The 69819-nt window shown below is 32.7% G+C and overlaps 1 protein-coding gene across 1 annotated transcript; it reads right to left on the bottom strand.

Annotated features, from left to right (window-relative positions):
* Positions 1-14019: 14019 nt before the first annotated feature.
* Positions 14020-56087, bottom strand: LOC126741285 (putative serine protease K12H4.7). The gene is made up of 9 exons (XM_050447666.1): positions 55834-56087; positions 16864-17051; positions 16298-16533; positions 16099-16247; positions 15886-16045; positions 15695-15829; positions 15485-15643; positions 15284-15430; positions 14020-14325 (listed from the first exon to the last, which is right to left on the bottom strand). Exons 1-9 carry the CDS (start codon positions 56032-56034, stop codon positions 14051-14053), a joined length of 1650 nt encoding a protein of 549 aa, XP_050303623.1. The 5' UTR covers positions 56035-56087; the 3' UTR covers positions 14020-14050.
* Between the last annotated feature and the right edge of the window lie 13732 nt (positions 56088-69819).

Consider the following 69819-nt stretch of genomic DNA (forward strand, 5'->3'; position numbering starts at 1 on the left):
CTATATATCAACACCTCAACCCTCAACTGATAGCATCCTCAATACCTCGCCGTCGATTCCCAATTGTTTCGAGAGGTATATGACCGAACGAGGAATAATACTGGCAAGTCCGTTCTAATTTTATTATAGTTATATTTATTGCTATTTTCACATTCCAAAAAGAAAATTAAATGGGGAAAACTCCAAAATATTGTCTATTGGTTTAATAGTATAACAATTTACCAGTTTTCTAAACAGTTAAAAACTTTTCGCTTTTATAAGAGTTTTATAGTTTAGTTCAAGTGTAAATGTATCCAGGTTAAACAAAGTAATAATAATATATTCTCACTTATGTAAATATAGTCCTGTGTTTGCGATTTATTTTATCATAATAATTAGTGGTATATAAATACTTGATATTTGATACTCCCCTGCGCCGAAAGTTTTTTTTTATTTATTAATTACTTAGCGCACATAGAATTGTAACTTCGATGGGAAAAGTTTTGGAGTATTTTATTGTTTAATTTCATTGTTACTCTATAGTAATGCAATGGAATTTACTATTTATTATAACTTTATTGTGGTAAATACATAGTATGGCTTTGGGAAACCCGACTTGTTTTACTTGGGAACGACACCTGACTGAAAAGAAATTTGTTTATGAAATAATTAAAAATAAAAGTTTTCTTGATTTTCCTGATTATAAATAACACCAATGCTTTGTAAATTAAACTTTTAATAAATCAAGTGGCGTCCAAGGCGGAAACCAGTAAGTGTAAGGACCAGGGGATCGCCCACCCACTACCCTGCTCACCTGACGAATAGCTGCCGTGCTTATGTGTAGTTAATAATCTACTTAGGAAGAAAAATTGGCTACAATGGTTTGCGACTATAAAAATGGTTTCGCATTTAATTAAATACTAGAAAATACTAAATAATATATTTTAGGTTACTCTAAATAAGAATTATTAAATGGTATATCTGAAGCAGACTACACATTTGTCGGTTTAAATATCATTTTTTACGAGCGACATTGTAAATTTAGCCGATTTAAATAAGAAGGATTCCGCAAATTATAGTTAATCTAAAATTTTAGATGGTCCCGTTACTACTAAATTGACATAAATTAATTTGAAAATAAATTAATTAATTTGAAAGTTCAGGGTCGATTTTCAAATTCTCTTAATATTAGAACTGATGAACAATATCCAGATTTTGGTCATCCTTTTTAAGGATCTCATAGGACGTAAAAGTAAGATTTTCAATTTAGCTAAAAAATAACTATAAGACTCGTGTTCAGCATCTCCTTAGAAACTATTTACGAGTATCTTCGCATTTGAATTTCTGTAACAAGCATATAATTTCCATTTTAATAGTGCCCATACCAGTCTCATAGTTATTTTCAACCGGATCACTTATACTTATTTTGTTTACTGAATAAGCAAACTGGCTTAACATAAATATATCTAATACTCTCATATTACAAGTTTATGAACGGTTGTTTACCGACACCAACAACATAGAACCTAAATAAATATTGAAGGTCTCCTTGTAAATTTTAAATCCCCTAAACTAGATTTCCAGAGGCGGCCACATGCCTAATGGTTTCGTATAACGACCGTCTTATTCATGCCGAATCGCTCGTAATCTTCCAGATACCCGGATCCCGTAAATTCCGGCATCCACTAATTGATTTTGGCTGTCTCGGTGCCATCCTCGAGTTTCGAAATATGCTATTAGTAAAACAATATATGGACTTCGGTTTACTAACTGCCAATAAATTGACCGCTTTACTCATTATCGAACATGAAGCCCAACATTATAGGAAGCAGTCGCGTTAGAGTTATTATTTTGGTTGGAGGAAATAATATTATCGTCCGCGTTTAATGTAGTTTATTGAACGTTTTCACAATGTTTTGATAGTGGTGATCTATATCTTGTATGTTTTGCTTTATAGTTTAAATGTTAATTAATTTTTAAAAACTGAAACATTTATTTAATGTTCGTTTAAACATTTTATAAATAGTGTCAGCGGTTCTGTCTATTCCATGGCTATGGAGTATTAGGAACCTCTGGATGACTGTCTTGTAGACAAATCATAGATTCTTAGAGTCTGTTTCATACTGCTTTTTTATTTTGGATGATGCCACGCCACTGAGCTTTTTTTAATAATATTGTAACAAAAAATTTGTCGCGCTGCTGGCTTACTGCGAGAGAATTTATTTTTAGCTTAATTCATCCCCATGCAACTTGAGCGGAATTTTAGAGGGCAGCCATCTTAGCGTGACTGGACATTATTAGACTAGACAAATTTAACAGTTGTGACGTTGACTTATTTACTTTTAGTTTTGGGAAGACGTCGCGACGTAAGATGAAAAATTTATAGAAAGAACAATTGGAAAAGTGTATACAATGCCAATTTTGACATTTTTTAAAAAATATATGGACTTAAGAAGTTAAGATAAAAAATGCTGAAAATCTTTGAAGCAAAAAATTATGCGAACAGTCTACGCCAATTTTATGTGGTTAAATACCACAATAAAAGTATAATTATATAATTATAGCATTCGATTGCAAATGGTACATTGATGGTGGATATCTTAAATCTTGCTAGTTTGAACGCGATGCTACTTCTCTAGAAGATAAAGATCTTGTCTTCTGATCTGTGCTTCTCTTCGCGGCATTCTAAAGATAACAAAAATCGTGATAAAATAGGTGACATAGATGTAAATGGGGATACGTATGAACCACAATAACAAAACATTATTAATACAACAAAACGTTATTAATACAACAATTTGTTAAAGAAATCATAGAACAAATGTGCTGTTTTATCCAATAAGGTTTTTTTTCTTGTAGAAAAGTTGATTTATATTTGAGCATTTATATTTGTTTGGAAACCATAATAAATAGCCGTAAAACAATATTAAAACCAGGCTCGACGTTAAGATTTACTTGAGTTTTAATGTAGTTATGTTCCAATAGTGAAAAGTCAAAATAAAAAGAAGTGTAAAAGAGTTCTTATTGTTTAAATAACAAGATTCCGTATACTTACACGAATATATTAACCTAATCGGATTTTTTTTTCAAAATAAAATAGTTTCTTTGCTTTATTAGTGGTAGGTATATTTGAATCTTTTCCCTTTCTGCTTTCAAAAAATAAAAGAAATTTCCTTTTTTATATCAACAAATTTGTTTTCCCAGCTTAAATAAACATTTTATATATTGAGAAAGATAGAGGGGTAACCAATATACTGCAAATATATTATATTCATTATATTCGTTGATCCAAAAATCTCATCCATTATTCTCTAAGAGACCAACATACAAAATTAACGAAGACAAAGAAAAACACTAAGTCACGGTCTCACAACATGTAATAAATGGGCTACACGTGTTTCGCTCTAGTTAAAGCATCATCAGACCTGAAATAAAAATATTACTTAAACAAAACTAAAAACTTACATAAAACAATAGAAAACCTTTAGAAGCCATCCACACACTTCACAGTACATAAATAAACAATAATTTTTAGGATATAATTGTACAAAGCAAAAAATAAAAAATTAAAAAGTGGAACGCATCAACATAGGCTCATCTAGAATCGAACCCGGTACCACAAGGTTAGAAGTACGAGTGTAAAACCTATCGACTATACGGACCTAATGCTAAAACGACCTAACACGTTAGCCAATGTAAGTTGAAGGAAGTGACTAAAAGGAAAATGTTAAAAGATACTTAGCTAAATTAAATTGTTAAAAATTAAATTAGGTTCAAAAGTAAACACGTCATTCACACACACGAGAACAGGACTCTTTTAAGCTTTTGTAATTTCCATTTTCTCCAGAAGGTCAAGCTTCTTACCTTTAGGACATTCATGAAGCATTTCGCATTTTCACAGCTCCCACCCTCGGAGAAAAATTATGAGTTGAGGCCAGCAAATGGTTAGCAAACGCTGATTTGGTATCACTGACATTGGTATTTTTAAATTTTTTAAAAAGCGCTACGTGTTCTTAAATGCGTGTACAGATTTTTCTTCCAGATTGGCCAATTTATACTGCGTTGAAATCGTCACATTTTAAAGAGTAAACTCCCGATTTAGAAAGGATGTTTGCTTTGCCCACTGTACTGACCAATTGGTTCTTTAAATTATTGACTCTCTTAAACGTGATTTTTACATTTAGAGATTTAAAGAATCTTGCTAAATTTACGGAGATTGAACCAAAAAAGGACACGGATCTAAAGGAACTTTTTAAGTCGTTATTATGAACAATATTGTAGGTCAATTTATATTTATTTAAAAATTTGTAATAAATTTTGTCTATTAAATGAAAGGGAAATCCGTTGTTGAGAGCAATATGTTTTATAATATTCAGTTCTTTAGCGAAAGCTTCTTTTGACAAGGGGATATTCAACAATCTATAGAAAAATTAATTAAAGGAGGCAAATTTATATGAGTAGCGAGAATTTGAAGAGAACTGAATTAGATTATCGGTAGTCGTGGACTTACGATATATTTCAAAAATAAGTTTATTGTGGCATTTCTTAACTAGAAGGTCAAGAAAGTACAAACTACGATTTTTTTCTTATTCAATTGTGAATGAAATGTTAGGGTGTAAGGAATTTACAAAACTAAGAAAATTTGGTAGGAGAGAAACCCCCTCCCTGCCATTCCAGATTATAAAGATGTCATCCACATACCTCTTATATACCGTGAGACAATCTCTAAACCTACCCTCAACTATTTCTCTTTCTAGATGACTAATGAAAATCTCGCTTAGTAGAGGGAAAAGACAAGAACCCATAGCTAAACCTGAGACCTGCCTGAAAATGTTATTATAAAAGTGGAAAAAATGTTGGTTGATCACTATATCGAGTAAGTCTAAAAGACCCTCAATGACTATACGACTAAGAGATGTTTTTAATAGGAGAGTTCTCACTAACTTTAAACAGTCTTTGGAAGGGATGCTGGGAAAAAGATTTTTTACATCCAAGGAAATAAGTTTAGATCCATGAGGGATAATAAGATTTTTCAAACTTTTAGTTAGATCAACAGAATTCAGAAACAATTAACTGTAATCAAATCCCCCGAGTCCAGATAATCAAATATCTTTTAAATATAGTCAGTCTTGCTTCAAATGACTAAGCAAGTACCCCTATCTGTTTTTAACAATATCAAAGTTTAATAGCAAAAATTGTACGAAAGTTAAGCAAACATATCTTTTTTTTATGGTAAACACAAGCACAAGAGGAAAGTCCTAGGTCACTCTTGGAGTGGTGCTTGCGCGAAGATATTTGTGGGCATTTATCTTGAAACTCTGTAGGTTGTATGCGTCGGGAAATATGTGAGGTGAAAGCCCGTTCCACAAAGAAGATGTTCTCCAGATGAATGAGTCCCGATACAGCGACGTCCTTGAGGTAGGCAGGTGGACTCGATGTTGAAGAGCCGCAACTGCTAGACGCGTCCTTTTTGCTGGAACAGCCCTGGGAGGAATCAGGCCTGCCAGCTCAGAGGAGCACTTACCGTGATAATAACGGTAGAATAAACAGAGATCAGCCACCTTTCTCCTGTGCTCCAGACTATCCAGACTCTTTGTCAGTTCTAGTTTATCGATAAGACGCAAAGCTCTCTTCTGTATAGAATCCAGCAGGTTTAAACTATGCTTGGGTGCAGAGCTCCAGACATGCGAGTAATACTCGAGGGAAGGTCGTATTTGAGCCTTATAAAGAGTTAGCAGCTGTTCTGGTGTATACAGTTTTTTCGTTTTGAAAAGTACTCCGAGTTTTTTAGAGGCCGCCCTGGCGACCTCGGCAACGTGGTCATGCCAGGACACACTGTTGGTGACCTCGACTCCTAGAAGATGTAGAGATGATTTCATTGGCAATGTTTTCCCTGCCATAACCAGCTCCGGGCCACCAAGGTTAGTCTTCATCGTAAATACTGCAAGCTGCGTTTTTTTAGCGTTAAAATTGACCATATTGTTACCGCCCACTCCAAGATTGCTCTAATATCGTTATTGGTTGAAGCTACTTGTTGCTGCCTAAGATTCTGAGAACTGCGGCTGTCGTTGGTTTGGCGGACTTAAATGTGGAAACAAGTGTGCTATCGTCCGCAAAGCTGTAGATTGGATTGACAATGGTTCCTAGCAAATCGTTGATATATATCAAGAAAAGGATGGGGGATAGAATGCATCCTTGAGGGACTCCAGCGTTAATGTTAAATTTGTCGAAGAGGTATCCATCGACGGCTACTTGGATTATTCGTTGTTCAAAAAAACGTCTGATCCAATTCAATAATGAGTTTTGTATGCCGATTGAGGAGAACTTGGTCAGTAGTCCCTCATGTCACACTCCGTCAAATGCCTTGGAAATGTCAAGAGCGACTGAGCGGAACTCGCCGTGCTTCTCCATGGCTTCCGTCCACAAGTGTGTGACGTAAGCCAGAAGATCACCGGTGGATCTAAGCTTTCGGAAGCCGTATTGATGATCGCTGATTAGTCCAGATGATTCCAGATATCTAAACAGATGTTGGTTGACTGCTTTCTCTATAATCTTCGATATTACTGGAACTAGTTCAATCGGGCGGTAATTGGAGGGCATCGTCTTCTTACCCTTTTTGGGTCCAGCTTGCACTCGAGCAGTTTTCTAGCTTGTTGGAAATTGGCCCTGCTTATATGCCGTGAACAGTCTACATAAGGGGGGAGTCAATTCGTCTGCACAACGTTTTAGTATTAGGGCTGGAATTCCATCGGGTCCAGAAGCTTTGTTGGTGTCTACGCTTTTAAGAATTTTATTTATAATTCGTTGGGAAAACGAAATTTCTCCCATCGATGAATTCACCCTTGGCAAATATGGCGGTGTTTTACCTTGCGAGTGCAGAGTAGAATTGGACGCGAAGAGTTTACCCAGTACGTTGGCTTTGTCCCTTGCTGTTACCGCGATAGAACCATCATCTGCTATTAGGGGTGGCAAGGCCGACTTAGCAAATCCTTGACGAACGGCTTTCGATACCGACCAGAAAGATCTTGTTCCATTTGGGCAGTTTAGCAGTTTGTTTTTGATCGTGTTGTTGTGACTCTCTTTGCATTCATCAATAATTTGCTTGCAGCTATTTCTGGAGGCTAAAAAGTTCCTCTGATTTTCGATGGAAGGATGTTGACGCGATTTGAGATATGCTGCGTTTTTAGTGTTTACTGCCTTTTTGCAATTCAGGTTGAACCATTGCTTGTTTGATCCGCATTTAGTAGAAAAAGGGATATAAGCTTCCATTCCTGCCAAGATCGTCTCGCTAATTTGGTTTGCACATTTTGAGATGTTATTGGTTCTAAAGCAGACTTCTTTCCAAGGGAATGAGCGATAGAATTTTCGAAGATGGTTCCACTCTACTGATTTATAGTGCCATACCTTCCGCGGCATCGGAGGATCCTGCGTTTTAACCTCCAACTGACAAGAGACTGTTATCAATTTGTGGTCCGAATGTACACTGTATCAGTACATTCCTAAGGGGGCATGTACTGATATAGTGTACGTGTCAGGGTCTGAAGCCAAGACCAGATCTAGGAGACTCGCGAACTCGCCGTCTCGATCGGGGATTCTGGTAGGTTCCTCCACAAGCTGCGTAAGCCCGCATATGGTGGCAAATAGCTCAGCTTCTCGTCCTTCATCGTCGTACTTATTGCAGAAGCGCAGCCAGTTGATATTGTGAACGTTAAAATCACCCATGGCGATGATTTCTGCGCTTGGGTAGTCAATTTGCAGATGGTTAATGCAATCAACCAGGTTCAAAAAGAGCCGTCTATATTAGGTGTCGCTTGGTGGTCTGTAGATACTGCAGATAAATTTCGTGGCACCACTGGCTCTTACTTTGAACCACATGACATCGAAGTCCGCAGGTTCAAGCGTTTCCTCCCGCTGGCAACTCAAATCGTTCTTGACAAATACTGCCAATCCAAAGATTAGTCGAAATCGGGTGTGTAGATCGTATCCAGGATAAATGAGGTGAACATTTGTTGTTGAAGGTTTCACCTTTGTTTCTGCCAATGCCAGAATGTGAGGCTTATTTGATTGCAGGTATTGGTGTACTGCACTAATATTGGTGTTTAGGCCCCTGATGTTGCTAAAATTGATTTTTAGGCTTTTTGATACGCCTGATGGACCCCCCGACCAGCCTCCGCCCGGAGATCAGAATGGGAGGCGAGTTTACCTCCAGAAAGTTTTGGTCATCAACATATCCTCAGTTTCCATTTATTTCACATTTGTGATTGAAAACTGACAGTAACAATTTCACAAAGCATCATATCGGTACACGATGTTGAAAAACTTGCGCTTAAACGCACCCCTTAAGAAATGACTTGCCGAGGGTTTAGGCTGTGTCAAGAGCTGGTAAGTCGTAGATTTGGATTCGTGATATTTTTTATTTTCATGTCCATGAAATTTTTATCGCCATTCGCGATCTATCCTGGCACAACTAATTTTCAATTATTCAACAATTATTGACACTGTCTCGGTCAACATTTAACCCGGCAAGTTTGCTGTTTAGCATAAGAGTGCGTAAGAACTCATATTGGTACGTGATGTAATCAAAAGTTTGCATATGTCTCCCCTACTATAGAAACACAAGGATTTTTGGAAATTCAACTGTAGTAAAATTAAACCTTTTTTAAATAACACTTAAAAATTTCACAATTTTTGGATTCTCAATCTATTTCTAATTCCAGTAAACTAGTTACTTTAACCCTTTGTATGCTAGTGTGCCTGCGGTGAGGACACTTACAAATTAATTTTTACTGACGGTCCTGGTGTGCTTACAGCAAAGATATCATTGATGCGGAAGCGTGTCGCTCCTCTAAATTTAGGCGCCAATAAGAGTTGAGTATTATTTGGATAGTTTGCATATTAATGTTCGCACGTGGTTTTGTTGTGGTAACAAGTTTTCCTGTTTTTTGGTTGTTAGAGCAGTTTTTGGGACCATGGGTGGTAAGATTTTCTTTTATATTAGAAATAAAATATCTAGGATGATATTTATGTTATCGCTAGAATGCAATTTTGAGAAAAAGGTATTGGTTTTATAGAAAATATATGGTGTACTCAGGGCGGTGACACCAGTCTCTTAGGCAAATAATTTCTCCAAAATTTCATGAGTATTTTTTTAACGGCTTTTTTATAGGATTTTATTTTTATTTACAGATAAATTTTATAACAAGCTTATAAATCTCAACTCCAAAGACCAGTATGTTTATTTGAAAGAAATTCGTTGTGACAACATTAGCGAGTTAGGAGATGTTAGTGAAGATGAGATTGAAGGGGATGCAGAAATAGTAGACCCAACGGCAGCGGCGTCGCCAGCAGAAACTATATGGACTAGCTCCAACTCACACTGTGTTCGAAATTTTAAAGAATTTGGAGAAGAAATAGGACCAAACATTCCCACCGATATAGAAACCCCATGTTTTTGCATATATTCCCTGAGCATCTGTTAGACCACATAGCTTTTTAAACTAACTTATATGCCTTGCAAAGAAACGGAGGTAATAGTCATGCATTTACGCCTACTAATCTAAAGGAAATAAAGGGTTTTATTGCAATAAATTTGATAATGGGCATAAAAAAGCTACCCAGCTACAAGGCTTACTGGTCCTCATGATTGGAAATGAGAGATCTATTCATAAGTTTAATAATATCAAGAGACAGGTTTTCATGGATGTTAGTCAACCTGCACCTAAACGACAACTCTGTACAGCCTGGCCGTGATCACCAAAACTTTGATAAGCTTTACAAATTACGGCCTTTGTTAGATGTATTATCTGATACATATAAAAATGCTTTAAAACCAAGTCAACATCAAGCTATTGATGAGTCGATGATCCGATTCAAAGGACGAAGCTCCCTAAAACAGTATATGCCAAAGAAACCAGTAAAACGTGGCTATAAAGTTTGGATTCGTCCGAAAATTCAGGATACGTATTTCAATTTCAGATTTATACTGGTAAAATAGGTCAAATGACCGAAAAGTCTCTTGGTGGTAGAGTTGTTAGAGACTTTACCAGAGACTTAATTGGAAAAGGGTACGAAATATATTTTGACAATTATTTTAATTCGATCGAGCTACAAAAACAACTGCAAACTGAGTTGATTTACGCTTGCGGTACCGTCAGAAAAGATCAAAGGAATCTACCAACAGATCTACTAGATGACAAGAAGTTAACAAGGGGTGAATGCGATTGGAGAGTTAGCACTGACGGGTTGACATTTTTCAAATGGATGGATAATAGGCCAGTCCATTTTTTAACTAATTATCTGGATCCATGCAAAAATCAATGGGTTTCCCGCAAAAAAAAAGATGATTCCGCCGAAGATGTTACTTGTCCTGAACTAGTAAAAAATATAATACGCATATGGGATACGTGGATAAGACAGACATGCTAAAAACTCTTTATGAGGTTGACCGAAAACCGAAAAAGTGGTGGCATAGAATTTTTTTCTATTTCATAGATTTATCCTTAGTAAATGCATTCATATTATATCAAAAAAGAACGGATTCCAATGCGCAACTTTTGCTAAAACTTTTTCGACTTTCAGTGGGCCTAGGACTTGTGGGAGCTGAACAAGGTTTCCCAAAAAGGAGTTGGCCATCATCAACGGTGAATCATTTCAAACGTACTGTACCATATTCGTATATAGAAATTCGGTACGACTCTTGTTCCCACAGGCAATGGCAAGCCTGGAAGATGTGCTTTTTGTAGTACCAAGGCGGAACCTCACAAATCAAGATGGCATTGTACAAGGTAGCTGTTGATATTACATTGATAAATAAATAAACATAATTAATTATTGTTATTTTTTTAGGTGTGATGTAGCCCTGTGCCTTTCAGATAAGAAAAACTGTTTTCGTCAATATCATACCAAATAAATTTTTCTTAATCACTCTATTTTTCTAGCAATAAAAAATTAGTTTTTGCCAACTTTTTTTTGTTTATCTGCCTAGTGTCCTTACAGTGAGCACACCTTATTGTAACTAACTCATATGCAAAAAAAAATTAATATTAAAAACATATTAAATAATCTTTAATTAATTGAGCAAAACAAAAATTTTCACCAAAAGTTAAAAAAAAAATCCAACCTCAACTAACTCTTTCAGGCAACACATGAACTTACAGGATTAAGGAACCGTAAATCTTAGTTGTGTCCAAAAATAAAACATAATTATCTATAACTCCCAATAACTTTTAGCCTAAATTTTGTTCTTAGGGGCTATGAATTTGTACATTTTTTTATGAAAAAGGGAACATAAAAAATAACAAATTGAACTTTAATCTAATTATAGATACGTACGAGTATATAACTTAAATATGTGTCCGGGTTTTAGATATTTTTGTGCCACAGGTTTTTTGTTCTTAACAGAATATTGCAATAGTGAATTTGACTTCACATTCCGATTCTGGTAGCCGCACCCATCACTCCAAAATATCACTGGCAAATCGTCTTGACAATATTTTTCCAAATTATTAATAATAATTGTAGTAAATATGGAAGAACATAAATCCCCCTTAACTTTACTCCACCAATAGTTGCAGCATTCATGAGTTTTTAAATTAAAACTGGTAAAATTGTGAAGCTTTAATCTAGTTTTGAAGTAAAACTTATTGGCGTTATTTACAGGAAACATCTTCACTACCTGAACATCCATAACCAATACATGACATTTACCTTCCTTGGATTCCTCTTTATCTAGATTTTTGGCCTGTCTTGCTTACTCTTTAAGAGCAATGTGATAATTGTATTCTGTTGTATTAATATTTCCTGCTTTATAAGCAAGAGAGGTATTGCATTGATCTTTGCTATGTTAAGATCCTCGAATAACTCGGAAAAGCACATAAATAACTTAAAAAATAACTTAAAACCTTTTGTTTATCTTTCTGACACTTTTCTTGGTATATTTTATATAAGTTTGCCTTTGACTGAAAATCCTATTCTAGGTACTACTTTGTGGAATATTTTCTGCAAAAGTGTACGGGCATTTTGGGAAGTTCTTTAAAATTTGTTTAAAATAATTTGATTGTTCCTCCAGTCCAATTTCTCTTTCTGTTCTAGGTCGAGAAACATCCTTTAAGGCTTTTTTGGAAACATTGGCGGCAGGAATAATACCGTTTTCATTTTTTTTTGCACCAGTTCGAAACCATCGCTTCGTTTACTCCTAGTGTAGACAAAAACGTTCTTTTGCAAACTTGTTTTTTTTCTGTACCAACTTGTAAAAAATAGTGGTATATCAGACTACGCCTGGAATTTTCAACATACTTTCTTTCAGTAGATTTAATAAGAGACATTTTATAAGAGCAATGATATATATCTTTCTTTGGTCTCAGTTCATTCTTTTCCAAAAGCTGGAAAAACTACGGTTTCGTTCTTCTTCAGATATTGAGCTGGAGAATCTAGTTTTGTATTTCAAATACTTGGACGATGTACAACTCGGCCCGATTGCTCTCGCTGCTCTTTGTTTGTTATGAAATATTTGACTGTTGTTATTTCTAGTATACCCTACGTATTTTTCTTCAGCCTGATTAGATTTTTTTCATGTTAATTTTCATATATGGCAGTATCGGTTTCATCGTCATGCCGTTCATTAAACCTGGCTCTTGTTCTTCTGTATCTGAACTAAGGCGTTCTTTATTAAGAATACACTAAGAATTGCCCTGAATATCTTCTTCTTCATTAGGAACAAAATCTGCATCATTTTCACAGAGAAAACTGCTTTGCAGTATCTGTTGAAGTATGTTATTAACTATATTAATTGTATTTGTTTCTTCCGTAATGCATTTTGTTAATAAATCTGATGAAGATTCTTGGTTTAAAATTATCGTCTCCAAAAGGTTGTGTGTTTTCGCGTGCTAGCAGAACCAAACGTTTACCCATGGATGTCATAGTGGAAAACTAAAAAAAAATTCTATTAAAAGTTTTTTTTAACTCCAAGGGTTCTTGGCCTTGGTGTGACAAGGCTAGATCAGCTATATTATCTCATAAATAATGCAAAATTATATTAAATAATTTACAATTATTGCTATTTGAAATACCACGTAACAAAAATTTATATAAATTTGTAATACTCTGCATTAACAAAAACAACTTTAAAAGTAATTTTAACCGGCTTTGTTTCGATATTGGACGAAATTATTATAAAAACAAATAAAAGAAACAAACCTAATGCATTTACAGATAAACTTAATCAAAACTTACCTTTATTTTTCACAAGAAAACCAAGAAACCACTGGAGCAAAAGCCATCTAGCCACTGGCTATGTAAAAACTGTTGATACGAGCTATTTCCACTGGGTTACCGACTCGCGTTGATACTTGTTATTGCGGACACCGATTTCCCACGTTTATTTTGCAAGTAGTGTGTTAAGCTTTTGACAAATGGCGCACAATGTTCTACCTAATATCAGGAACATAATAACTCGATTTAGCCAAAATTGATGATACGAGGTATTACGTCTAGGCCATTATTATACACCTATTGTATCAATAATGAATCAAGTGAACAAGCAATGAGTCATTATGAAAAGATGTTGGGCATTTCAGTTCCTTTAATGAAAATAATTTATTGATGATCATTTTTTCATTCTCTTATATGCTTAAGTTCTTCGCAAAACAACAAAAATTTTAATGATATCACTAAAGGGCTATACGACAATGCCTGGTGAGTTCTCGTAAAATAAAAACCAGTTCCTGCAGATGCATATAGCAAAAGAGTTCATTAACTCTTAGATAATTAAAAAATTAAAGAGTGCGATAATAAACTCCTAATAAAAAAAAAACTAAATGTTTTTTTTAATAAAATTGTCGCTCAACTGTAAAATTAACTTAATCAAAGTTAATCTCCGAATTCAAATAAAAATAATGATCTCAATTAAGGCTCGAGCTTAACGGCGTAATTAAGGAAATGCAATGAGTTTTCTTTTCTGCGTTAATTAGTGCCTTTTAAAACAGCTTATTTATTATTCAAAAAACTTCGTTTTAAATGAATTCTTAGCAAAATAAAACGAAATTCTACTTTAACTATATTTTCTTATATATATTCAAGCAATTAAATATATAAGAAACAAGAAAAACGTACTTAATGTAAATATGATATTTCCAGTGATTCTATTGCTGCTATTAGTATCGTCATTACTATCGTCAGTACCATCATTATCTTTATTATCATCATCATTACTATCATCAGTATCATCATCGTTAGCAGAGGTGCTAGTCAGCCATTGTCCAATTAACTTATCAATCGATTTTCGTGCCTCTTGTAGAGCTTCTGAGTCTGTTTCCTTACTAGGTTGCATATTCATGCAATGGGAAGCATCTGAAATAATAATATACTAATTAAAGCATTAATTACTTCTAGTGTGTTTGTTATTGGGTCCAGCAGATAAAATTGGAATATACTGTTTTCAACCATTGGTCAAAAGACATTAAGTCTAGTTGACTTATGATTTATTGATTTATTAAATGTGCAATTGTACTGTTCAAGTGATCCACCTACTCAAGTAAATGACTCAATAAATTTAAAAGCATTTTCAGTCAAATCTTTTGATTCAATTGATTAAGAATGAGAATTACTGACCAAAAAATTATTTTTAAAATAAGTTTCTTTGAACGTCCAATCTCATGGACTTTATAGATAAATGAAATTGCTGGCTGGACTAGACAGTTTGGATGTTATTCAGTTTAACCTTCTATTAACTATGACATATTCCTAGAATTATTAATCGAATTATTTAGAGCCCAATCTCGACGCTTTTCAGAATATATTTAAAATTTTCTTCAATACCTTAAAAAAATATACAGTGCTTTTATTTTAAAACGATCCACCCTTAATAACGTTCTGAAAAAAAAAAAAACACGTCAAATTAGATATACAGGGGGACGTTTAATTATGCATTTACTGTACCCTTTTAAATAATGTATCACACCATGGGGTAGCCATTTGACACACCAAAGTTTGGCGTAAATAAAATATTCATTATTTCTAGACATTTTCGCTAACTATTTGCTTACACATTTACCGATTTCATTTTTTTGGTACCGTTGAATAGAGAATTTTACGCTGCTTACTATGATGTATCACACGATAGGGGTTCCCATTTGACATATTAAAGTGAGGTTAGCTGGAGGTGAGCAGGTGATTGACAGAACTTTAGTAAATGCATAATTAAACGTCCCCCTGTATATCTAATTTGACGTGTTTTTTTTTTTTTTTTTTTTTTTTTAAGAAAGTTATTAAGGGTGGATTATTTTGAAACGAAAGCGCTGTATGTTACCTTCTACTATAATGACACTATCATTAATGTCATCACTGGTTTCCAACTTTCCAAGTGGATGCCAAGGATCAATAGCTCCATGAAAATATACAATATTACTCGTTGCAATATTTGTTGCTCCATATCTGGTATTTGTAGCATGAATTCCTTTAAAGATTTAAATTAATTACAGCAGGATTTAATTAAATTATTTCTAATTACCCATATTTGTTAAAGTTTCATTGAAGTTTTCTCCAAACAGATCAACACATAAATCAGTGAAAAAACTTACGTCAAACCGAGAACCAAAAATGGGAACTTCTTGACTTGAAGTCTGAAAGAAACCGAATTCTGTGCAAGTCTGGTATACCCATTGACGCACTAAAGATAAACATCATATTAATAAATTATTTTTCTTCTCCACTAACTTACTCATTGAACTGGCCTTAATGGTGGTATTTTGCAATTTTCCAAGAAAGTTTGTATATTTAAAATCAGTACAGTTGGTCGATGTAGTGTTTAACATAAGGCTGTTAACCTGACCCAGTCTTTGCAACATGCTATAACCTAGAATCCACAATTATTATCGCACACTGCTTAATAAAGGTTAGTTTGGTTTTTACCTTCAGTATCATTTACCATAATTTCACACAAATCATCTATAGATACTTGCAGCCTTCCATTATATTGAGTGACATAAGCAAAAATGTCATCAGTTAATACTTCGAAAAGCGTCGAAAGATCCTTTTCATTTCCCTCAGATAGCTCTATAGAGTCGCACAGCTATAAACATTACAAAGTTAATGAAAACAGCTTATTTGATTAACAGACATTACCTGAAACATTTCGTCTAATTCCTGGTATATCTCAACGTCTTCCAGGCAACTAGCAACTAACTCCTCCAATTCAGCAAACGCTTCCTTAATATTATCAACGCACGCAATACTATGGGTTGCCAAACTATTACGTACCACTTGCAAGTATTCTGCCAACAACTTTATTAGTCATAGTACTGAAAACCCATGCAATACTTACCATGAAAGTCTAGAATGGCTTTCAAGGGTGCACTCGAGGACATTGCTCCAGTGACTAAGTGTGGATATTTATGTCTCATCCAGGCAGCCATAGTTCCAGCATAAGAACCACCAAATACTATCCATTTAACGTCAGATGTAAGATTGTAAATATTGTTAATGCCCTCTATAAAGTTGGCTGTATCTTCCAATGCTTGATGGATTGAAAGGTATTGAAGGTTTTCTGTACTAAGGTCGCTAAAAATATAAATGATTGGTGACTTTATTAAGATTTTGTATTTTATTTGATAAATGTAAAGGAAGTCAATCATTAATTTCATTGAAGTATACACTTTAAGGATCTAAGGCCAGCATGTTCCAGTGGTCAAGTCAAAATGATAGGAGTTAAATGATCATAAGAGGGAATATAGTAATAAAGTTAAAGCGACTACTTGAGTAATCTATTGGGAGCAATAGTAAATAAGTTTTATGAATGAACAAGCGGAAAAACAGATACAAAATGATGGTAATTTTTAGCAAATTTTATGTTAAGTATTGGGGCTTGTTTGGAAATATATTAGACTTTACCTAAATGGTTGAGATATCCCATAATAGCGATGTTCCAGATAAATCAGAAGAGCTCCGTACTGTTTTGCCGTGTCAATCCAAGATCCATAGTTCAGCCAGGTATCTATAGCTTCCCATTCTCCTCCCAGCAATAAAAAAACGTGGTTTTTGGATGTTTCATTGTAGTAGTCTTCGCTTAGATGATACCTCTAGAAAAAATTTATAATTAACTATATTCTTAATTCACTTCGAGAGCTGCTTATGTCTTAAATAAATATTCACAGATTTAGCAGCACAAGTCTCTGAATTGCAATAACTATCTTAGTTCTAACATTCTGACATATCTTTAGTTCAAAGGACCTACTAAAAAGGCTAACAAACACTGAAGTCGCTGTCTTGGCATTTTATATATCGACTGGAAATCATTGATGCAAAAGGAGGTTTTATCATAGACGGATTGTTAGATGTATTTAAATTGCTTTTATCTTTAATAACTGTCAAAGGAAATTATTTACCATATCACTAGTAACCTTGGATTACAGCCCATATTAGGCTTATGCAATGGCTACGCAACAAAGCACTAAATAAGTTTCGACGAACTAAAAATCAATGTGACCTTACCTACTACTAACAATTTAGAAATCTAACGACTTCTGGTTCGAAAGATTTAACCGTTTATAGGGCAAAATTATCCAAAATGTATTTTGTATAAAAAACATAGGTTATGTAGTCTTTAAGAGGTAATTAAGCATAATATGTACTATTTTCTTTAACTTTTATAATTTTTTTCTGTCATATCAACCGGTAAATCCTATTACCAGAGACCATTACAAACCAAATATTTACCGAGTAGTCGCTTGTACAACGGCTATGATCGAGCACCTATATTATAAAATAATTGGTTTATGAATAAGGTATTACAAAATAATATACCTAATGTATTTTTAACTATTTATTTTTTAAATGAGGTAAAAAGAGCAAATTTTTTAGTTTATAAAAGTACATAACAAAAATTTAAAAAAAAAAATAAAAGCGTCTAATCTAGCTCTAATTTAGTTAAACAAACTAGATAGCAATAAAAAACAAAATGAAACAAAACAATAAGAACAAACTAATTGAATAAATTAATGTAAGCTATAATATAGCTATGAATTAGTCATCATGAAGGACTTGGGACTCACTGCACATACATCTACTTCTCTTTTGAAATCCAAATTTACTGCACTGTTGGAATCTTCATTTTGTTGTTTTTTACTGGAAAATGTGAGACATTTTCAATATTATGTTTTAATGAAAATGGGCCAGGCTTTTTCTAATTGAAAAATTTCAAATTAGTCAGTCACCAAGAAGGCTTCGAAGTTTTACATTTCATTCAGATTTAAATATTCATACAATACATTTTAGTTCTATGGACATTGTTTTTTTTTATCAAAAATTTTGTTTAATTGGCAACTAGAGGTTGATACCCCTATATGTGCTGAAATATTACTCATATACTATTTCCTAAAAATGTAAATGTATCATATATTCATATATTTTCCTATTTATTTACAAGTGTGGAATTAAGTACTTTTTTTCTACCCTATGAGATACGTTTAGAAAAATTATTTGCAATAAAGTCCTTACACCTCTCATTAAAAATCTTAATCCTAGTTTTAATTTTATTTGGTATGAAGTTGTAAAATTTTGGTGCTAAATCATTTGCAAATTTTAAATTTATAGTTTGTTTGTTTGGTGGTATAATTAAGTGTCTATTAACATTTGCTCTTGTTTGATAATAATGGTTTACGAATTTTTTTAGTGTTTCTTTTTTATGCATATAGGTACAAATATAATGTATGTATAAACAGTCTAAGTTGCAGCTGTCGTTGTTATACAATGATTTAGTTGGATATCGCCTGTATTTCCTAAAAATTATCTTTAATAGGGAGTTTTGTATTACCCGTAATGGTTGTAAATTACTTTTGTATATAGCCCCCCATACTACAAGGTCGTACCGCAGAAATGATTCCACCAGAGATTTGTATACTATTTTGATCAGTTTAATGCAGAGAAATTCTCTAAGAAGATAAAATTTATGAATGAAGGTGCGAACTTTTTTTGTGAGATATGATATATGTTCTGTCCATTTTAAATGCTGATCAATAACTATTCCAAAATATTTAATTTTCTTTACCTCTGGTATAAAATAGTGATTTTCTTCACTTGTCTGAATTTCAGTAAAATTCGGTCTACTTGTGCTTGTTAGCGAAAATGCAATATAATTTGTTTTGGATAAATTTAAGGATAATTTAAAGGAGTCTAACTATTGTTTGACAACACCAAAACCGCGCGACACTCTTTGTTTTGCCTCTTCCCATGTCTTACCAGTAAAAACAAGTACCGTATCATCAGCATAGGATATAATTTTACCATTTATGTTTAAATTTAGTAAGTCATATATATAATGAAGAGGATAGAACCCAATATGGTGCCTTAAAGTGCGACTCAAATTTTTATTTTCAAAGGATGACTAAGAACTTGATTTAGTTTAGGAAATTGATCTCTATCGGAAAGATAGCTTTTTGCGTTTAATGTGTAGTTCTCTTTGATTTAATTTCCCCATAAGTGCGTTTTTTTTTGTGGAAAAGAAGACCTGTATAAAGATGCCTCTAAAACCAGCCGTAACAATAACAAGCCTAAATGCTCGAGTCGAAGACATGGCGGCGGAATTTACTAAGACTATGGAAGCCTTTAAATCGCAACTCAGTCAACGAGGTAAGCCTTCTACTGTCGACTTAAGTAATGAGGATCAAAACCTATTAGCAACATTTAACTTATTTGAAAGAAACATAAATGACTTCTTGGATTCATTAAAAACTGACGTTATGCTGTTAAAAAAGGAGCAAGAAATTATTAGGCGCCATATTGACAACTTTCAACTTAAATCAAACAAACATTCTCTTCTTTTTCATGGACTCAAGGAAGATTCAGTTAATGACGTATATATTTCTGTAATAAATGTATTAAGTAACAAACTATCTGTGAATTTATCAAGAAACGACATAAGCAATTGTTACCGCTTAGGCAGAAAGGATGCAAAACATTCCAATGATCGGCCCAGGCCTCTGGTTATTAATTTTTGTCAACAATGGGCGCGCGACCTTGTGTATTTTAATAAAAGGAAACTGAAAAATAGTCCATATTTAGTGTCGGAACTGTTAACTCCGGTAAATCTGCGAATTTTTAAAGGAGCGAAATCGATTTACGGCAACTCTACCTGGACTTTTGGTGGTCTAGTGTACTTTGTTGACTCTAGTGGTGTGAAAAAGCTGATAAAAAGTGAATCTGAATTACCGACTTCTGAAGGGTCGTAAATTAAAAGTAAGAAATCGCCCTTTCTCTAATTTGTACTAGTGATATTATTATTGTTACTAAATATGTACTGTTTGTTGTATGTCACACGTGTATTATCAGGGTACTAGTTGTTTTTTATTCTTTAAATTAACCCTAATATTATAACAAAAGGGCAAGGTTTTTATTGCAGGGTTCTGTTTTTCTTTTTGTATTAGTATTTATATTTAATGGGGATTTCGCATTGGATAACTAAATTTAATATTTAATATGCAGTACTGTATTTTTTGGGAGTTTTTTTTTTCCCTTTCTTTTTTCTTTTGCATCTTCACGTACTTTTTTCTTTTGGGTATAATATTGTTGTAGTGTGTGGCGTTCAGATTATTTGCATTTCACGTTAATTAAAAAACAACATTTATTTGCCAAACACAGTAATAAGTACAGTATAAATTATTAAATTAAATAGTATGACGCCATTGCTTGCGTCGTCAGAAAGTCAAGACGAGAGAGTCCGTCGTTTCCACTTCTACACCTCGCGCGGCGCTCTCCTCGCGCATGGTGACGTCGTGATATGGAAGGGATGCGGTATTGCCAAGCGTTTACAAAAATAACTGTCGACCGGACAACCAGACATATCGCCCCCCTTGAAAGCCTCCAGGCTTTAAAAATCATAAATAGGCAGGACAGCAATCTTCGTAACTGGACGCTTATACTCGCCAGCAGCAGTCCTCACTAATACTGTTCGGACAATACCATCTCCTCCAGGAAATATTTGTACCACTCGGCCAGTTCGCCATTTTAATGGTGGTAATCCATCCTCCATGATGAGCACAAGAACGCCTAGTTTCAGGAGCTGCGGGTAATTCTGCTTCCATTTCGTACGTATCTGGAGTTCTGCAATGCATTCCTTGACCCAACGAGACCAAAAATGTTGCACCATTTGTTGTCTATGTTGGTATTTTGATAGTCTGTTCTCTGCTACTCCCAGTAGATCAACTTGTGGGCACGTCGTCAATGGTTCACCAATAAGAAAGTGCGCAGGAGTGAGAGGATTTGGATCATTCGGATTATCAGAAAGAGGACATAAGGGTCTGGAGTTTAAACAGGCTTCTATTTGAGTAATTATTGTAGAAAAATCTTCAAAAGTTAATGATAAACTACCAACTACACGCTTAAGATGAAACTTTACCGATTTAACGCTGGACTCCCAAAGCCCACCAAAGTGTGGAGCGCGAGGCGGTATAAAATTCCATTGTATACCTTGATTTGCTAATTTATCCGAAATAGTAGAAGAGTGTTCTTTGAGAAACGAATTTAATTCATTTAATGCACCCACGAATGTTGTCCCTTGATCAGAATAAATTTGTATGCACTTGCCTCTTCGTGACATGAATCTGTACAAAGCGGCTAAGAAACATTCGCTAGTAAGATCACTTACTAGCTCTAGGTGAATAGCCTTGGTAGCAAAACACACAAACAATGCTATGTATGCCTTGTTAGTTCTAAAATTACGTCCTTTGCGATCCCTAAGGGAGAAGGGCCCTGCGTAGTCAACACCGGACACAGAAAAGGGTCTAGAGGGTGTAATTCGTGTCTTGGGTAAATTACCCATAAGGTACTTTGTCGATTTTGCAACAAAGCGAAAACAAGTTAAACAGTCATGGTAAACCTTTTTGATTAAGTTCCTGCCATTGATTGGCCAGAAGCTTTCACGAAGCGATGCCAATGTAAGTTGTGGACCAGCATGAAGTAGCTTAATATGTTCAGAATGTGCGATCAAAAGTGAAAGTCTATGTTTAGGGGGTAAAACTATAGGGTGTTTCTTTTGATATTCATAATCAGATTGTTGCAAACGACCCCCAACTCGAATAAGATTAAGAGTGTGGTCAAAGAAGGGATTCAAGGTAAGGAGTTTGGATTTATTAGAGACCTTATTATTATTCTTCAGTGCTTTAAATTCTTCAGAAAATGTTGAAGCTTGTACCAAGCTGACAAGTGTATGCAAAGAATTCTCAATTTCCAGAGTTGAAAGCTCTCTATTAAAAAAGTCAGATTTAGATTTTAATTTAAGGATGTTTTTAAAGCGTAGCACAAAGGCAAAAGTACGAACCAGTTTAGTTAGATTAGAAAATTTGTCAATTAAAGTAAGTAAGTCATTATTGGTATGTTTTTCGATGGACACATGAAAAGAAGTGACATTTCGTAATTCAGGAGTATCAATGTTTGATAAATCTACTATGTCGGTTGGCCACTCATCTTCAGTCAGCCAAGAAGGTCCATGAAACCATAAAGTCGAATTTAACAAGCTTAAAGGTGGAATTCCTCTAGTAAGTAGATCAGCTGGATTGTCTGCGGTTCTAATATATCTCCATTCATCAATATTAGTTATGGATTGAATTTGAGCTATTCGATTAGCAATAAATGTCTTTAGACGATGAGGAGATGATCTAATCCAGGCAAGTACTATTGTAGAGGCACACCAGTAGTGCTTAGAGTCCAAAGTAGAGGGTATTGAAGCTAACACAGTTTTAGCTAGTTCTGCTAAGAGTAATGCTGCACAAAGCTCGAGCCTAGGAATAGTCAATTCTTTAAGTGGAGAGACTCTAGTTTTTGCACAGAGTAGCTTAGACGAAAAATTGCCTAACGAATCCTTTGAACAAAGGTACACGCAGGCACCATAACCTGGCTCCGCAGCATCAGAGAAGCCATGTAATTGCAGCTCAGTAGGATTACCGCAAAGAGTTAGTCTTGGTATTTTAAGATTATTCAATTCCACAAGTTGTGTCCTGTAAGATGACCAGATTGTGAAAAGATCCATTGGAATCGATTCATCCCATGATATTTTAAGCTTCCACAGCTGTTGCAAGATGATTTTTGCCGAGATTGTGACGGGAGAAAGTAGACCAAGAGGGTCAAAAATCTGGGAAATTGATGATAAAATTGTACGTTTTGTTACGCGAGTGCTAGATTCAATAGGACCTATTTTATATTCTAGCGTGTCAGAAATGTGATTCCATAAAAGGCCCAAGGTTTTAGAAGGAATATCTGTATCAAAAGAAATCGAATGTATTGAGGAACCAGAAGTTAAGGTCGGCTCATTTGAAGCCCATTTTCTAAGTGGAAATCCATACTTCATAAGAAGATCATGGATGTCTTCTTTAATTTGTCTAAGTTCATCGACTGTTTGTGCGCCGGTTAAAAGGTCATCAACGTAAAAATCACGCTGTATTATGTTAGAAATCTTTGGACAGTCTTTAGCATGTATTTTACCTACTTCCTGCAAAGATCTAGTAGCCAGAAATGCAGCAGAGGCTGTACCGTATGTAACGGTGGACAAATCGTAAGTTAAAATCGGCTCATTAATATTAGCACGCCAAAGAATTCTCTGAAGTTTACGATATTCAGGGGCTACATAGACCTGTCGATACATTTTTTCAATGTCACCACTGAGAACTACAGGATGTATACGATACCGTAAGAGAATTGAGAAAAGACTGTTTTGGACATTAGGTCCGACCATAAGTAAATCGTTTAAAGAAAAACCTGAGTCAGATTTACAGGAAGCATCGAAAACGACCCGTAGTTTAGTTGTAGTGGAGCTTAATTTAAGCACACAGTGGTGCGGTAAAAAATACCCAGAAGTATCATTTTGATTCTCAGATAGGGTCATGTGACCGAGTTTTTCATATTCTGTTATAAAATCTTGATAAGTACGTTTTAAATCAGGGCTTTTATTCAGTTTCCCTTCAAGATTTAAAAAACGACTTGTAGCTGTCAACTTCGAGTCCCCAAGACGATCAATGGAGTCCTTAAGTGGAAGATGTACTACAAATTTACCATCAGGGGCTCTAGAAGTGTGCTGAGAGAAATGTTCCTCGCAAAAGGTTTCCTCTGGTGATAAGTATTTAGTTTTAGGAAATTCCTCTACCTCCCAAAATTTAGTTAGCTGATTGTCAATTGAAGTTGTAAAAAAGCACTGTGTCTTTGAGCAAAGGCTTGAACTAAGATTAGTTTGTAAAGGACCAGAAATAATCCATCCAAAATGTGTCTTTTGCAAAATTGGAAGTCCTCGACCCAATTTTATTTGACCAATATGGATCAGTTCCCAGAAAATGTCTGCTCCGAGCAGTAAGTCAATAGGTTTTGCAGAGCTGAAATCGGGGTCAGCCAATGCAATATTTTTGGGAATATGTAATAAACTGGAGTCAAAGGATATAGCTGGAATATTTCCAGTTATAGATTTAAGTACAAGACACGATATGTTCGCCTCAAAGTTAGAAAAATTGGATTGGACTTTAGCAAAAACTCTAGAATTTATGGTTTCAATTTTCTGACTGATACCAGTGATAGAATGTTTAATATTTTCAATAGGAAGTTGTAACAAGTTGCAAAGTCTTTCTGAAATGAAATTGGATTGGCTTCCACTGTCTAGGAGTACTCTACACAAGTGTGACTTATCTGTAGTGTCAAAAACTTTGATGATAGCAGTGGATAATAATACAGTGTTTAAATTAAGTTTTTCATTTACCACTAAACTACAAGGTGAGTATATAAGAGGAGTGTGCATCACATGTGTAGACAAAGAGGTTGTGGCTACGTCTTTCAAGTCAGTCTCAGTGCTGTTGGAATAAGAAGAGGTAGATGTGTTGTTATTATTGGTTTGTACAGTCCCAGAATCGGTTTTGTTGAAATGTAGAAGGGTATGATGGAATTTTCCACATTTTCTACATCCAAACGACCTACAGTTTTTAGTTGTGTGGCCTATAGAAAGGCAATTAATACATAACTTCATTTGTTTAGCAATATTTAATTTTTCAATAGCAGAAATTTGTAAAAACTGAGGACATGTGTAGATGAGATGTTCCTTTTGACAAAACGTGCATTTTTTATTACTGTTAGTAGCAACAAAGGATTGAGAAGTATTTTTGTGAAAGTTGGGGTGTGATTGGCGAGGCCTTTCGATTTTGTTTGAAGCGTTTCTTAAAGAGCTGTTTTCGAAAGACTCTAAAATTCGGCATCTGTCTTTTAAAAAATCTATAAGTTCCTTGTAAGTAGGGAGTTCTTCAATAAAGGTTTTGGAATCCCAAGCTCTTCTAGTCACATTGTCAAATTTACCTGTCACAATATGACAGATTAAGGCATCCCAATGTTCTGTGGGCATCTTTAAAACCGTCAAGGCGCCCATGTGCTTCTGTAAGCCGTCAAGTATGACTCTAAGTCCACGTCCAGATTCACGTGATAAAGATGGCAAATTAAAAATAGCCGTTACATGGTTGCTGACTAAAATCTGTTTGTTTTCGAATCTCTCATTTAAGATGTTCCAGGCTACATCATAATTGGCGTCAGAGATTTCAAGTGATGAGATAGTTTCAGCGGCCACACCCTTTAGAGAGAGGCGCAAGTAATGAAATTTTTTGGCTGGTGTCAGTTTGAAATTGCTATGTATTAAAGAAATGAAAGTGTCTCTAAAAAACAACCATTGGTCATATGAACCGTCAAACGTTGGAAGGTTTATTGGAGGCAGTCTAATGTTGGCTAAATCATCATTAGAATTAGATGCTAAGTTAGATTCCACGTTTGGAGTTAAAACCTGCGGCTGCATCTGGTCAATTAAAAATTTGCTCGCTTCAGATGTTATGCGGTAGAATTTATTTTCAAATTGTTCAGACTCACTGTCATGTTCATCAAAATCAATATCAGTCTCCGTAGCGGCAATCTTTAACTGAGCAGCGTTAAAATCTTCCAACAATTGATCAGCCTTTTGCGCACGCATTTTGAGTTCCACCAAATCAGTTTGAGAAAGATTTATGTTTGACTTAATAGCTTGAAAATAGTTTTCAAACCGTGTAAGAGCAGCTTTAGTAGCCTTTCTTTTATTTCTTGCGTCAGCCATCTCGAATAGTTAATAATACAAATATATAAGTAGTTTCAAAGAAATTGTTCAAAATAGAGGCAAAGTAATAAAACAATGCAATTAAATAGGTTTCTCAGAACACTTAATTAAAATGCATGTAAAGTTATCAAACCTACGTAAGTAACACCAAAAATGTGTAAAATATCTAATAAAGTAGGTATATTAAATGTCAAAATTTGATAAAATGGAAATAGTAGAAATCACCATCAAAGGGAGTGTGAAATACCAAAAGAAATTAGTGTAAATAGGTATAGTATACCAGCAAATGTGTAATATATTGCAACGTAAACAAATGTCAGTTAAAGGTATTAATTTTGTCACCAAAGTAGCATCAAATATCACGAAATCGTTTGTAAATCAATGTAAAGTACCATCAAAGTAACCACCATAAAGTAACACAAATACAAAGCAGTTTAAGTTTATTAAAAAAATAAACAAATAAATCAAACAGAGGCCTGTAAAAGTAAAGGAAAGAAAGTGAGAAAGGAACGCACTAACCTGTAGTGAAATAAGCAAAACCAATCGGTGTTCCCTGAGAAGACGGTCTTGTTGTTTCCGTCGTCAAAAAGGCAAAATATCCAAACTTGTGTCGATTGGGTCGGCGGTCGGCGTTTCTTCCAGTTCAAGCCACAAATAAATGCGGTAAAAGCCTCGTTGAAAGTCCCGTACGGATGTTAAAATGCAGTAAAATTCCGTTCAGGAGTCAAATCCAGCGACGAAGGACCATAAAATGTAGTGTGTGGCGTTCAGATTATTTGCATTTCACGTTAATTAAAAAACAACATTTATTTGCCAAACACAGTAATAAGTACAGTATAAATTATTAAATTAAATAGTATGACGCCATTGCTTGCGTCGTCAGAAAGTCAAGACGAGAGAGTCCGTCGTTCCCACTTCTACACCTCGCGCGGCGCTCTCCTCGCGCATGGTGACGTCGTGATATGGAAGGGATGCGGTATTGCCAAGCGTTTACAAAAATAACTGTCGACCGGACAACCAGACAATTGTTAATATTATCTTATAAATATTCATTTAACGATTTATAGATTTGAGGAAAGTCTATCTCTAGTACTTCTAGATTTAATTACTGGTGTAAAACACTAAAATGAAAATCTTTATTTTTGTTTTGAATTGAAGGAATATATACTGTATGTATTTTTTTAAGCATTGAGCAGCATGAAATAAACTTATCGATTGTAGGGAGAAAAAGGAGAGAACTGATTGGGGTCATACAGGATTGTTTATAATTCTGCTGTTAGGTAATATTATTAGTAGATTTTGGTATAGAAAAATATTGTTGAGCCTTTTTAATACTATTAATTCTTTCTAATTTTGTTTGTGTGAGGGGCAGCTGATTACAAAGGTATACATATAGATACATATATATATATATATATATATATATATATTATTTTTTTTTTTGTTGATTGATTTTTATTTGTAAGTCGAGACATTATTATATTATTGTGTATTTCTAGCAGCGGCGATATGTTTTTTTTTTTTTTATTTTTAAGATATCATTGAACTGACAATGAAGATTGCACATTTAAATGTCCGGTCCATATTCACTGGATTTCATGATTTTTCCCTTTTAGTCCAACAAAACAACTTCGACATAGTCATGGTAACTGAGAGTTGGTTAACGCCTAATACAAATCTTGAAATATTTAATATAGCTGGTTTTAAAGCCATTCGTAAAGATAGAGAGCATGGTAGAGGAGGTGGAATCTTAGCATATATTAAAAATACTATTCCCTATAATAAAATAGACTTTGATATTCAAGTAAGTAATTCTCTTGAGCATTTATTTATAAAGTTAAAAATTCGCAATCAAAAGTACTGTATTGGAGTCTGCTACAGACCACCTAAGTCTAATATAACATCATTTGTATCAGACATTGATAATATTATGTCTTACATATGTACAAATTTTGATAATGTTATTTGTGTTGGTGACTTTAATGTAAATTTTTTTAATATTCCTAATCCAATTCTTACGTGCTTGGAAACATACAATTTAATACAAATTATTAATGAACCTACTCGTATAGCATCCACTTCAAGTACCTTGGTTGATCCTATTTTTATTTCTAAGTCATTGAGTCTTAAAGATTGTGGAACAGTTAATGCAGATCTAATTTCCGATCATAGACTTACATACTGTGAAATTTGTGCTCCTAAAATTAAAGTCACCCCAAAAATGTTAAATTATCGTTGTTTTAATACCTTCAATTATCAAGACTTTCTTAAAGACTTTCAGTCTTTGGAATGGCACTCTATAATAACAGAGAACAACATTGATGTTAAAATTAATATTTTAAATAGCTTTATCTTAACATTGTTTGATAAGCATGCTCCACTAAAAACACGAAAAATCACAAAACCAAAAGCTGAATGGTTGACACCCAATTTAAGAATGCTTATTAGTGATAAAAATAAAGCATTACAAACTTTTAAATCCACAAAAAGCATTCAAAATTGGAACAACTATAAACAACTTAGAAATTTATGTGTTACTATGATTCGCCGGGAAAAACAAAACTATCTAAATCATATTACATCACAAAATAATAGCAATAAAACCTGGTTAACACTTCGAAATTTAGACGTACATTTTTCTGATACTACAAAAAAAGATTTACCACCTCATGTTTCTGCTCCTAATGCAATTAATGCTTATTTTGCACAATTTTTTCAAATCGTTAATAATAACTGTGACAACAAAATAAATTTTTATGACACAAACGTTTTTAGTGCAGCTAACCACTTTTCATTTGAGTTAACCGATGCTGCGGAAGTTAATAAAATATTACATAATTTAAAAAAGAATAGCTCGGGAGATGACGATATTTCTCTTAGAATGCTTAAATATTGTAGCCCGTACATTGATATTTTCCTGGTTCATATAATCAATTGTTGTTTTGAGCAAAATTATTTTCCACTTGCATGGAAAAGTGCCATTGGAATCCCACTAGCAAAAATTTCTTTTCTTTTGGGACCCTTGCTTTTCATAATTTACACTGCTGATATTTTATTGTCCTTAAAAAACTGTCATATAATGGCTTATGCTGATGACACGCAGCTTTACATTTCTTTTTATCCCAATGAGCTTAACGCTGCATCTGCTCACTTAAATGAAGACTTAGAATTGCTAAGTAAGATCTCGTTTGAACATAACCTTAACTTAAATTCAAAAAAATCAAAACTTATGGTCTTTGGTAACAAGAACGCGGTAGAAATAGTCAAATTAAATATGAATATTTGCGTAAATAACAACAAACTGCCCTTTGTAGAGGTAGCCCGTAATCTTGGTATTATTATTGATTCCCAATTACGTTTTAGTTCTCATGTGGAGATGTTAAGACGTAAGGCTTTCTCGAGGCTAAAGATTCTGTTTACAAATAGACACTTTTTAAATTTTAAACTTAGAAAAATGTTAACCGAATCTCTTGTTCTTTCAAATTTTAATTATTGTGATTTTATCTATTTTCCATGCCTTGACTCGCTTCACAAAAATATGCTTCAAGTGATGCAAAATGCTTGCGCTCGTCTAATTTTTGATCTTAAAAAACGCGATCACATCTCTCAAAAAATAATCGATTTAAAATGGTTAAGAATGGATAATATTTGGAAACATCACTTAAGTAATTTTACATATAAACTTTTATCGAATCAAGATCGAAATTTTAATATCTTGCGTACCATTTTTAAAACAAGACGTTCTGCTCACTCTGCCAATATAAGATATAAGTTAAAGTTTTCAATGCCACAATTTCGAACTGCTCTCTATACTAGATCTTTTTCTTATAATGCAATTAGCTTGATTAACTCACTTCCTGACGAATTTCGACTTTTCAATTTTAATAAATTTAAATTTAAAGTAAAAAATTATCTTTTAGATACACAAAATCGTCCAGTGAATTTATGATCTGATTTATTTTTGTTCTTTTTTTTGTATCTTTAAGACGCTTTTCGCTGCTGCTTCATAGATTGTTCAGAACTGTATATGGGTCTCCCCTCACATTGATACTGGAAGTGGTGTATTGAATGGCTCTGTTATGTTTTTGTTTGTAATATGGCTAACAGTTTAGGGATTGATTCTCTTTTTTTCTTCTCTTACTTTTAGTAAGCATAGGTACATGCACATGGTTAAGTAGAATAGCATTTATTTGCTAGACTTCGCCATTCCTGTACTATTTAAATTACATTAAATTACATTATTTTGTATATTATTATTTGTTAAAAAAAAAAAATTTGTAACTTCGTTTGACTTATTAAAGACCTTATTTATTTATTTATTTATTTATTTAAAAAGGTCCAATACCATGCCTCGAACACCATAATGTGATAACACATTAAGGAGTCTTTGATGAGGCACAGTATTGAAAGCTTTTGCAAGATCTATAAACATCACTTATGACTGTGACTTATGACTTTATTACTGATTAAGATTATTTGCTATTTCTGAGACTAGTGAATACATAGCATCTGTCGTACTTAAACCCTCTGAAAATCCAAACTGATTTGGTAAGAGTATGCTATTTTCATCAAGAAATGTTACTAGTCTGTCCTTTAGGCACTTTTCAAAAATGATAGCAAAATTATTTATCCAACTAATAGGACGATAATTCTTAATTTTATTTTTTTCTCCGCTTTTATAAATTAGGGCAATTATGGATTCTTTAAAATGATTAGGTATAATACTTATTTTAAAAATGAAATTGAAAGGGGTTTAATTATTTCTACAGGTACATGTTCAATAATTCGTGTGGAAATGCCATCCTTTTCTTGTGCACTATAATTTTTTAATGTAAATATTTATTTGATAAGTTCGTCTTTCGTTACTAGCTTTAAATATAAAGATTTTTGAGGCGTTTCTTTTACAGTTTGAGGGTAATTTGTGTTTTTTATTTTTTTCTCCATTTCCACACCAATGTTATTAAAATATGTATTGCAATAATTTGCCATTTCACGACAAACTCTATTTTAAGAGATCATAATTTATATGGTTGTAATAGTCTATTTATTCTTCAGATTCATTGAAAGTATTAGTGTTTGCCTTGAGATTAACATTCATGATTCTTGGGTAAATACAAGACAAATTTTTTTAATTATTTGTTTTAATTTTTTGTCTGACAAATAAATGGTCAATACATGTCGCTGTTTCATGACTTACTCTTGTTGGAGAATTTATGTGTGATAAGAAACCATTTTGGCCCATTAGAGAAAGATATTCATTTACAATAGGATTTTGTTTGTTTTCTATATTAATATTCAAATCGCCAGTAAAAATTTCAATATTTTTTGTTAGGGATTCTTTAAAAAATTTAGTTAAATCATTAAGAAATATATGTTCTGCTATCGGAGGCGGTTTATATACTGCACTAACCCCGAATTATAAACCACGATGTTCACAGATTATTCTACTGATAGTTGCCCGTAATAAATTTAGTTTTATATGATTTACATCAGCATTTAGTGTTTCTCTGACATAAATTAGCAAACCATCATTTTTGTTAAAATCACCATTGTTATAAAAGGTATTGTATATCGGTATGTTGTACATATTACAAGTAAGAATTTGAAAACATTTACTTAAAATAAATATATTACAATAATACAGTTGATAACGTTCTATAAACAAAAGTAATTCATCAAGGTTTTTTTTTGCGCTTCTAATATTTAAATGTAATATATTTATGACCTTGTTTTTTAGCAAAATTTGTTTTTGTAATTATAAGTCATTTACTAGCGTCCCACACTCCTCCGCACCCAATCTGTCCAATATTTCATCTTGTGGGGGTTTAAACATTATGCGTTGTATTTAATCTTACTTTTAAGTATGTCCAATTGGTAATTGTAGCTTGAACAGTTTGGGTCCGACGTTGCATGTGACACACAGTATGACAATTTGTTATTTTTGTTTTCTTCTGTACAGTTATTGCAGTTTTTTATTGCTTTGTCACATTTTTCGATTTCATGATTACCTGCACAGTATTCACATACGTTATTTTTATTCCATTTGTTATTTTTATGGTAAAATTCCTGACAATTATAGCACCTTGTGACACTCAAGTCCTCATATATTGGAAAACGCTGCCATCCAATATGTACCTTTTTGTACTGCATGCATTTTTAAAACACAGCTCCTGAACACTCTACGAAAAGTTGCTTCCATGTTCCTTTTTTTTCTCATATATGTTATTTTTAGTCCATCTGTGTCGCTAATCCATTCATTTTGGTTTCTTATGATTTTCTTTATTTGCTGTTCAAATTTATTGCCTTCGTATCCTGGAATTTTTATCTTTGGTCTTTACATTATTGTTAATATTATTTCATATTTATTTTGTAATTTTTCTACCGTTTTATGACTCATTGGTTTCTTTTTTTGGATTATTTTGTAACGTTTTGTATAGAAATTATGTATGAATTTTAAAGGGTGGCATCAATAAAGTTGTAAAAAAGTATTATCTTAAGACTTTAGTCAAAGCGATCGACCCCTCCCATGAAACTATTGCAGTCAACAATAGATTTAAGGCATGCAACAGCATTCCTTTTACTAGCTTTATTTGTACGAAGCACTTGCACAGTTTTTACAGCATGTTGCATAACAGTACAAACTGTTACGGACTTTGTTATTCCGTCCTTCGACTTAACAATAGAAACTTCTCTACAAACTGCAAAAATCCAATTATTGACCCATTGCAATTTTCTAATCTTCAATTAATTTTCCTTTTAGAAAATACTTTTTTATCTGAGGAATAGTTTTAGATTCAAATAGGGAGCGGTTTTCTAATTTTTTCATAAGTGGAATAGTTGTGAAAAAAATGTCAAAATAAGCACAAAATCTTTGTTTTTTAAAGTTATTAATAATTTAAAACAGCCCTTTTTCCTAGAGTGTCTGATCTTGCCTGTTCCTTTCTTTGGCATATACCAAATGCGTATAAGTATGCTGTCTAAGAGCAAGTGAGGGCTCATGCTCTCATTAAAGCCATCTCGTAAAAATAGTTGCGAGAAATGTGTAAGTAATGGAAGAATTTTATAACGTTTATCAAAGTTAGGCGTTCTCTTTATAGAAAACACTTGTTCATCTTCCTGTTATTTACATCACACTGTTATTCTTTCTTTATTAAAATTTCTCTCTCGAGACTAGAATAGTCTTAGTGACGGTCGACGGTCAATATCAATTACAACATGTATTCTCAAAAATGCTTTTAATTCCCTTATATAAATTTAAAACTTTCATTTATTCAGCATATAAATTAGATTGCTGAACAAAGTATTCCAAAAAATGTTGATTTTCAGACCTAACCTAAAATAAAATTACTAATGAGTCATCTGCATCCGAATCGCTATTAATATCTGAATTTTTGGTTAGCTCCCCAAGTAGCCATTTGCAGTTGCATTTTGCATTAGGAAGAAGATGAAAAATAAAGGTAGAGAGAATAAGAGGAAGAAAACATATTCAATTCAACATAACCTACTTAATCTATATTTTTATTTTAATAATTAATTTTTTCTTGGAATTATTGGGTTTTATTATTTTCGTTTTGCTTTAAAAAATGAAGAGATATATAAAGACTTTAAATATTCTGCATTTTACTACAGACGCAAAAAAAACATGCAATGGAAGCAAAAATGCCTACAACTAGCTCACCTAAAGTTGATATGGATTATGTAGAATCAATGGAAGTGGCGGAAGATGGCAGTGAAAAGGTTTATATTAAATTTTACATATTTAAAGTTCAAAAATACTAGGTTTACTTTTTGTAAATGGTGTTCTTCATGGTTCCTATATCGTACTTTATAGCCTTTTTTTACACAAGAGACTTACCAGTTTGAAACAATGGTAAATTTTATAAAGTTTTATTTTTTAGGATTTATATAGAAGCAGGATTTATATTTTAATAGCAGCAATGAGAACTCAGAATGTAATGTTAACATGACCAGTTCAGGCTAACCAGGGACAACGAGAGCGGGTTTATTATCCCTTACGCTACCTGATGTCACAATTGTGACTTCCTTATTTACTAGTGTTTTAATGATCAAAAAATGTTTAATCTGGGTGGAGAACCGTGCGACAGGATTGTGAATAGTGCATTTTATAGGTGTGCACGCGCAAATCGTTTATTTTGCCGGGAGTGCATTCTTGTCATAACCTGAAAAGTTTCAAATTATTTTCAACAATGGCTCGTGCAGATAAGTTATTATTTATTTATAGAATTTAGGGGAAAAAAGAAGTGCTTAATATTAAATAGGTATAATAAACTTCAATTAAGTGTATTGTCTTTAGAGATTAAAAATATCTTTAAAATTGTTGATTTCAAGAATGATTTTGTTATGTACATCACAATTGTGAGCCACGGGAGTTAACGTGGTTTGGTTTTAATTAAGTTGGATACAATTAATTCTTTATTACAGGAAGAAGTAAGGAAATTATTGATTTGGGCCATCTAAGGGATGACGAGAAGGCATTGTTCCAACTTCTAGACAAAGTTGGGTCGGATTTAAAGTCCGAGAATGAAGAAGATGAGTTTGAAATTCACGAAAAGATCCCAATTGTAGCACCAAATCAAGCTGATAGCTCTTCAGATTCAGAAGATGATTTACCCCTTATACATTTCCAGACTCTCCAGTGAAAAGCATGGAAACTTTAGAAGCAAGAAAGACTGGTATTGGATTTTGAAATCTACCAGGGCAATACTACCCCACTAAAAGATAGGAATTTAGGCTTAGGATCCTCAATAATATTGCGTCTAGCAGAAACATTACCTCAAAATAGTTACCTGTATTTTGACAGATACTTTTCAACTATTGCTTTGATGAACAAATTTACGAATATTTGAATATTAATATAATAATATAATTTGAATATAGATGCAACTGCTACAATTATGTCCAACAGATTAAAAGGATTTGATTTTAAAAAAGACAGTTTAATGAATAGGGGAGAGTCAGAAGAAGTTATTAAAACCGATAATAAACTTTGCATTACAAAGTGGAAAGACAATAAATCTGTTTTAATGATATCCACAGCTTTTCGAGGACAGCCGGAAACTGAGGTGCAAAAATGGAATAAAACAGAAAAAAAAAACGTTCAGGCATAGCATGCCCAGCTGTTGTTAAATCTTACAACGAAAACATGGGTGGAGTAGATGTTTGCGACCAAATAAATAATGGAATACTATCGATCTTTCTTTCGAACCCGGAAGTGGACTCTTAAAGCCATCCTACATTTGTTCGACTTACGAGCAATAGTAAACAGCTGGATGGAGTATCGAAGGGATTGTTTTTATCAAAACCTTCGAAGCAAAGATATTATGGATCTTTTGGAATTTAGACTTAATCTTGGGGAATATCTGATTGCCGGTTCTAAGAAGCGTGTATTGGAGGAAACAGAATGCCAAGAAAATATAGAGAAGGAGACTAGCGTTGAAGGAAATAAAATAAAAAAGAGAAGAATGCCTTCCAGATTACCCTGTGCAGACAAACGCTTTAATGGTTTTGAACACTGGCCAAAGAATGAAGAAATGAAGAACCCAGTTAAATGCAGGTTAAAAGGATGCAAAAGTCGGTCCAGAATGCGTTGCCTAAAATGTAATGTTTTTCTTTGTTTAACCAAAGAAAAAAACTGTTTTATTTCATTCCATACAAAGTAATAAATTTTGTTTCACAATTGTGCTTTTCTAATGTTGGCTTCCTAGATACACAATTGTGTACTTCCTAAATCCCTCCCTTAACCCTTTCGAATATTTTTTTAAATAATTTTCCCTACCTTTTGACCCAACTTTATCGGCGTAAAATAAACATAAACATAAACCCCAAACTCAATTTTTTTTATCTCGGTACTGTAATTATGTAACCAAAAAAAAAAAATCACTTATAATTTTTTTTTCCAAATCCGTTATAAAATAAGGGCGCGCGTGTTATTTAGGGTTAGATTACCATCTTTTCACAGTAAACTATGTTCCGTGTATAAATTAGGTGCTTGTAAATCTTTCAAAACGTGTATTTTACCCGTATAATTCACTATATTAAACTACATACAAAAGAAATATTAATAAGAACTGGTCAAAAGATGGATTAAAAAGGTTGTATTTTTAGAGTAGCTCCTACTGGATTTATCTATTAGTTTATAGTTAAAAAAATAATTAATTTTTCTGTCGTTATGGCGTCCATCCTTCCAAAAATCAGTAACTCTAAAAACGTTGCAAAAGCGTTTAGAAAGTTAACGGGTAGTCACTGCATAACGTTGAGACAGCCAAAAAAATCTCTTTCAAATTGGTGTAAAACAGGTTATCTCTACGGTTAAGATAACGTAACAATGCAACGTTACGTTGCAATTGGCAACGTTTTCGGGTCGAAAAATTGCTAATTAGGTCCTTGGTCATTTCTGCCAATTGTTCTTCTTTTCAGTTATTGGTTTTTTCCAATACCACTTATCTCTCTGTGCATCCACTATTCTAAGTCCATATATCCTCCTGTGACCCGGACATGTTTTTGTTAAGTTAAGGTTGTGAGGTTTTAAAATATAATAAAAAATACATAAATAAACATTGTTTACTAATAACTTTTTTAATTTTTTTTCTTACTTTGACAGATACATGACGTCCATTAAAATGGACATTGGGTCTTAATCTAAACTAAAAAATTCCTAATATATAATTTTATTTCAATAACATTTCATGTCTACACCTATGAAAAAGCAGAAAATAAATGTAAACTTAAATTTATTTGCTATGGAACTCCATAAAACAGTTTCTGTTGCCAGTAATGCACAAAAATGTATTGCATCTATTACAAAAACTTGGTTATTTTGGCACAAGAGTCATTTTTACATCTAACCGAATTTTTTAAGTGTTGTTTCCGTTTTCTTTCGGTGCCTAATGACGATGACGGTGAATCGACAAAGATATTTCCCTCAGGATTTCTTCTAATACCTATGTTTTCTTGGGATTCACTTTGTGGGTTATGTGTATTTGTCAAAAGTTGAGTGGCAATTTCAAGAGGGATTTTACATATTTTTTTTATCTCTTCGATAAAAAAACCATGAGTTAGCCATTGCTAGATCAAAGAAATGGAAAATGACCCTTACAGTCCATTTTTTTGATCTGGCTCGAATTCTATGATAGCTAATCATTCGATCTATCAAGTCTATTCCTCCAATACAATCGTTGTATTTAGCAACAACGTAAGGTCTTTTAACCTGAATGTATTTAGAGTCTTTCTTAGACCACCTTTTACACTCATCGCTAGGTTGAATTCCTAGAGAAGTAGATGCCAAAAGTACAGATTTCAGATCATACCATTGTACAACTACTATTTCGCCATCTTGTCTTACAATTTGTTCTGAGCTGCCTCTACCTATCTTGGCCATCATTTTTTCCTAAACTAAATTTACTGCCGCTGGTACAAGAGATTTCATAATGGTTCCAGTGCAATATTTCCCTTGTTGACGAAGATATTCGAGAAGTGGTATTGTCATGAAATATCTATCGCAGTTCACATGACTTCCAGGAAATAATATCCTTCCAAGGCGAACAACAGCAGAAGGTCCAACACCAAGTCGTTTTACAGAATCATCTGGAAAAGTATCTTTTCCTTGATATAATTCAAAGTCTAGACTACAAGACCATCAGGGGCAGCAACAACAAAATTTTTCAAGCCCTCTGGATTTAGCTTTCCACTAACGAACTGCTTCATTTTATAAGTCCCTGTAAATGGGATCATCTGTTCATCTACAGCAACCACTTTCTCTCTAGGTAGCTGCAAACACCCCTGCCATACTGTTTTTATAATAGGACGTACTTTCCAAAATTTGTCAGACCTGCGTCCCTCTTCAGCGATGCTGCCATCAGTGACGATTTTAAGGTTACTTCTTATAGCAAAAAATCTATCTCGAGTCATTGTATCTGCAATAGCTGAAACTTTAGTGGTTTTTGCCCAGTACATTCTGATTTTGGGATATTTTAGACAGGACCACAGATTTACAGAATACCAGATGCGAAAGATCGCGGATATAAGCTCCCGATATTCGATGCCCTTAAAAAGGATGGTTTGGACTGGCCGCACCAATGCATTTTTAAGTTTTTTTTTGTAGGGATAGATGTTCTGCATTATAATTTCACTGGGATATTATAATGCATTTATAATGTCAAAATAGAAATATGCTTAAATAAAACAGAATGTAAGGGTTCTTGAGTACATTTTTATTTCATTTAATAGATTTAAGGATCTTATTTAATAAAACATTAAAGATGAAACAAAATTTTTAATTTTCTTTTTGTTTTATCTGATTTTTTGGCAAATGATAAATCTCTGTTGGCGAATTTTTAAGTATAAAATATTTTAAGTCGTATAAATAATTTTATTAAATACTGGAAAGGAAAGTTATCACATGGGTGAGTAAAATTAATGCTTTTCATTATCTCGAAATATTAACTTATTAACTCATCTTTTGGAAATCTAAATAACGTCGTTCCTCCACCACTGTGGCTGGAACAATAAAGATATACACACTTATACGCAAAGAAAATTAGAAGCACGCGGCGCGGAGGCTTGCAGCAAATTAAACCCCTTGCCACCGTACTAGGCGAGTGATGGAAGTCCATCACCCAGGAGGCGTGTCTGAAGTCTGGCGCTCGCACGCGTATTTTCGATCAGTTTCGCATCTATATTCTGTAAATCTGTGACAGGACATCAAACAACTATTCCAAAAACATGTTTAATCTCATTAAAAGTCAATTTAAGAGATACTCCTTTAAGTTCAACGTACCTTGCATTTGTGCAATCACACACTTTTTGGAATAACTCATCTTCAAAGTACAATAGTACATGGCTAAATACGATTTTGCAGTCCAATCATACCAAAGCTCTGCGCTGCATTCACTAAAGGGGCCTTCAAAATTTGGAGGTGCAAAAGTATCATCTCTTCTCCAAGACTTTCGCTTTAAAGGATTCACAGATTGCTTGGCCATTTTTAAGTTTTTTCTCAGGACACTAAGAGAAATTCTATCTTCTTCTTCTTCCTTCTCACTGCTGCTTACTAGTTCTTCATAAATTATTTCTTTTTCTCTCCCCATTAAATTATCCAAAGTTTGAATTTCTTCTTCACCATCAGACATTTCAATGTCAGAGTCATCGATTCCAATGATTTTGAGTATTTACTCCAATTTTTCGTCATCTTCCCCTCACTTATTGATTGCCAAAAATTCCTAAAATAAATTTTATGAGTTAATTTAAAATGTGCATGAGATAGACCCAATGTCCATTTAAATGGACGCGAATAACTTAGGGTAATACAAAACTTATATAATTTTTTTTATTATTGTAATGTTATTTAAATTTGTCTATTAAACACTTGCAAATAAAAACTTTCACAAAAATCATTACAAAACGTTAAAAAATAGGCTACATACCATCATAACGAGAACCACGTGAAGCCGCCATCACAACAGAAAACAAACAACTGATTTCCAGCACATGTGCACAATTAAAGTCGACAGAATAGGACTGGGCGGCAGCACCGAAGTGTCCAACGTAGTGGATGCGAGGTCTAAGCTGCTTAAATAATAAATTAACGAAACTGGAAACATAAAACTGGCATGTCCATTTAGATGGACGCTAGGTCCCAGGAGGATATATCCCAAATCAATTAAATACGTTACTTAATAAATTATTTTGAAAGAATCCAGTCACTACTTTAAAACATACAATTAAAGCAAAAGAAAAGGAGAAAAGAGTATGTACCATAGACGACTTTTCCCAATTTACGCTAAAATAAACAAATAGCCTAATAAATATAAAACATATTGTATAATATACATGGGACACCCTAGTTACTACATTTGGTGTACTGCCTGTATAGCAGTCAACCACAAATTAGGCATTAACAGCAAAAGACTTCTTTATAGCGCATTTATTCTCAAATCACGCATTCATAAAATCATCCATTTATATATAAAATAATTAATAATTGACTAGCGCCAAAAAGTAAATTTAAAATTTTAATTGCTATCTAATTCAGATTCATATATAAAATATTTGTGAATATTTGGATATTGAGGGGAGTCTAGAAGTAACTAAAGAAAATTAAAATAAAAATTATTAAAAAAAAATATATTGTATTCCTAAGTTTATGGACCAAACATTCAAAACAAGAATTACGTTACTCAATAGACAGGTCTAAATAAGACTTACCACTTAAATTATCCAAAAAGTCAGATTTCTTAAAAATATTGGTTAAAATATATCAAAAAATATAATAAACACTTTTTGGTCACTTTATTAGTCATTGGGCGACAGCATGTCTGAGACAGAACAGTCCACCCTAAAAATGTTAAAACATAAATTATTTAGCCTAAAACTGCTGAACACATTTATTGACAGAAATTGTTTTTCTCACGTCACTCCTTGACCCCCTAGAACCCCCATGTCAATTTTTTTAAATACGATAAAAATTATACCTTGAAGTAAAGTTAATTTTATTCTCTATATAGCCTTATTGTTAATTTTTTATTTTAATAATTTGTTCTCAAGAAATAAATATTGTCATTTTTGTTAAAGTGATCAATAACAACAGTAGCATGCAGTATCTGTTTAATGTAGTCCTGGTGACATTGATAGTATTGGTAATAGTGCTTTATACGCTGCAAAAAGAATTAAGTTAGTGGGTTTTATTGTCAATAAAATAAGTAGCAACACATGCTTTTAATGATAATTATCCGGATAAAAGGGTACATCATCCTTATTTATCATCATCGTTTATCCAGATTTAATGAGGAAGTTTCAAGAAACAGGGTCAGTGCAAAACAGAAAAACGAAGTTCAGCATCCAGTGAGAAATTAAGTGGTAGAAATTGCACTATTGGGCCATGGTGAGATGAAACCTAATACATCTGCTCGAAAAAATGCTACCGCATCTGGAGTATCTAAAGTAGTAGGAAGTAGCATTTACATAATTTTAAAATAATTCAAATATCATGCTAAATGTGAAAAATCATGATAAATAAAAATAATTTGATCGTTGTGTACAATTTTGTAAGTACTTTAGTGATTGAGTGATTAAATCGTGGGAGAATTTGCTATACAGGGTGTCTACTATAAAAACCGCCAAACTTTGAGAGGTGATTAAGCAAGTCATTTGCAATAAAATAGTCGTATAACATTCTTTCGAAAAGTTGTTAGTTCTTCTGGTATTTAACATTTTTTGATTTTATCAAATTTCTTTGTTTTATTTCATATAAACAAGAATATCTCGGTTATTCTTACCACCACATAAAATTTAGATATACCATCTGAAAGAGAATTAAATTTGCTATAAGATAGGTTAATTTAAGTTTTTGAGTAATTTTTTATACCGGGTGTTATCAGAAGTTAAATGTAACATTTGGGAAATGTGCAAAATTAGTAGTATATTCTTAGTTGTCGTTTTTTTTAAATTTGGTAAATATTTTTTTAGCAAAAACATCTCCATTTAATATGCTTTCCAATGATATACTTACTTTTGTGACAGCTATTTGTTTTTACAGCAATATCATGGGCAAAAAAAAGAAAACCACAGAAATTGAAAATTTTCAAATTTTATATTCCTTGATTGGCCGAAATAAAAATATCGTTAAACAAACCTAAAATTATAACAATTGTTCAAAATGTCTTCCCTTTTGTTCAATACATTTGATGCATCTTCTTCTAACACTATCAACAACCCGTTTAAGTTCAACGCGTTTTTGTCGCATTTCATTGCAACACACACTAATTCAATAAATTACTTCGTCTCGAGTATTAATGTTAATACTATAAACATTAGATTTTAATGTGCCCCAAACATAAAAGTCAAGGGGCGTAAGGGCAGGGCTTCTGGGCGGCCATCTTACCGGACCGTATCTTCCGATCCATTTCTCCCCAAAGCATTGATTCAAGGAATTTTGCACAATTCTGCCATTATGGGCTGGGCATCCGTCCATTTGAAACCAAAGTTCCTGTCTAGCTGTTAAGGGGATTTCTTCCAGAAAGTCAACAAGGTCATTATTTAATAAATTTGAAAACACATTGAAATTGAGCCGATCAGGAAGTATTACAGACCCGAAAAGGCGACTTCTTATTAATCCTATCCATACGTTAACCCTTATCTCATGCTGAAAATGTGAAACAACAGTCCTGTTTGAATGGTAGTGTGAACAGACAAAATTGTCGATATTGGGCAACAGAAAATCCGCATTAGATGATGGAGGTAAACACCCAGTACACTCAAAAACTAAATTTGTGGTTTGGAATAGTGCGCGGAAGAGTAATAGGTCGCTTTTTCTTTGAACAGACTTTAACGGGACAAGTGTATCTCGATTTTGTCTAATTTGAATTAGTTCCAGCATTACTAGCTTTATTTCCAAATCCATTGAACCTAGACTATCCTGACGAAGAACTAATTTTCCAGCAAGATGGCGCTCCTCCGCACTATGCTGCCACTGTCAATGTCAATGACTGACTTAAAATGAGTACTTTGGGACAAATAATAAGCTACGCAGATTATACTTCCATATTTTACTCTGCTGATTCATGACAATGTGTAAAAGCTAAGGCTAAGAAAGATTTTAGAATTATGAATTGCCTTCAAATAAACATACTGTTAAATATAAAGCAAAATACTTAACATTCACAACTTATGCAAGCAGTTTGCCTAACATGGGACCACTTAAAATAGATACACATTTTAAGTGGTCCCATTTTAGTACCAGAAGCAGAAGCAATGAAATATTTGGGCGTAACATTAGACAGACACTTAAAATGGGATATACACGCATCTGAAGTGACAAATAAAATAAGAAGTCTATTATCTAAACTTTAACGACTTAGAGAATTTTTGGATTTAGAACACTTGAAAACATTATATTTTGCTTTAGTACAATCATCCTTAGGGACTTAGCGGACGGAGTAGAATAATAAGACCCTGTCAATAAACTTTCTCTTGGAGTTGTCCAGAAATGGATAATAAAAATTATATATGATAAAAATAAACTGTTTCTTTCTAATCAGCTTTTTGCTATTACTGGCATATTTGATTTGGGGTCATTATATGGGTAGAAATTGCTAATGAACCTGCATACATGAGAGATCTCTGTTGAAAATTTCGTTCATTACTATGCAACTCGAGCTCAGAATCAGAATGCATTAGTACCCTGAAGAAGAAAAACTATTGATAAGCGATACAGTAAAAATTACATTTCACAAATCTTTAACTTTGATTCACAAAATATTAGAGATAAATTAAATAACAAAAATTTTAAAATGTATGTGAGAGATTGGATACATCAGATGCGCACAAAAAGATTTAATAATTAATTAAATAATATATAGTACTAAACTAAGAACTTGCAGATCTTAAAAATTAAATTACTACGAAAAAACACTACTGAACAGGACATACAGATATGACCAAAATCCCGAAAAAAAGACCTATAGCTACGACTCAAGTCCAAGAACCAATTGTTATTATTATTCTTAATTTTTATCTACGTCTATTATTTTTATGTATAGGTATTATAAATTATCACGCACAAGTAGTATACTTCAACTTTTGTGATTATTGTTTATTTACTGGTAAATTGAATTAATCATTTTGTAATATTCTTTTTTTTTTTCATTAATGTAAATAAACTGATTTATTATTATTTATTTACTTATGACATTTTTCCTTATCTCTGGTGGTGTAAATTAACTAAATTAACATTGTAGATTAGAACCATAAAACATAAAATCTCAATGCACTTTGATCGATCTGTTATTAATAAATTTAAACAATGGCACCGTCGTTTTTATAAGTAATATTAAATTATTACAAGCTCAGATACTATAAAAATGAAATACATTGTATAGGAGATTTGTTTAAATAAAGCATGCTATAATAAAAAAATGGACGTTTATTACTTGCTTGGTTATAAAAAGTAATGAGGGTTTTATTTTGGTTTATATTTAGGTTTCAAACAAGTAATTTTTTTTTTAAATTAAATTTGCATAAAGTCATTTATTATAAAAACCGTTTACTTAAAATGATTAATTGAAATGTTAAGCAAACAGGCGGAGTTTTAAATTGCATCATGGCTTGACATAATAGTGTTATCGACTTAAAAGTGAGGGCACAAACAATCCATCATGGTGTTTTGCGAATAAATCTTTTTTTTATTAGGTTTGCCAATAACGGGGTAAAATGAGATAGATTGGATTTTTCTTTGGTGATATTTTTGTTTGTAGATAAAATTACCTAAATTTGATTAATTGTTGTAATTAAAAAGTAGTTCTTTTAAAAATATTTTGCAGTTTTTAAAGGACAAAAATAATCTTAAGAAATATTAAACAGCTACTAAACATAAATAAACAAATGCTATGAAAATTTTTAAGAGTTATTAAGTTAACAAGGAAGTACCGCCAAAACAGCATTTTTTTAACATAAAGTTTATGCTGATTATTTTAGGTTCATGGATAAAATTTTTAATCATATTTTAATTTTTGTATTATTTAATCTTCGATTTTTCATTATTATACATCATAAAGATGAAGCAGTATCTAAATCAAGTTTGTTAGATGTTTCTAGTTAAAAAAATCAGAGCGTTTATTTCGATTTGAATGGTACATGGTCACAACAGATAATCAATCAAAAAAAAATTAATGGGATTCAAATGGTTTAAGTTTGGAATTAATTTGTCCGCAATTGCCTTAGTACTAAATATTTAACAACCGTTCTGTAAATGATTGTATTACAGTCAGTTAGTATGGGTTAATATAAAAGAAATTACATGAATTATCACTAAAACAAAGCACTTTTTTCTTATAATACTGAAAAATATTAATCTCCTAATTAGGCTTATCTGTTGAAAAAACAGGTCCAAAAAAATTTAATTTGAGAAAAAAATTGGGTTTAGCTCCTCATATTTTTTGCAACATACTAAATCTTCTTCTAGTCGGTAGTCTGGGTTAATATAAAAAATATATAATTTTGTCATGAATATTCTTTAAAAAAAAGCCTTTTTTTTTCTTGTAACACCCCATATAATTTAGCACTAATCTATAGCTATTTAAATGCTAAACTAACGTTACTTAAAGCCCTATAGCTCTAAAATCAAAAAATAAAGAAGTTCTTCGCATTTAAAGTGAAGAGTGGCGAAGTGATCCTCCGTAGCATGTCTCTCATTTAAAATATCCAATAACCCATTTATTTTTAATATACAGGGTGTCATTGAAATGGTGTAAAAAAATTCGGGGGGTGATAGTACTCCTAAAAATTTTAAAAAAAGTTCCTATAACTATAGGGCGGAAAATGCATATTAAGGGAGTTAGGGGCACTGAAAGGGTAAATTTAAAAAACGGTTTTTTGAAATTGTAGGCTTAAAAAACGCGATAAAATTTCGAAAAAAAATCCTTTGCCATAAATTTTGACCCAAAATCAAATGGTGATACTGAAAAATAATTTGGAAAATCGGAAAGGGTAGTTTTTGCAAGGGTAGGGGGTTAATTCGTGAATAACTTTTTTCGCAACGTGGGTTCATTTTTTAAAAACTACATACTTTTTCCTACAAAAAAGGTACTCTTGTTGCACATCGCCCAGAACGATGGTTTTCGAGAAAATTGAAGGCAAAAAGTTTGCTCTGATGGGTTGCTAACTGGTTAAACAACATAAACCTATGAAAGTTATGGGGTTTCAAAAGTAAACACGTAGTTATTAAATAATTAATTGAAAAATCTAAATTTTATGATTTTTAAAATTTTTGCTTTAAAAAACGAAATAAACCAATTACCAAAATTCCTTATTAAAATAATGCATTTCTTAATTCATTCATAGTAAATGTTCAAAGTGACCACCATTCATTTCAATGCAGACATCTGCTCTTCTTCTCCATGATCTGCGTACCCTGTGGAATATCCCTGGGGTTGTACGAATTTGATTGGAACAGTCGATAATGCGTTGACGTAGTTGCTCTTCAGTATTAATCGGCACTGAGTAAACCAAAGTTTTCAAGTGGCCCCAGAAGTAGAAATCTAATGGATTAAGATCTGGTGATCTTGCTGGCCAAGCTTGTGGACCACCACGTCCTATCCAACGCCTCTCAAAAACTTGGTTTAAATGATTCCTCACCGCTAGCGGAAAATGAGCTGGTGCACCATCATGCATAGAATACGTGATCTGCCTCTGTGCTATGGGAACTTCCTCCAAAAGTGCTGGTAGATCATGTATTAGAAAATTAAGGTAACTTTGACCATTTAGCCTAAAATTAAGTCACAATTTGGAATAATTTACGTGTAAACTTGTCAACTCGCGCACGTTGAGTTTGAGAATAGGGGATTGGGTCCGCGTATTGAATATTTGGTACTCGCGGTGTAAACTAGGCTAATGAATCAAATAAGTATGCATTTAATAAGGAATTTTGGTAATTGGTTTATTTCGTTTTTTTAAAGCAATACGATGGTGTAAAAATCATGAAATTTAGATTTTTCAATTAATTATTTAATAACTACTTGTTTACTTTTGAAACCCCATAACTTTCATAAGTTTATGTTGTTTAACCAGTTAGCAGCCCATCAGAGCAAACTTTTTGCCTTCAATTTTCTCGAAAACCATCGTTCTGGGCGGTGTGCAACAAGAGTACCTTTTTTGTAGGAAAAAGTATGTAGTTTTTAAAAAATGAACCCACGTTGCGAAGAAAATAACCTAAAAAAAGTTATTCACGAATTAACCCCCTACCCTTGCAAAAACTACCCTTTCCGATTTTCCAAATTATTTTTCAGTATCACCATTTGATTTTGGGTCAAAATTTATGGCAGAGGATTTTTTTTCGAAATTTTATCTCGTTTTTTAAGCCTACAATTTCAAAAAACCGTTTTTTAAATTTACCCTTTCAGTGCCCCTAACTCCCTTAATATGCATTTTCCACCCTATAGTTATAGGAACTTTTTTTTAAATTTTTAGGAGTACTATCACCCCCCGAATCTTTTTACACCATTTCAATGACACCCTGTATATTTAATATATTTTTATATATTATATATTTTATAAATTATATAATATATATAATTAATGTGTTATTATTGACTTATCCTTAGAATTTAAATCCCATTGATTAAGCATATCTAATATACAAATTTATCTAAAAAAATTAATATTGGAGAAAAAATTGGATTTTGTCTCACTGATTTTGTTGAATTTATTAAATATGGTTAAAGTAAGCTATCTGGATTATAATCAAAATTAAATCAAATAATTTTGACATAAATATTAAAAAAAATTCTATAATATAATAAAAAAAGATCTAAAATAAAAAAGTTATTAACCTTTAAAATTAATGGTGACTGAGCGACGGCCTATACTATATAGGCCGTCGCTCATTTAAAATATTTCTTATCTTGCTCAATTCTCGCTTTAGGGAAAAACGGTAAAAAGACTTTAGCTTAGAAAAACTGACAAATTACACACTTAGGTGAAGCATTTGGTAAATACATATGCTCCTCTAAAAAAGAGAAATTAAGGCCGGAGACTTCGAGGATCATATACGTTTACTAATGAAATTACGAGACCAAACAAATCAGAATTACAAAGTCAAACTGCAATATTATCATGAACTACGTAATTTAATAAAACATGCTGTGGATCGAGAAAGGACACCTTATTAAGTAGATTAAATATCTTCTGCAGAAAAATTTAATTGTTTAATAGGTATCTAAATAAAGTTTTCTTTCTCCAATTATTAGATATAAATAATCTTACACAAATTCTAAGTTAGCCACATTGGTTTAAAACTGCTCAATACATTATGGTTGTATAGACCGTTTTCATTTTAGTTACAATTATCTCTAACTATATGCTGGTAATACAACATGTATTGATAAATAAAAAAAAGGAATTTAACATGAATTTTATATTCCTTTCATTGATTTACTAATAACAGTATTTAGTTCTGATGACACTAGTCATACTAATGGGCACTATTAATGAAAATAATAATGACAAGAATCAATAGTGATCTATCAGTTTCAATTTATTAATTCACATAAGTGGTTTTTCGTCCGGGTTGAATGTAATATGAATTTAAATGAAATATAGAAATAATAAATAAAATAAAAATCAACATGTGTGATACTACTGGATTATAGCAAGGCATCAGATACCATAGATCCTCGGATACTGCTGGCAAAATTCCACTTTTGTAGTCTTTATCAAAATGCAATAAGATTTTCTTAATCATTTTTTGAAGAACATGTCTGAACTTCACAACGGATCGTTATTATTTTTAATTGACGTCACAAATATAAATAGTCATCCACAATATTCCTTGAAGCATTATGCAGATAACACACTGTTATATTTAGCAATAAACTATACAGACTATGAAGACTGTCAATAGCAAATGATATACAGTGACATATCAAGCTAGTATAAAGCAAAAAATAATTTTAGAGAATATCTAGTGGAAGATATAAAAGGTATTAAGGTAAATGGAGTCCGCATCACTAATATAAGATAAGCAGACGACACCATGACCCTTGCAGATTACAATTCGGATTTGCAAAAAATGATGGACTAGATAACATAATACAGTAAACGATTCGGACTACACATGACCACTTTCAAGACCAAATTAATCGTTTTCTCCAAGCTACATATCATCAAACCGCTGTTGATCAATGGCAGAAATATTGAACAGGAAATATTGAACAGGAAAATGTACACCAGAATGAAGCTTCCAGTCCATTTACCAGTCTTAATTAGATCTTTGTCAAGTGATATAACTTCAGTGTATTTCTGTGCGGTTATGAAGGCTAGACTCTCGATACGATAACTGGAAGAAGGATCGGTGGTTTTAACATATATGTAAATTGCCACGTGCTTCGTATCTTATGGATTTACCAAGTTACAAGCCAAGAGGTATTAACCCATATTATAGTAGCTATAATAGCTAGCCTAGCGTTACATATAATTATGTAACGCTTTTAACCACGTTTTCTAAGTGGAACTGTTTGGTTACTTTTGCTACTCTTTCATAGATGGCGCTAGTTATCAGTAGGAATAATATATTTCTTTGTGTATTTCACTTACGTCGGTCATATTGATTTGTTTTGTCGCTTTGTGTGCATGTTTCCGTAACCGTGTTTTTAAAAATCGCCGAAAAATTCGACTAGTGTAAGTATTATAATTATTCCTGATTAGTATAGAATAATAGAGTATAAATTCGATATTTTTCTAAATTTGGATTGGACAGGTGTTTATTTCTCATCGTTACATATATGTAACGCTAGGATAATACACTACTGAGAAAATAAATATTTACTTTTTTATTATATCATTATATTTTTGATTATATCTTTATTATATCATGGTTTTATTACATAATTTTAATATAAATTTTGTTTTAGTGGTGGATTAACACTTGAACAAGCCTTACAAATCGCATACGAAGATGATATTGATGCTATTTATACAGAACCTCCTGAGGTTAATGTGCTTACGGATGAAGAGTCGGGTAACGAGAACGAGGAGGGAGATTTAGACCAGTTGTCGGGTAGACAGCTACGCGCTGAAGTTGTTGTTCTAAAAAACCATTCAAGCCATCTTGAAAAAGAAGATAACACGGCGACTGTGACAATAGAAAAAGAACAAGTGTTAAATTGTGATGCAGAAGGAAATGAAAGATTGTCGCGCGAAGACTTTTTCCCTAAAAGAACCTATTCTTGGTTGAAGGGCGATCTTATTGCTAGTGAAAATACGTTTCCACCTTACGATTTTTCAACTTTTGAAAATATGACCCCTACTGAAATATTTGAAATATTTTGGGATGAGTTAGTCTATATAGCAGAAGAAACACGCAAGTATGCAATGTTTAAAAACTGCCTAGATCACTATGGATGGATTGAAATGCTTTATCGGTATAATGATTTTAAGTGGATATGATCCTAAGCTTGGAAAACGTTATTTCTGGGATTCTCAGCCAGATATGGCAAATCCAGTCGTTAAAAACGGAATGACACGAAATCGTTTTGAACAAATTAAGCAGTTCTTACATTTTGCCGACAATAATAAGCTGGATGAAAAAGATAAGGCGTGGAAAATCTGTCCACTTATGGATCAACTACAGTCCAGATTTTTAAAATATTTTGTGCCTGAAGAAGATCTAGAATATGATGAATCTATGGTGAAATACTTTGACAAGCACGGATGCAAGCAGTTTATACGTGGAAAACCCATTCGATTCGATTTTAAAATGTGGTTCGTACACACCAAATCGGGATATCTTGTCAATTTTGACATTTATCAAGGCTAAAATCCTGAGAATACTGAGCGCAATGAAAAATTATATGGTAAGTACACGGCTTCGCTGCTTCATAATATGTTACGACAGTTTCCAGAAAAAAAACTTGCCTATACAAACTATACACTGATAATTTATTTACAAGTGTTAATCTCCTGGAACATATGCGAGAAAAAAAATGTTTGGTGTACGGGAACCATAAGAGACAACCGGCTACCTAAAGATATACCGTTATCTACAAAAGCGAATTTTCATAAAAACGCTAATCGGGGTGATTCTGAATCGGTTCTTGATCGCAATAGTGGAGTTATGTTTATTCGTTGGTCGGATAACAATGTTGTGACAATGGCGTCCACAAGTTTTGGAATGGAACCCATTATTCACGTAAAGCGGTTTTCCAGAAAAGACAACAAGAGTGTTCAGGTGCCCTGTCCATTGATGGTTGCTAAATACAGCAAATCGATAAGTGTAACAGACTTGATGGATCAGAATGTTTCCAGATACCGCATTGGCATAAGGTCTAAAAAATGGTGGTGGTCATTATTCACATGGATGCTTGATGTTTCCTTAGAAAATGCTTGGTATCTATACAAGAAAACTGGAAAAAATTGTGTACTGCTCGATTTTCGCAGAGATATTGCTACGACCTATATTAGAAAATACGGTACCGAATCAAAGGAAGCCGGTCGACCCAAATCTAGTTTTTCAAGTGCAACATCAAACAGAGTGTCTGATCAACTTAGATATGATCGTCTGGATCACTGGCTGGTTTATATCCCTAACAATAAACGAAGACGCTGTGCATTTGAGGGATGCTCTTCAAGTGTGAGAACCATGTGCTCAAAATGTAAATTGGGTTTATGTATAGATTGTAATATGAAATTCTATACAAAGTAAGCTTTATGTTTTTCTTTTATTTTTAACAGAGTTTATAAGCTTTTTCTTTCCAAATAAACATTTAAAGTCAATTAAAGGTAATTTTTTTGTACCCATATTGTCCTAGAGTTACATATATGTAACGCCCTATAAATAAAAAATGGCGGATTTTTTGGGTTAAATAATTACACAAATATATTCACACCATCCATTTAAACAAAATAATTCAAAAAAAAATAAATTTTTAATCAAAAAAAGGAAATTCGGGATAATAAGGGTTAAAAAGAACGAAAATGGCAAAGCAGTTATTAATCATTATTAAAGAGAAAAAAACAAGATTTGAAAGATATTAGAAGCTGCCTCGCGTGCATTTTAACCAAGATTCTCAGAGTGCTCTATCAAAAATGTTGCCCATATAGATTGGCAACCTTCTTGAGGAAAGGGCGTATTAAGAAGAATAAAGCAAAACAAATAAAAAAAAATTTCTTCAGGATATTTACAAAATTTAAAACGATAATGTTCACGTTCTCTTAATCATGGGAAACAAAAATGTAGGTCTTATGATCGACAAATTAATAAAATTTACCATTCTTATTAATGATAAATAAAAGCAGCGTATCTACGGAATAAAAATATTTATCACCTCAAAAATTCTTTGGCTTTATTAAACTTTACCTGCGTGACATTGCAAAAAGGTAAAGAGTTGACTTGTTAAACTATTATCAAGATCGTTTTTTTAGTTTGGAATCATTTGAAAGACAACCACTTTCTATCAATGTGTTTTTTGGAGCTTTATGCCATGTAAAATTAAGGAAATTTTAAGTTGGTTCAGCAAATTCAGATGTTACTCTAGAAACATTATTGCTAGTATTATGGTAATTCTATTTTGCGATTGCATCAAAGCTATCAATCCTAGAAGTACGAGATGAGAAATACTCTATACCAACTATAAGGAAAGGAACAACCAAAAATGAATATCTTCAGCCAGAAACAGAGTTCACTCAAAAGATAAGATCAGCCAAGAAAGGTAATGTAACAGTTGTGCCGAATGTAGAAAGCTACTAAGATTGAAGAAGCTTGAATAAAGGTGAATATAATCTACTAACCAAAAACTCTACACCAACAGTAAAGGACAGAATTTTCAGAGCTGGCAAAATTTTTCTGACTATTTTTTTGATCTGCAAACTCACTCTACACTACAACAAACCCCCACATATCTACGGGCTTTCTAAAATATATAATGAAAGAATGCTTAAGATTATTAAGGATGCGCTGGATAACTCCAAATTGAATTGTAACTCAGTTGACATTAGTAGTACTGTAGGGAATTCAAAAACAAGAGACATAATTGTGCAGGTTAAAAGATTTTTTACAACTTTACAGGTTTTAGCTATAATTAATAACAATTTTCAGAATCAGGAGATTACATTTGATTTACCCTATCATATACCCTATACAGTATGCTCTTTATTCCAGAGAAGTCAGACATAGCTAAGGTTGTTCGTAGTCAAAAAATTGAATGCATGTAAATTGGATGCCTTTTCAGTACATTTTATTAGAACAATTATTATTACCTCAATTATCAAACCACTTTGCTATCTTACTAATTATTCTTTAGAAAAAGCCACCTTTTTCATTATATTTTAATCAATCCAAATTTTTTCGTTGTTTAAAAACGTAGCAGAAAAAGTAGAGATAATTATTTTTATTATATGATATTATTTTAAGTTTTCTTAATTCAGCCAGTTTATTTAAAACCCGTCTGCATAGATTTCGTTCAGGCAGGTTTCAGAGCGAATTCTAGCTACAAGGATCTATCATCTCCAAGGACCTATCACTAGCTCTAGCTCTAGAGTATTATCCAGGCACTAAAAGTGGACACTGACCTACTTATGCAAAACTCAGCTCATTTGGCGAATTTCTTCAAAGCACTAACGTTAGACCCTACTGTGATTATCGGCTAATCCCTTGACATTTTCAAGCAAAGACTCAGACAGGATGCAATACTTAAAAAACCTACTGAAGTTCTACTGGAGGGAGTGATGTACCTTTTATAAGTTAGTTTTCGTAACTCTCTTATTTTAAATTCAAAAATAGGTTTTACGTCAAAGATGAATAATTTTCAATGGGCTCGTCGTTATTTCCAGTGGTAGCCAACGTATAGATACATAAAGTGATTCGAGGAGCATGCTATAAATACAGCTTAATCCAAACCCAAAGTGTGGCTTCAATACATCGATGACATATTTATTATCTTAGGAAAAAGCAATACAGAGTAAGCAAATTTCGATCGATAATATTAGATCAAGTTCACGATGGAGTTTTGAATTGAGTCAGCATTGCCCTTCTTAAAACTTCTTGTAAAGAACATCAATGGATGCCTAAGTAGAATATCATCTATCGCAATCTAACATATACAGAACAATACTTTAACTACAACGTCAATCATCCTGATTCAACAAAGGAGAAAATCATTAGAGCATGTATAGAAGAGCAGTATGGTGCAATATGTAACAATATTGATCTAAATAGGGAAATAGAAAAGAGTACCAGAAACATAAAATAGAATGGGTATCCGAGTAAAATAATAAAGTCAACTATTAGGAAAGCAGTAGAAATAAAAAGGAAAGGGCTACAGCAACTGGAGAATCCTACAAAATTTACGTTGTGTGTACTACAATTGGAGAGAAGCAAAGATTCTGGCAAGGAGCGATATTGGAAGGAAAGAAGATTTTTGAAAGCAGATCTTAACAGGTAGAACCGAATAATCTTCTATCAGCTCAGTGATATTCCCAACATCTGGAGATTCTTACAGTCGGGAGACTGCAAGATTTAATGCGCTTCACACATAAACAGATGAAATGAATTTATTTTTTATAATTGCTTCAATAATTGATAATTCTTAATCATTTTCCCTACATGTTTTCTAAATCTAAGAGTAGTTTCAAACAACACACCCAAACTTTATTACTCGTTTACTTTTAAGATATTATCATCAGCTATTTTAAATTCAAAATTGTGTTCGATATTGACTATTGATCAATAAACACCAAAGAACATAACTGCCGACTTAAATAGATATATTTTTGACCATTTCTTAACGCAGAACTATAAATTTGAAGAGATGCATTATTCGACTTAGCCACATCAATTCTTGCATCTTCAAAATTGACGCTAATACAAAATTGCGTATCATCTATGAACATTATTTCACAACGATCTGCAAGGTGTTCTATATCAAATGTATAAGCATGTAGAATAGTTGACATTGGTAGTTTACACTTGATAATAGGTGGAGATATTTCCCAAACGAAACGTCGTGGTAAATTGAGAATAAATAAAGATAATTTTTTGTTATATTAAAATCGTTCAAAGAAGATCTACTAAATAGATTTCATTTGGATTTATTCAACAATGTTTTCATATTTAAGCTAATAATATTTTGATATTGCCAACTATTTGACAATATCAAGTATTAGTTATTTGAATTAGAACTGCGTAAGTAGGAGATAATTAATATATATTTTTTAATTTTCTCTTAAGAAGATAAGTAGAGAATAATATATACTCCCAATAAATGAATTGGAGCTTTTCATAATTAAGTGCATTAAGTGAACTGATTTTATCTTTACAGACCTATAAATTTATTCTTTAAATAGCTTTGTGCTGGTTAAGCATGAGTCAAGAAAATTATTTGTTTCTTGCTCGAATTATATTTAACTCATCTTCAGGGTTCATAGTCGTAGTTTTTTCTCGTTAAATTAAAAAAGTACATCTCATAGAAGTTAAGGGCGGTTACGTAAGAGAGGTATTGCAATTAAAATATGATAAAATATATACAGTAAAAAAGCCGGTTGACTAGAGTAGTAAATACAGTAGTAAATTTTCTAGTCTACCAGCTTGTTCCACTATATATATTCTATTTTATACGCCTACTGGTCGTAAATATAAATATAAAATATGCGCGGATAGATTTATGCGTATTTGCAAATGATCACTACACTAACGCTGTATAAATGATAGCCTAAACCTTGATACGTCGTCATATACGGAATAAATATAGTTTTATTTATCCTAGATAACATTTTGTAGTTTCTGCACGCTTAAAACTAAAAATATGCATTTTTTGTTTTTTTTATTCTCCCAAAAAAATACTTTTCTCAAATAAACTCTAAATAAAAGTTATAGTTTCCGATGAGACAAATATCTTACTCCTTATCAAAAAATCCAAAATTTTTTACCCTTTCGACGTTCAAAAAAAAAGTTTCTGACGCGCATAGATAAAAACTAAAAGATTTTGTCTGTCGTTCTTCATGCTCTTTTATAAGTTATTTAACAATTTTAACATGTTTTTTCATTCTCTTTCTTTACTTTTATGTTCTTTTTCTTAACCCTTTTTAACTAATTTTTTATGGTTTTGATCGACAGTATCTGTATTTATTATAATACCGGTTATAATCATTCATGCTTTTTCTATTTGAAGTCTTCACGATTACAGATAATACATCAGCATAGATAGTTTCTTTAATATGGAACCATTAAAAAAAAATAATGAAGCAAAAAATATAAAAGTTATTACCTGTTTCCATGTACGTGTATCTGCGTGATTAAAATTATCAATTTTTTGCTCAAAATACAAATTACTGGTCGTTCTAGTATTTCTTAAAGTAACACTTTCCGGTGGATCTATAATGTGCTTTCTAACACTAAGAAGTCCATTGGTTGAATTTGTCACCAGCAAAATAAAACTTACGATAAAGACATGTCTAAGGCAAGTCATTTTAATATTACAATGTTGTGTGAAAGTGCGAAAATCTGCTAAAACTGAAGGTTATAAAGATTCGGAATCAGATTAATGTGTTTTTGGATTTTAAAAGCACATAAAAGTATTAAACGGTAATTTATCAAATAATTAGTGAAATCATTGATTGCCATAATAAACGTTACGGGGTGTTATTCCCTCCTTTTGCATGTAAACGATGATTTTTTTCAAAAGAGCCGATATATAAAAAAAGTAATTAATTAATTATTATGATATTTAAATAGGTATTTAAGGGTTATCAAATAATGATTATTTAATTGGCTTATCTTAGATAAACTATGGTAAAAAATGTTATGTAAAAGGCAATTATAGGAAAATTATAATTTCATTTTAGAATGGCATAAGAAGAAGTTTATTCAATTAAAATTAAGAATATTTTTAATAAAAATAAATTATTTATGCTTGCCAAAAACTGATATATTAAGTAGCATTCTATATTTTTGAGATTCTAGAAGCCTAATTAATCTACTTTACTATTAACAATTAAATTTTCTTATGACAACAATGTTATATCCATTAATTGCGATTATTTATTTACACTAGAAGATTAGATTTCTTGATTGCAGTTTTAAGCAGATTTATATTATTAAGGAAAAACTAAACTTCCAAGTAAATATTAAAATAACAATTAAGAATAATTCCAAGTAAATTTTTAAAAATAGTGTCAAGATAAATGTGTTATGACTAAGCTGATAAGACAAAAAAGAATTACCACTGTTGAAAATGAATATGTTATCACATTCAAAAAACGTGAAATGTTTTTGCTAATACGATAATGTCTTAATATCACAACTCAGATATACACCTTGGGGAATCGATCATTAGAAATATAGTAACGCGCACGCATGCATTTCGTACGCTTATGGCTTTTAATTTACCATAATTTCTAGTTTCAAGCTTACAACTTAGATAATTAATTTATGTTAGGATCGTTACATCAAAATTAAATAAGAAATAAATTTAAAAAAAATTTTCTCAAACCTGCAAAAATTTCAGGGTTGTCTATATTTTTGTAATAATCTTAAACTAGGACAAAAATATCATGTAAATATCCGTTGTCTAATATTGATTGATATTCATGTATGTCATTTATTATCTAGACATCTATAAGAATAAACGTTTTTTCACAGTTTCTCTAAGCCCTGTGTTAAGGAAGACATGGATGAAGGTACTCATCAATTTATTAAATGGTTGCAATAGCTTTAAAGTTTATTTCTGCTTTAAATTATAATATCCCTGATGATTCCTCAGAGTCAAGGCTAAGGTTTGATGCAATTTCATGGCCTCCTTTAAAGCATAAAGTACTGGTAGAACACAGCTATTCTTCCTTTTTCCCAAAATCAGGAAAATTATTTTTAAATGATCAATTGGTTAATAGTTAAATTCAAGTTCAGTGGCTCACAAGTTATGAAGTTACAAGTTACGGAGTTACAAGTTCAGAGACTGTAAATACTAGTGATATAGATAGAGACTCTAAACACTAGTGGTATAGATACTATAGAGAGTAATTGTAGATACTATCTCATCAGGTAAGGGTTAATCAAATTTTCCATCATAATCTTAGAGCTTCCACAAATTAAGTATTCCCATACATTTTTGTTCCCCTTCTGGTCGCAGGTGGTCAGTAGAAGACAAAACTTTTGTCCTATCGATTTTTATACGCAGTCCACGGCTTTAAAAGTTTTTTTCTTGTTATAAAGGCACTTTTTCCTATTACCAGACCAAGAAATCTTTAGAGAGTATCCAATATTCCTTTTAATTGTAGACAAATCAAAGCAATTTTAAACCCTTTAAAAAAGTAGAGTCTATGAGTGAATTAGATAGTTGTTATGTCTTTATACTTAATCAATATCTAAGTTCTGATCTGATGAAGATTTGATTCACTATTTGTAACCAAGGTAGTAAAAATATAACCACTATAAAGAGATAACTATTGAGTACACTAACAATAAAACAACTCCATATTCATTTGTTGGTAATTTGCAGTCTATTTCTGCTATCTTTGATGTATCACATTTGCTTCATTATACCAGAAATACACTAAATAACCCTTACAGTACCCAGATAAAAAAACTGAGTTTGGGGTTTATATTTATTTTACGCCGATAAAGTTGGGTCAAAAGGTACGGAAAATTATTTTAAAAAATATTCGAAAGGGTTAAGGGAGGGATTTAGGGAGTACACAATTGTGTGTCTAGGGAGCCAACATTAGAAAAGCACAATTGAGAAACAAAATCTATTACTTTGTATGGAATGAAATAAGACAGTTTTTATCTTTGGTTAAACAAAGAAAAACATTACATTTTAGGCAACGCATTCTGGACCGACTTTTGCACCCTTCTAACCTGCATTTAACTGTGTTCTTCATTTCTTCATTCTTTGACCAGTGTTCAAAATCATCAAAGCGTTTGTCTGTACAAGGCAAACTGGAAGGCATTCTTCTCTTTTTTATTTCATTTCCTTCAACGCTAGTCTCTTCCTCTATATTTTCTTGGCATTCTGTTTCCTCCAATACACGCTTCTTAGTACCGGCAATCAGATATTCCCCAAGATTAAGTCTAATTCCAAAAGATCCATAATATCTTTACTATTGCTGAGTCGAACAAATGTAGGATGGCTTTAAGAGTCCATTTCCGGGTTCGAAAGAAAGATCGATAGTGTTCCATCATTTGGTCGCAAACATCTACTCCACTCATGTTTTCGTTGTACGATTTAACAACAGCTGGGCATGCTATGCCTGAACGTTTTTTTTCTGTTTTATTCCATCTTTGCACCTCAGTTTCCGGTCTTCCAAAAGCTGTGGATATCATTAAAACAGATTTTTTATCTTTCCACTTTATAATGCAAAGTTTATTATCGGTTCTAACAACTTCTTCTGACTCTCCCCTATTCATTAAACTGTCTTTTTTAAAATCAAATCCTTTTAATCTGTTGGACATAATTATAGCAGTTGCATCTATATTGAAACTCGTCAATTTGTTCATCAAAGCAATAGTTGAAAAGTATGTGTCAAAATACAGGTAACTATTTTGAGGTAATGTTTCTGCTAGACGCAATATTATTGAGGATCACAAGCTTAAATCCCTATCTTTTAGTGGGGTAGTATTACCCTGGTAGATTTCAAAATCCAATACCAGTCCGTCGGATGTCGTAAGAACGAAATTCTTCAGTCCCACTGGTCTTGGTTTATTTTTAATAAATTGTCGAACTGGACATCTTCCCAAAAAATCATTTGTTCGTCAATAGAAAAAGCTGTCTTTTCTTTTCTTTCAATAGCTTTACATCTATTGCGAACCAAATTAATTACCGGCTGTATTCTCCACAATCTATTCTTTTTTTGTTCCTCTTCTGATAAGCTAAGATTGTCAACGACATGTAAATTTACACGTATTATGTAAAACCTTTGTCGGGTCATGACCCCATCAATTAATGGGAACTTATATTTCCCATTCCAATACATATGTATCCTTGGAAGATGAATACATTCCATCAAAGCATTAATTCTGAAAAATGTCTTTATTTCTTGAGAGGTAAAGTTGTTTTCTTTTGCAAGAAATACTGGGAAGTAAAATTTGCGGCTGACTTAAAAAAATCATCATCCAAATATTTAGCAAAAGATTCGTTTGGAGTTTTTACGATAGATGGCGTATAGTCCTCTTTTACAGGAAAATCCTTGCTTCTAAAGTTTCCATGCTTCCACTGAAGAGTCTGGAAATATATGAGGGGTAAATCATCTTCTGAATCTGAAGAGCTATCAGCTTCATTTGGTGCTACAACTGGGATCTTTTCGTGAATTTCAAACTCATCTTCTTCATCCTCGGATTCTATATCCGACCCAACTTCATCAAGAAGTTGGAACAATGCGTCCTCGTCATCCCTTAGATGGTCCAAGTCAATAATTTCCTTACTTCTTCCTGTAACAAAGAATTAATGGTATCCAACTTAATTAAAACCAAACCGCGTTAACCCCCGTGGCTCACAATTGTGATATACATAACAAAACCATTCTTGGAATCAACAATTTTAAAAATATTTTCAATCTCTACAGACAATACACTTAATTGAAGTTTATTATACCTATTTAATATTAAGCACTTTTTTCCCCCTAAATTCTATAAATAAATAATAACTTACCTGCACGAGCCATTGTTGAAAATAATCTGAAACTTTTCAGGTTATGACAAGAATGCACTCCCGGCAAAATAAACGATTTGCGCGTGCACACCTATAAAATGCCCTATTCACAATCATGTCGCTTGGTTCTCCACCCAGATTAAACTATTTTTGATCCTTATAACACTAGTAAATAAGAAAGTCACAATTGTGACATCGGGTAATGTAATGCGTAAGGGATAAGAATATATTTGAACTAACCAAAGGAAAGTTTGCATTAATAGAGTACGTGTAGTAAGCCTTCCAAGTTAACAATTTAAGAAAAACATATATAAGTGCCTCAATAATCTTAAGGTAAAATATATTAAATATTATTATTAATTATTAGCAATGAGGGTTAGTGTTGCAGCCTGACAACTTAGCCACTCAATGGCAGGTGATTTAAAATCTGAAGCGATTCATACTGTTGAGTTTTGTGATTTGATAGATAATTTATTTGATTTACTTAACAGCTCATAGTTTATTAATAGTAAAAACAGATAATATCGCTGTGCATTATCAGTTTCTTGGTTTCATTTGAATAGAAACTTTAAGAACCTTTATGCTTATTTTCTCGAGAACAATAAAAGGATTTTATTTCCTATGTGGCTTCTATTTCCTCCCACTGGCGTTTGCGAAATCTCCTAAGATTTTAAATATTTGAAATATATATAGCCATATTTTTTTCTAAGTATTGGTACCAGTTTTATGGATCTTACCCATTTTCTCTTTTACACGTCTATTAATCGTGTTGAATTCACTTCTAAGGTATTACTAACTATTTTTTCCAGTCGTTCTTGTTCCTGGACCCGTTTAATAGAAGATTCCTAAAGACAAAATTTTGAAATAAAATAAAGTATAATGGCAAATGAAAATAATTACACAATTCCACATTATACTGCCGAGTTACCTCCATGAAACCATTTAATAATTCAAACTCTTTTGGAAGGAGTATGTACAGCCATAATAAGTTAAGAAAAAAACTGTCGACGAGAGGAGTAAATGCTGCTATTATTTTGGACAACGCATAATCTTCAATTCGCCAACCTGTATATGTTATCATAGTTAAGCTGATAAAGGAAAACAAAGATGATTTATATTATTGTATTTAAGCAAGCAACATATTTTTTGCACTTGTTCTATGTTCTACATTTGACGTAACTTAAAAATCAATGATATGATATTTTATGGCACCTAAGCTAGGAAAGCAATGATTTTTTACTTTTCGATGATTCTTTAAAATTACTAAAGAAAAAATGTCTTATTTTTAATAAATTCTCAGGTAATCTCAAGTAGTATATTATAGTCTATAGATCACAGATGGCGACACGCATAACAGATCGTGAAATATCAATTGACATTTCAATTTTTAGGTTATTTACAGAATTGTGTGTGTTATTGTTGTTATCCAGATAATAAAATCAATGTTTTTTAATTATTAAACAAAGTTTTTTATTTTTATGTGTTATATTAATAAAAATAATATTAATAGATCATTAGTGACACAAAATTATGTTTTGATTGAAATCATAGTAAAAGTGTTGAGAATATTATGGGCTTAGAATGTTATGAATCCAAATGGCATCAGTGGGCATAACGCGATTGAAATAATGATTATATTTGGCATCAGTGGGTAGTTATGAACTGCAACTTTAATAATATTTTTAATTTCAGATGCCGGTTGGGCTTTCAGAAAAAGAATAAAAACATTTGCTGTTGTTGCTAGAAGGGAACGAGTCGGATTTAGAAGATTTAAATGACGTCGATGAGGAAGTGTTTCGATGAAGAAGTGTTCCTTCGGTTAGGGGAGACTGGGGTCAATTGTAACACGGGTCAATTGAAACAGTAATCAAAACTTTCTTCCGCTACAAGATAGAAACAAATTGCGGGCGTAATATACAATATATGTAGACCATAATATCGACAACCATTTTCTGGCAGTACGCCGCGGGCCATTAAACAAAGTATACGTACCTAGTGCGAGATTTTGTGTTTTCACGTATCCAAAGTAAGTATTTGCTATATTTCTTATGCATGTGTCTGTAGGTGTATTTGGTTAGTTTGTCGGTTTTCATTAGTTAGGCCATTAACTTAGCTTTATTTTACTTGGGTTTAAATTTGAAATTCATTTTGTTTGTAGTAAATATGGTGTCATATATTTAAAAAAGTCGTTTGGGGTCAGTTGTAACGGGGACGTTTCAACTGACCCCGCCGTTCATTTCTAAAATGAAATAAATTGTAATTGAGTCTGTAATGTGTTTAGTTTGTTTGTCAGCTTTCATTAGTTAGGACATTAATCTAGTAAATTAATTAGTTTATTTCATTTCAAATGCCCCGTAAAAGAGTCCCGAAAACTGATCGTTCAAGTCGAGATATATCTTTATATGAATTTGCATATGCAGAGCTCAAAAATGGAAGTTCTCTACGCTTAGCTGCCGACCAATTTAGGATCTCTCATGTGTCTTTGTTAAGATACAAGCGAAAGAAAGAAGCTCCGGGGAATACTAAAGGTCAACCACCTGTTACAATGGGCTATAAACCTGCAAATAAAGTTTTTAATGAACTTCAAGAAACCGAAATGGTAAAGTACATAAAAAAAGCTGCAGATATTTATCAAGGTCTGTCAACCAAAGATATTCGGAAACTTGCGTTAGAATTAACCATTAAATATGATATAGATAAACCGGACACTTAGATTAAAAACGGCATGACAAGAGAAGACTGGTTTTCCGGTTTTATGTCAAGACACCGTGACTTATTAATAAGAGCACCACAAGCAACCAGCTTAGCCAGAGCAACCAGTTTCAATCAATCAATCAATCAATGCTTTATTGTCAAGAAATTGTTACAATTTGTAGACAAGGCTGTAAAACAAAAAAGACACAAAAAAAACAAACAAAACACAATTAAAAAAAAGAAAAACAAAACAAAATTTAAAAAAAAATAAATAAATAAATAGAATAGATTATCTACAATATATACAGATTAATACAATTTAAAAATTGTAAGTAGTCAAAAATATTATTATAAAATATACAATTTAATGTATACAATGTAAAAAAAAAGATCATTAAAAAATCTCTCTACGTTAAAAAAAAATGTAAAAAATGTTTAAAAAAGTAAAAAATTATAAAAAATCCTAAAATAGCTACACAAAGCAGTATACCTAAACATGTACAGATAGTAAAAATTTTTGAAGAAATGCTGGCAATGACTTCTGTATTTAAGTCTCAGTGTATAACGTAAAGCTCTCTTTTGTAGTCTAAAAATACGGTCAAATTGAGTTGCACTACATGTACCCCAAAATGGAAGGGCGTATCGAAGGTGCGATTCAAAAAGGGCAAAATAAACTGTTCTAGAAGTAGACAGGCTAAGCTCCTTAGAAATTGATCTTAACGCAAAACAAGCGGAACTTAATTTTCTTGATAAAAAGTCAATATGTGTGTCCCATTTTAACGAGTTGTCAACAGTTAGCCCTAAAAACTTTACAGAATCAACTTCGTCAATTGTTGCATTACCAAGTACAAAATATTGCAAGGTATTTTTATAGGACAACATTTTAGTTTTGAAAATGTTGAGACAAAGGAAATTAGAGTCGCACCATGATTTGATAGTAGTTAAATCACTTGATACGGTTCTATGAAGTTTAGAAATATCCGGATTACTCCAGGTAAAACTAGTATCATCAGCAAATAGACAGACTTTACCGTTAATATTTAGATTAGCAATGTCATTGATGAAGATAAGAAACAAAATAGGGCCAAGTACGGAACCTTGAGGCACTCCACTTTGCATTGGCTTGCAAGAAGGTATAGTCGAATCAATTCTCACAGCTTGACTTCTGTTAATGAGATACGACTTAAACCATTCAAAAGGCGCTCCTTTGAACCCGTAATATTACAACTTTTTTAATAAGATGTCATGATTAACACAATCAAAGGCTTTAGAAAAATCACAGAAAATTGTTACTGTAGGGTGTTGGTTGTTTAAGCTAGAGTATACATTATTAAAAAGAGAAAACATAGCATCATTTGTGCATTTGTTATTTAAAAATCCAAATTGATGGGAAGTAAGTATTTTATATTTTAGCAAAAATGATAGAATTCTTTTTTTAACCAATCTTTCAATAATTTTTAAAAGTGTGGGAAGAAGAGCGATAGGGCGATAGTTGGAAGACTGATCTTTGTCTCCTCCTTTATGTAGTGTGCTTTCAATTGTGCAAATGTTTTCATATTTTTTAATAATCTTGCCAAAGTTTTGGATCGAGACAAATTTGAAGCAAAGGATATTTAATAAATAATAAATAAAAAGGCCTTTATTTTATACTCGGCGAAGGGCAGCATGCTGTTAACTTAACCGAGTACACATAAATATTACAATAATATTATTACTATCACAAAAACACATAATTATTAAGTAGTTACTAATAGAAAATGTTAAAATATACAGAAGACAAAAAAAAATTAACTATAACTTACAAAGAAAAATACAAATTTTACAGCTTAACGACTACTTGACATCATAATACTATATATATGCATGACCGATTTAACAATACAAATACTTATTAAAAAAATTAAATAGAACAATAGAAACAAAATTAAAAAAAAAAAAACAATCCCAAAAAAAGTTGAAATAAAATTATCCAGTTGACTGTTTAATTCTAAGTTATTACTTTATATTATTGCTATTTTTCTCGATATTTATTGTTGGCTTTCAATCAATATCTTTTTTAGGTTGTTTTTAAAGGATTGGAAAGACTTATGAGTACAGTGACTAATAATATATTTATTTATTAGCTTTGAAGCATAGAAAGAAAATGATCTTTGACAAATCGCAGTGCTATGTCGGGGGATATCAAATTTTAAAACCGTGCGTGTTGTTCGATTATGTCTGGTAGTTCCTGTTTTAAGTTTATTTCGTAAGTAGGAGGGACTATTGTTTTTTAAAAGTTTGAATAGGAAACTGCAGTAATGTGGTTTTTCTCTATTTTGCACATTAAGCCACTTCAATTCTTTTAGCTTGCAAGTTACATGATCCCTTCCTCTCAACCCATAAACAAAGCGAATGCAAGAGTTCTGTATTTTTTGCAGTTTGTACCTACTAGAAGCATCAAGACATGGTCCATAAATAAAATTAGAGTAATTACAATGTGATAAAATTAGAGCTTCACAAAGCTGCCTTTTTAGTGTAATACTTAATAGATCCTTACTTTTATACAAATTTCTCAGGGACATATATGCTCTTTGAACTACTTTAGATACTTGTGTTTTAAACCTCAAATTTGTATCAAAAGTTACACCTAAGTTTTTGTGTTCTTTTAAATTCAGAATTTTTTCACTATCTATCACAAGATCACAGTTCATACGAGACCATGATGCCAAGGGGCCAATGTAAATTACAATCGAATTTTTTTGGTTTAATTTTAAACCATTTTTTTTTGAATAATGGTGAATTGTATAAGCACTGACCCAATGATTGCATAGATTTATCAACGTTATTCTTAGTAAACTGTTTATAAATTTGTGTATCATCACAGTATTGAGCCATACGACAGTCGCGAATTTTATTTTTTAGGTCATTTATATAAAGTATAAATAGCAAAGGGCCCAGAATGGATCCCTGGGGAACACCTCTTTTTAAATCGGCTGGCTCAGAGAACGAGTCTTCCACTCTTGTTATCTGGGATCTATTTGTAAGATAATTACTGCAAAAACGCACAGCTTTCGGTAAGAATCCGTAATAGGAGAGCTTCGCTAAAAGTAAGTTATGATGTAGAGTATCAAATGCCTTGCTGAAATCTAACAGAACCAAAGCTGTCGTCTCACCCTTATCCCAAGCATCAATAATATCATCCAAGACTCCAAGAAGGGCTGAAGCAGTATTAAAGCCACGGCGAAACCCCGATTGCGTTTCCGAGAGCAAATTATTTTTCACGATATATTCAATCATCTGGTTGTATATGAGTTTCTCAAAAATCTTGGACAATACAGAAAGTAGGCTTATTGGTCGTAAGTCAGAAAAGCCATCCGGGTTAGAGACCTTAGGTAGCGGCAACACTATTGCCTTTTTCCACAAAGAGGGAAATTTACCTATCTCGATGCAAGTATTAAAAATATGAGTTAGCACCGGAATGACACGAGGACAGCACATCTTAACCATTTCTAATGATATTTTATCAATGCCACTGGCATATGATTTTATTTGCGAAATAGCTTCATATACTTCTCCAGTATCCACCAGCTCCAGATCGAACCTTTGATCCGTGGCTCTTCTACCCAGGTATTCCCGAATGGTCTCCGCTGAAACTGGCGTGGATACCTGACGTACTGACTCAACAAAAAACTGGTTAATTGTTTCCGGATCTTTTAGGCTATCTGGTAGATTTACAACGTAGACGAAACTGGTGTGAGAACAGTCAAGAAAACAAAACGAATTGTAGCAAAAAGAGGCATGAAACAAGTGGGTGCAATTACCTCATAAGAACGTGGTACAGTCGTCACAGTTACGGTGGCAATAAACGCACTAGGCAATTCGATTCCGCCCATGTTTATTTTTCCTCGACTACGGTTTCAGGATCATTTTATTCGTGATGGTCCACCAGGGCGTATTGGGGCTGGAATCGGGTCGGGATGGATGCAAGAAAAAGAGTTCGTCTTGTTCTTAAAACACTTTCAAAAGCACACAAATTCTTCACAAGCTCATAAGATTCTACTCACACTGGATAACCACTCATCCCATATTAGTATAGCCGATGTCTATATATGATTTACCCGGAATTGTCGCAACATCATTGCCCTTAGCTCTTACACAAAGCAATATCCAAGCCGGATTTAAGTGTACAGGGATATATCCTTTTAACAGAGATATTTTTACGGAGACAGATTTCTCGCCATCTTTTGTCACAGATAGGTTGCCTCCAATCGAACCTTCAGTTTCACCTGCTTTAGATCCAGGCAATAATCTGAATCTGACAGATCCTACTTTGGAAGATACATTTGATAATCCTACCTCATCTAAGTCTGTTACCAATAGGTTGCCTTCAACCGAACCTACAAATGATCGTCCTAGTTCAAATCCAGGAAACAATCTGACTGTACCAACCTTAGAAGATGAGTTTCAAAACCCAACGCCATCAACTTCTCGGGGCCTAAAAAATTGTGAAACTTCTAAAAACACTCAAAATAACACGTTTTCACCAGAAGTTGTTAGGCCTTTCGGAAAAGCTTCACCAAGAAAAATAAATGCAAGAGGAAAGAAAAAGAGGAAGTCAACCGTGTACACCGATACACCGGAAAAAGAGGAAATAGAGAGAGAAACTAATAAGAAAACACAAAAGGTCAAACGGAATCTGGTAACCGAAAAGAAGGGTCCAAAGAAAATCCCAAAAAAAGCACCCGTGAGAACAAGAAAGAAGTCGTCTGAAAATTCTACCGACGCCGAAAGTGAATGTTTTTGTTTGGTGTGTGTTGAACCATTTAATAAAAGTAAGCCAGGTAAACAGTGGATCCGATGAACTAACTGCAAAATATGGTCGCATGAAGCATGCACACCACAAGAGCTTACATATTATGTTTGCCATAATTGCCAAAGTGACTGACCAAAAATTGAAAGTTAAGTGTTACACATCTATATTATAAGAACCACCCGTTGTTGTTTTTTGTTTTTAAACTTTTTCCTAAGTTTTATTTTATGTTCCTACGTTTCTGTTTAATGTTCCTCCTTATAAGCAGAATATTAGCTTCTGTTATTTTTTTGTTATGAGGCATTTTTTACAGTTTCTATATGATATTAAGCCTTTTTTGAATAATAAAAGAAAAATAAAAAGAAATATGTTTTTTATTTAATCTATATTGCTTTTGTTACAATTATTCCCATAATATGTTTCAATTAACCCTTTATCGGGGTCGTTTGAAATATTATGCTCCACCACTTATTTTTATTTGCATATTTTTTTTCGCTTATCTATGTATAGTCAAATTTAACTACTAGGTCAAGTATGTCAACTTCCCAGCTATATGTTACCTATTTTTTGATCATATTATAGTATTTATCTAGCCAGAAAAAAATATTTGTACAAAATGGTTCAATTGACCCCAATCTTCCCTACAGCAGGAATATGATCCCAATCCAGAACTTGCTGCAGAAGACCTGTTATCAAATTCTTACTTAGAAGTGGACACAGGCGAGCTGATATCTGATGAAAACGAACATGAACCTAATACACAAATAGAACAAGACTTTGACCCTGAAGACGATTTATCACTTATTACGTTTTGGAATCAGAACTAAAAACTAACGCCTATTGTACAAATTCCCCCAAAACAGAAAAAAAGAGATTTTGCTCCCGTGAATTCTGAATGTAACGTAATATTTACTAACGCAAAGGAAAATGATTTAACTCCACTGTCATATTTCAACTTATTTTTTGATGATAATTATTACGCATATTACTGACCAGACAAATTTGTACTCTACTCAACAAACGGGTATATGTAGCAATACTACGTTCATATAAATCTCTCAATTTCTTAGAATAAATATTATGTCTGGTATAGTAAGGATGCCTAGCTATCGAATGTATTGGGTACAAGAAACTCATTATTCACCTATAGCTGATATTATGTCAAGAAATAGATTTGATGAACTTAGAAACCAAATCCATTTCAATGACAATACTAATATGCTGACCCGTGATCATCAAGATTATGATAAACTTTTTAAAATATGACCTGTAATAGATGCCATAAAATTAAACATGTCAAAAATTGAGCAATTAGAATGCAATTCAATAGACGAAATCATGGTGCCATTCAAGGGGAGGAGTTCGCTGAAACAGTTTATTCGGAATAAACCGCATAAATAGGGAATTTAAATATTTGCCAGAGCTTGAGCGAGCGGTATTATTTATGACTTTAAAATATACAGGGGAAAAGGGACCGTAAAAGAGAGTAATCTAGGAATCAGTGGTGACATTGTTATAAGACTTGTGGAGACATTATCCGAAGACTTAAATTATAAAGTTTTTACAGATAATAGGTTCACGTAGTATAAACTATTAGGTGAACTTAAGAAGCTGGGAATATTTGCATGTGGAACCGTAAGGATTGTAAGGCTACCTGGATGTCAATTAAAAAATGATGCTGAGTTGAAAAAGAAAGGACGTGGTTCATTTGATTTTTGCACAGACGAGAGTGAAAATATCTTTGCCGTCAAATGGTTTGACAGTAAAGCAGTACACCTCGTTTCTATATTTACAGGCCTGCGACCTATATAAAACGTCAAAAGATGGTCTTCATCAGAGAAGAAGTTTATCGATGTCCCTCAACCACCTGCAGTCAAAACATATAACAAATACATGGGCAGTGTTGATAATTTGACCTTCAAAAGGAAATTGCACTTTCTTAACAAATCATCGTCAATATTTACGAGGTAATAACTATTAAAACTTTAATGGGAAGTTAAAAAATAAATGAGTTACAGATGAATTTGTAATAAATATTTTATAGGCTTCAAATGACTTAAAGAGAATAAATGTGATTGGATGCTATATATTATTAATATTTGACATCATTGAGAAGCTTTTTAAAA

The sequence above is a fragment of the Anthonomus grandis genome, chromosome 10, assembly GCF_022605725.1.
Source record: "Anthonomus grandis grandis chromosome 10, icAntGran1.3, whole genome shotgun sequence".
NCBI lineage: Eukaryota > Metazoa > Arthropoda > Insecta > Coleoptera > Curculionidae > Anthonomus > Anthonomus grandis.

Coding starts and splice junctions, on each gene's coding strand:
- LOC126741285 (XM_050447666.1), bottom strand. CDS start 56,034: ATGACTTGCCTTAGACATGTCTTTATCGTAAGTTTTATTTTGCTGGTG. Junction 16,534..16,863: donor GGGATATCTCAACCATTTAG/GTAAAGTCTAAT, acceptor TTATATTTTTAG/CGACCTTAGTACAGAAAACC. Junction 15,644..15,694: donor CATTAAGGCCAGTTCAATGA/GTAAGTTAGTGG, acceptor GTTTATCTTTAG/TGCGTCAATGGGTATACCAG.